At 40.1% G+C, this 72,089-nt stretch overlaps 1 long non-coding RNA gene across 1 annotated transcript; it reads right to left on the bottom strand.

Annotated features, from left to right (window-relative positions):
- Positions 1 to 5,366: 5,366 nt before the first annotated feature.
- LOC138984397 (uncharacterized) lies at positions 5,367 to 54,188 on the bottom strand. The gene is made up of 3 exons (XR_011461659.1): positions 54,034 to 54,188; positions 20,759 to 20,864; positions 5,367 to 5,486 (listed from the first exon to the last, which is right to left on the bottom strand). It is a non-coding gene; the product is annotated as an uncharacterized lncRNA (long non-coding RNA).
- Between the last annotated feature and the right edge of the window lie 17,901 nt (positions 54,189 to 72,089).

Here is a 72,089-nt window from a genome sequence, read left to right on the forward strand (position 1 = left end):
CAGGGAAGCCTGAGAATACTGGAGTGGTTAGCCTATCCCTTCTCCAGAGGATCTTCCCAACCCAGGAACCAAAGCAGGGTCTCCCACATTGCAGACGAATTCTTTACCAACTGAGCGGATATCAGGGAAGCCCATCTCTTACCAAACTTTCACTCAAACTCTCTGCTCTGAGCTTTCCAAGTTCATCAAAGTCTTTTTTTTTTTTCTCTAATTTTATTTTATTTTTAAACTTTACATAATTGTATTAGTTTTGCCAAATATCAAAATGAATCCACCACAGGTATACATGTGTTCCCCATCCCGAACCCTCCTCCCTCCTCCCTCCCCATACCATCCCTCTGGGCCGTCCCAGTGCACCAGCCCCAAGCATCCAGCATCATGCATCAAACCTGGACTGGCAACTCGTTTCCTACATGATATTTTACATGTTTCATTGCCATTCTCCCAAATCTTCCCACCCTCTCCCTCTCCCACAGAGTCCATAAGACTGTTCTGTACATCAGTGTCTCTTTTGCTGTCTCGTATACCGGGTTATTGTTACCATCTTTCTAAATTCCATATATATGCATCAAAGTCTTTAACACCTCTTGCCCTTACAGAGATGACCTTGCTTCCTGGAACATGCTTTACCACCTTCTCCAAAGGTTAACTCTTCATTGCCTTTTATGATTTTTTTTTAATTGGAGTATAATTGCTTTACAATGCTGTGTTAGTTTCTGCTGTACAAAGAAGTGAGTCAACTCTATGTATACATATATCCCCTCCCTCTGGAATCTCCCTCCCAGTCACCTTCAATCCCTCCTCTCTAGGTCATCACAGGGCACTGAGCTGAGCTCCCTGTGCCATACAGCAGGTTCCCACTAGCTATGTATTTTACTCATGGCAGTGTATGTGTGTGTAATATACATAGTGTATATAATCTCAGTCTCCCAGTTCATCCTACCCTGCCCTGTGTCCACATGTCCATGCTCCGGATCTGCATTTCTATTCCTGTCTTGGATATAGGGTCCTCTGTGCCACTTTTGTAGATTTCACATATATGAGGTAATATATGATACTTGTTTTTCTCTTTCTGACTTACTTCACTCTGTGCAATAGTCTCTCAGTTCAGTTCAGTTCAGTCGCTCAGTCGTGTCTGACTCTTTGTGACCCCATGAATCCCAGCACGCCAGGCCTCCCTGTCCATCACCAACTCCCGGAGTTCACTCAGACTCACGTCCATCAAGTCAGTGATGCCATCCAGCCACCTCATCCTCTGTTGTCCCCTTCTCTTCCTGCCCCCAATCCCTCCCAGCATCAGAGTCTTTTCCAATGAGTCAACGCTTCACATGAGGTGGCCAAAGTACTGGAATTTCAGCTTTAGCATCATTCCTTCCAAAGAAATCCCAGGGCTGATCTCCTTCAGAATGGACTGGTTGGATCTCTCCTTGCAGTCCAAGGGACTCTCAGGAGTCTTCTCCAACACCACAGTTCAAAAGCATCAATTCTTTGGCGCTCAGCTCTCTACATCCAGCCATATCACGACAAACGACCCTGCTGAAGCATCCCGCCAGCCAAGAAGGCTTTCTTTTCTCTGGGACCCCTGAGGAACGATGGTGCATGACAACTGTAGAACAGATCATGTTGTTCTACCATCATCTTTTCATAGGTCTTTCTTCCAGCCCTTCCTCCTCATAAGCAACTGAACCGAATTGCACCATCATTTGAAATGTTTTACCTAGAAAGCTGTTTTTGTTGTGTTGCTTTTCACTTAACCAGAAGCTTATATAGCTGCCCACTAGAGCTTAAGATCAGGATGAGTTAAGATCAGGATCCATTAAGACATAGTGAATCTGTATCATCATATCAATAGCAGATCATTTCAACATTCCTCTAAGTTTATAGAAATGAAGGCATGGTTTCTGTTTGTCTCTTTAAAATGCTTCAATAACTCAAAGACCCTCACTGGTGCTCTTGGGACCTATGGAGCTCTTTGTAGGACTCTGATTTCTGGGAGTTTTCCTCCCAGAATCTGTTGACATTCTGTAAATTAAAAGGCAAAAATAAAATTTAAAAACTCATACATAGGCTTCTTTTCATGTGTCTCTTGAGTAGGTTCTTAGAAGCATTGTAACAGAGTTTTTCCAACACATCAAAGCCTCCATGGTAGGGCTTGTTGTTGTTGGTTTCAATCAAATGCAATTCATGCACCCCTTTGGCATACCTGCAAGATTAAGCAGGGGCATCTCATGGTTCTTCACATTTTTTTATTTAGCAAAAACAAATATTAGAAAAAGAAGACAGTGGCCAAAATTGCCCTAAAAGAATGACGGATTTTGAGAGACTGCCTGGTGCAATACATTAGTTTTTTCAATGGTTAATAGCAATAATTTCAGTGACCTCATGCCCTAAGCAGGTCTCAGCCAGGGGTCTCCCCATTATATCCCTAATACTCCACCTCAACCAACACTTGAGCTACCTGAAAAATGATACAGGAATTGAGACAAATCAATAATTTTCTATTTTACAGGCAAAAGCTTATTGTCTCAATTTTGCTTCAACATTCTAAATATTTGGTATCGATAATATTTTCATTTTAATAGTGCAATCATTAGCCCCAGGTCCCTCTTCCTTTTGTCTGTATGAAGAGCCCATTTATCAGACTTTGGAGTCAAGCAACGTGTAGCATTTGCACGGTGGTGTGCAGGCTCACATTTTCTCTGGGATCCTGCCTCCAATTCTTACCATACTCCTTTTGTGTATGAAATCGTGGAGCACACTACAGCCTGAAGTTAAACCCGCTGACAGAACAGAAATTGAATCAATTCCTGAGAGCAAGGATTCAACCCTGGGAATCTCCAGTGGCTAGAAAGCCTTGTGCTATACACATGCCTCCCAGGGATTTCCCCAGGATGTGGCTTTCTAAGGGAAACATTTATAGAAACTACCCACTGTGCAAATCTAACATCGGTTAGTAGGTTCCATACAACTTGTAGGAACATTGCACAACTCTGTGAAGAGAAAGCAGTGACAATCCTGTAGAGAGACCTCCTGAGGGAAATAGAGGCCTGAGCATTCAGGAGGAAAACCCAACCCTGTCGGACACAAAGGGACTGACTGGGGTTCTGATTCTTCTTTTGTCTTCTCGCTCTACTTGGAAAAAAATCAAATCATGTGTCAAGATTCTAAGTATCCACGAAATCTCATTTTTGAAGCATTCAAGAAACAAACAAAAGTAATATATAAAAATCAAATAAGAAAAGATATGAATAAATTCACAGGAAAGGAAAAATAAAGAAATATACTGAAGTAAGCTCAGAGAGATGCAAAACAATATAATAATATTTGGATCATTTTTTACACACTAAATAAGTAAATTAAAAATTAATGATTATTTCCATTCAATTTAAAGTACAGTCACTTTAGAGCATGCGTTTAGTATCATGAACTGGTATAAATTTGTATCAATGCTTTGAAAAGCAAGCTATCAATAGACTAAGAAAACCAGAAATAATTGTACCATTTGATCCAGAAATATACTAATATGTTTTTATATCTACCATAAAAATAAGCTAAACACAGAGATGCTCTATTTTATTTATTTATTTACATAATTGTTACTTATATAGAATATTTTATAATTGGGAAAATTAGACTCTAATATGTAGTCAAAAAAGAACAAATAATGATTTTATCTGGTATGTTACTTTAATTCCAACAAGCATTGTAATAGTGTGTTGGGTATTGTGAGTTGTAAAACACTTTTTTCATACTTTGTTTGAACTTTTAAAGTAAGAGCCCCCAAGAAAAGGAGATTAAACCTACTTATTCCAGTTTTACGGATACATGCAATTCAGCTCAAGAATTAAATGACAGCTAAGATCACCAAATGTTCGAGGTGAAACTGACACGGCTCCATATCTAGCTATATTTAGGAAGATGAAAATAACTTAGGAAAGCCCTGACGGATCCAGAAAAGATCACTGTCGATGAAGACAAGGAGAGGGGCAACTAGTCTCAGAAGTCCCGGGCACCTGGTGTGTTTTCCATCTGGTGTGGAGGAAAGGGAATATGTCCAAGGAAACCGCGCATGGACTCCTACCCAAATGGGCAGGTTCAGAAACCAGCAAAGGAGAGAGTTGACATGACTGGGAAGTGAAACGCTAAAGGAAAGGATCAAGGGACATGGAGGAGAAGTTGGCTTGTTGACAATTTAAAATGTTGTCCTGTTTCCAATCATTTTGGGTGGCTATAGCAAGTTACCATAGAGTGGCTGGATTGAAAATAAACATTTATTTCTCACAGTTCTGGAGGCTGGAAGTCTGAGATCAATGGGCTCGCAAATACATTGTCTGGTGAGAACCCAGTTGTTATTTACAGATCACGATCTTCTCCCTGTATCTTCAGAGGATGAACATCAAGAGAAAGGGCTAACTCTTTTCCCCTTCTTTTAAGGACATTTAGCCCACTGGGGCTCCACACTCTTGACCTAATTACCTCCTGATGCTCCACCTCGCCATACCATCATAGTTGGGCTATGACTTCAACATGTGAATTTTGAGGAAGCACAAACACACAGCCCCTAACATGTCCCTTAATCACCACAATCTATTCTTCCTTCCACAATACTTGAGTTGGAGCTAGCCATACAGCAACTTTATTCCCAGCTAGCCACCTTCTCAGCCAGAGAAAGTGAAGTCACTCAGTCATGTCTGACTCTTTGCCACCCCATGGACTGTAGCCTACCAGGCTCCTCTGTCCATGAAATTTTCCAGCAAGAGTACTGGAGTGGGTTGCCATTTCCTTCTCCAGAGGATCTTCCAGACACAGGGGTCGAACCGAGGTCTCCTCCAATGCAGGCAGACGCTTAATCATCTGAGCTGTCTCCTCAATGGAGTGTGAGCACAAGTGATGCGTGTGTCTTCAGATGCAAGCGTTATGATCGAGTTTGTGGCTTCTTCCCTCTCCCTTCTCCATCTTCACCTGCTCGAACCCAGACAGGGTGGAACTAATTTGTAGATATTAAGGAAGTGGTCCCCAGAGGAACACAGAGCAGAATATCTACCAGCTGAAACACTTACTTAGGTCTACCATGAGCAAGAGAAATATATCACTTTGTTTCCTAAATACTGTATTTTGTGAAAAATTGTAGTAACTTTGTCATTTTCTAATGAATGCAGGAGTGAACTAACATTTACATTGTATGCCTACATCAATTAGATGCTTCACTGATCTGGTTGAAAACATAACAATTCTGTAAGGTGCATATTATTATTCTTATTTAATGGGTAAAGAAAATGAGTCTAAAGAGAAACTAACTGACTTGACCAAGGTTACACAGAAGATAGTGGGCTTCCCAGGTGATGCTAGTGGTATAAAGAACTCACCTGCCAATGCAGGAGACATAAGAGATGTGGGTTCAATCCCTGGGTTGGGAAGATCCCCTGGAGAGGGCATGGTAACCCACTCCAGTATTCTTGCCTGGAGAATCTCATGGACAGAGGAACCTGGCGGGATATGATCCATGGGGTCACAGAGTCAGATACAACTGAAGCAATTAAGCTCACACATACACACACAGAGGACAGTAAAACGTCTTGGTGAGGAATGGAATCTTGAGTCTTGACAAAGTCTGCCTATGTTACTCATTAGAATGTAAACATTAATCTTACAAAGCCTTGTTTTCTTCTGTGAAATAAGAATACTGAGAGAACCTGTCTCATAGGGCTCTTGGGAGGATTAGATGAGATAATACATATAAGGTGACTGGAATATAATGAGAGTTGCACGGGTGCTGGTAAATGATTGTAAAAAGATTCAAAGCAATTCTCTGAAGCTCCAAAACTAATAATCTTGTCGCCCAAAGAGCAACTCTGGTGTCTAGATATTGTTCCCCTCTGTGCTGCCTGTTTCACACTTTTGGAGTATGTCTTCCCTTTCTTTCCGTACCCGTGGATGCTCTAGTTCTAACATACCGCTTTTAAGGCCATGGGCAGGTATTACATCTGCCACTGAAACTCACAGTAGTCATAAAGAAAATTCATCTTCCTGCCATTAGAATGATTTCCCTCCATATCCAGGGAAAATGTTGTATCCATTTAATGCACAATGCAGTCATACATCTCTTCCAGTCAAAATACTCCAACGTGGTTTTTTTTTTTCTTCAATACTTAAGATATCACACTTTTCTCTCTAGGACCTTAGAGCTAAAAGTGCATTATTTTGTCTATTTTGTTGTTGGTGTTGTTTGCTTTGTTTTTGTCCTGAGGTTATTTCTCTTTCTTCTTAAGTATTAGTATACTGGCTATTGAGGTCCCTTTGAGCAAGCACACTAACGTGGCCATGCAAAGACTTGCGTGTGAAACAATTCACATTCCAAAACATGTATGCCCTTGATTGATTGTCTTCAACTTTATGAGTAGTGCTTTGCCTTCCTAACAGAGTGTTTATCATCAGCAAAAGAAAAAAAAAAATCAGGAAGCCTTCTAATATTTCTCTAGAAGAGCACCATACAACAGAACTTTCTGCAGTGATGGAAATTCCTTATATCTGAACTGACCAATAGGGTAGCCAACAGCCACATGTGTCTATTGAGTACATGAAATATGGCTAGTGTGACAGAAAAATTGAATTTTTAATTTTAATTAATTGAAATGTAAATGGCAACATGTGGCTATGTATTGGCAACACATTTCTAAAGTCTAGATGAGCATCAATAGAAATGTAATATAAGTAATATATGTACTTTAAGATTTTCTAGTATCCCCACTAGATGGGGAGCAATGGCACCCCACTCCAGTACTCTTGCTTGGAAAATCCCATGGACGGAGGAGCCTGGTAGGCTGCAGTCCATGGGGTCGCTAAGAGTCGGACACAACTGAGCGACTTCACTTTCACTTTTCACTTTCATGCATTGGAGAAGGAAATGGCAACCCACTGCAGTGTTCTTGCCTGGAGAATCCCAGGGACGGCGGAGCCTGGTAGGCTGTCATCTCTGGGGTTGCACAGAGTCGGACATGACTGAAGCGACTTAGCTGCAGCAGCAGCAGTTTAAAAGTATAACAAAAAAATTCAGGTGAAAGTTATTTTAATAATATTTTTTGTTCTTTTATCACTAGGTCATCTGATAAAACAAAATAAACAAGTACTTAACATTAAAATGTTGATGATGAGGTATTTAGCATTTTTCTCATGATGAGTCTTTGTCAATATATTTATATATTTTATACTCTCTCTTTCTCACAATTCAAACTAAACTGATTTCAAGTGCTCATGAAACACGTGTGGCTGGTTACTATATTGGGTAGGGCAGCCCTCTGCTATTAAAATGTATTCTTTTTAGTGGCAGAAGTTTGTCTTTTTCATCAATAAATCCCTTGCTTTCAACACTGTGCTGGCCCATAACATCTTTAATAAATATGTGTTTATTGATTCCCATCCACAAGGATCAATTCTCACTGCAGATTTACAGGTAAACCAAAAAACGCTTGCAAAAATATATTAAGCTCGTCTGCTACCTCTCCTATTTAAAGTTGAATGTTTATTTTTACAACTACCTAACAAGGGCAATGAGTTTTCATGTGTATCGTCAAGTGTTATGCTTTAGGATAGGGATCAGCAAGCTTTTACTGTAAAGGGCAAGAGTAAAGATTTTACATTTTGCAGGCCATACAGGCTCTGTGGGCAACCACTCACCTCTGCTGCTGTAGGGTCAGTGAAGCCATGGATGATACATACATGAGTGCATATGGCTGGGTTTCTATAAAACTTCATTTACATAATCAAGTAGTGGTCAGGATTTGGCCCTGAGGGCTGTATTTTGACAACATCTGCTTTAGAGTAAGGTCTGCTTTTTAAATGTGTTTTGTATCTCATACTTATCATATGCTGCTGCTGCTGCTAAGTCGCTTCAGTCATGTCTGACTCTGTGTGACCCCATAGACAGCAGCCCACCAGGCTCCCCCGTCCCTGGGATTCTCCAGGCAAGAACACTGGAGTGGGTTGCCATTTCCTTCTCCAATGTGTGAAAGTGAAAAGTGAAAGTGAAGTCGCTCAGTCGTGTGTGACTCTTTGTGGCCCCATGAATCACAGCATGCCAGGCCTCCCTGTCCATCATCAACTCCCAGAGTTCACTCAGACTCACGTCCATCGAGTTGGTGATGCCATCCAGCCATCTCATCCTCTGTCATCCCCTTCTCCTCCTGCCCCCAATCCCTCCCAGCATCAGAGTCTTTTCCAATGAGTCAACTCTTCGCATGAGGTGGCCAAAGTACTGGAGTTTCAGCTTTAGCATCATTCCTTCCAAAGAACATCCAGGACTGATCTCCTTTAGAATGGACTGGTTGGATCTCCTTGCAGTCCAAGGGACTCTCAAGAGTCATCTCCAACACCACAGTTCAAAAGCATCAATTCTTTGGCACTCAGCTTTCCTCACAGTCCAACTCTCACAAACATACATGACCAGTGGAAAAACCATAGCCTTGACTAGACCGACCTTTGTTGGCAAAGTAATGCCTCTGCTTTTCAATATGCTATCTAGGTTGGTCATAACTTTTCTTCCAAGGAGTAAGTGTCTTTTAATTTCATGGCTGCAATCACCATCTGCAGTGATTTTGGAGCCAAAAAAAAAAAATAGTCTGAGACTGTTTCCACTGTTTCCCCATCTATTCCCCATGAAGTGATGGGACCAGATGCCATGATCTTCGTTTTCTGAATGTTGAGCTTTAAGCTAACTTTTTCACTCTCCACTTTCACTTTCATCAAGAGGCTTTTGAGTTCCTCTTCACTTTCTGCCATAAGGGTGGTGTCATCTGCATATCTGAGGTTATTGATATTTCTCCCAGCAATCTTGATTCCAGCTTGTGCTTCCTTCAGCCCAGTGGTTCTCATGATGTACTCTGCATATAAGTTAAATAAGCAGGGTGACAGTATACAGCCTTGATGTACTCCTTTTCCTATTTGGAACCAGTCTGTTGTTCCATGTCCAGTTCTAACTGTTGTGTCCTGACCTGCATATAGGTTTCTCAAGAGGCAGGTCAGGTGGTCTAGTATTCCCATCTCTTTCAGAATTTTCCACAGTTTATTGTGATCCACACAGTCAAAGGCTTTGGCATAGTCAATAAAGCAGTAATAGATATTTTTCTGGAACTCTCTTGCTTTTTCCATGATCCAACGGATGTTGGCAATTTGATCTCTGGTTCCTCTGCCTTTTCCAAAACCAGCTTAAACATCTGGAAGTTCATGGTTCACGTATTGCTGAAGCCTGGCTTGGAGAATTTTGAGCATTACTTTACTAGCGTGTGAGATGAGTGCAGTTGTGCGGTAGTTTGAGCATTCTTTGGCATTGCCTTTCTTTGGGATTGGAATGAAAACTGACCTTTTCCAGTCCTGTGGCCACTGCTGAGTTTTCCACATTTGCTGGCATATTCAGTGTAGCACTTTCAGAGCATCATCTTTTAGGATTTGAAATAGCTTAACTGGAATTCCGTCACCTCCACTAGCTTTGTTTGTAGTGATGCTTTCTAAGGCCCACTTAACTTCACATTCCAGGATGTCTGGCTCTAGGTGAGTGACCACACCATCGTGATTATCTGGGTTGTGAAGATCTTTTTTGTACAGTTCTTCTGTGTATTCTTGCCACCTCTTCTTAATATCTTCTGCTTCTGTTAGGTCCATACTATTTCTGTCCTTTATTGAGCCCATCTTTGCATGTAATGTTCCCTTGGTATCTCTAATTTTCTTGAAGAGATCTCTAGTCTTTCCCATTCTGTTGTTTTCCTCTATTTCTTTGCATTGATCGCTGAAGAAGGCTTTCTTATCTCTTCTTGCTATTTTTTGGAACTCTGCATTCAGATGCTTATATCTTTCCTGTTCCCCTGCTTTTCACTTCTCTTCTTTTCACAGCTATTTGTAAGGCCTCCCCAGACAGCCATTTTGCTTTTTTGCATTTCTTTTCCATGGGGATGGTCTTGATCCCTGTCTCCTTTACACTGTCACAAACCTCCATCCATAGTTCATCAGGCACTCTATCTATCAGATCTAGTCCCTTAAATCTATTTCTCACTTCCACTGTATAATCATAAGGGATTTGATTTAGGTCATACCTGAAAGGTCTAGTGGTTTTCTCTACTTTCTTCAATTTCAGTCTGAATTTGGCAATAAGGAGTTCATGATCTGAGCCATAGTCAGCTCCTGGTCTTGTTTTTGCTAACTGTATAGAGCTTCTCCATCTTTGGCTGCAAAGAATATAATCAATCTGATTTCGGTGTTGACCTTTTGGTGATGTCCACGTTTAGAGTGTTTACAGTTGTTGGAAGAGGGTGTTTGCTATGACCAGTGCGTTCTCTTAGCAAACCTCTATTAGTCTTTGCCCTGCTTCATTCCGTATTTCAAGGCCAAATTTTCCTGTTACTCCAGGTGTTTCTTGACTTCCTGCTTTCGCATTCCAGTCCCCTATAATTAAAAGGACATCTTTTGGGGGTGTTAGTTCCAAAAGGTCTGTGAATAATAGTTAATGTAAAATGTTAATAATAAGGGAAATTGGGTGTGGGATGTAAGGCAACAGTCTGTACTGTCTGCTTAACTCTTTGGCAAATATAAAAATGTTCTCAAAATCTAGCCTGTTTAAATATAAATAAATAAAGATCAGATGCTGCCCTGCCTCCCAGCCAGCAGGGCTGGAGTGCTAACTGCAAAATGGCAAAAAGAAAATAGGGTTCACAGAAAGAAGAAAAGGGCTGATCATTGCAGGTAGCATGATCACCATGTGAAGAGGCATGGTGACGTGGTATATTCTGTGCCTTGAAATTCTTGCAATGAATGAGGAAAGGCATGGGAGGTTTATAGATGTGGTAGGGAACTGGCAACCCACTCCAGTGTTCTTGCCTGGAGAATCCCACGGACAGAGGAGCCTGGTGGGCTGCTGTCTATGGGGTCGCACAGAGTTGGACACAATTGAAGCGACTTAGCAGCAGCAGCAGCAGCAGGGTAAACACAAGCAAACTTGTTTTTTAAAGCTGAAGAGTGGGAACAGAGGTAATTACTGGGAACAGTGAAATGGTAGTAGGGGTTGAGTATATTTCTTTTGGCAGTATGTAACATTTGTAGTATTAATCTCTTTTCCACTATTTAAAACTAACCTCTAGGCTGTCATTTTCTACTAGCAGAGAGAATCCAGAAGAACTCAGATCACCTTGTTCTATTTTTTCTTTTCTTTTGTTATTCAATTCATGTTGTGATGACAGTATTGAGGAGTAAAGGCTTTGAGTGTCCCCTACTGCTAAGGAACCCAGCATGAAGTTTACACAATAAACACCAATATGTCTCTGTTAATATCCCCATTGTATAGATGAGTAGACAGAGGCACAGAGAGCCCTAGGTCTAACAGGAAGAATTCAAATCATTAAACAACATATAACAATTTTTGTTGTCACAGTCGTTATGTATTTGCTGGTATGGTGGTTGTTGCCACAAGTATTATTGTGATTAAAAGTGATGTTCTTTCATTTAAGTAAAGGATGATTATTGTTAGTACTTTTGCTTTAAAAGCACTCATTAGTGGATAAGTGAAACCACATAGACTTGTGAAAAGGAAACATGTCTAGACCAGGATACAGACCTGACACTCTAGCAGAATATTTTGAAAACACATCACCCTGGGTCACCAGATGGTGCAATGTTCATCCCAGTACTGATGACACTGCTACCGAATGAGAACAAATCTATGTGTAAAAAGCTATTTGTGAGGTGTTGAACAAGTGTATTAATATTCTGTGGCTTTTGTAACAAATTGCCACAAAAAAAGTGTTGGCTTAAAGACAACAGGAAATTATCTCTCAAACTTCTAACGGCCACAAGTCTAAAATCTGCCATACCACACTTCTACTGAAAGTTCTAGAAGAGATTCCTTCCTTCCCTCTTCTAGTTTCAGGGTACCAGATATCTCCTGGCTTGTAGTTACAAAGATCTAATCTTTGGTTCTGTCTTCATAGGGTCCTTTTCTCTCTGTATCTCTTTTGGGTGTGCCTCTAATAAGGAATCTTGTCACTGAATGTAGGGCTCATCCAGATAAACCCAAGATAAGCTCATCTCCAGGATCTTTAACTTAATTATACCAGCAAAGATGATTTTTCCCAAAAAGGTCATATTCACAGGTTCCAGGAATTGAAACATACCTCTCTGGGGCCATCATTTAAGCAAATTCATCTAAAATGTTCACCCAAGAGTCTATGAATTCCATTTCTTTAAAAGAAGAATTTGTGGGGAAAACTTCTACCTTCTGTACACCATTTGGCAATGGATACCCCTGCTGATGTTGTTCAGTTGGTAAACCATGTCCAACTCTTTTGTGACCCCATGGACTGCAGCCCACCAGGCTCCTCTCTCCATGGCATTTCCAGGTAAGAATACTGGGCCAGGTAGCCATTTCCTTCTCCAGGGGATATTCCTGACCCCGGGATCAAACCCACATCTCCTACATTGGGAGGCAGATTCTTTACCACTGAGCCACCAGATAAGACCAAGCACCTGCTCAACACCTGATTGCCTTGTGCAAAGGGATATTGGTCACAGTTTTAAAATGACTTTCCCATTCTTTATGCTATTATCAGGAAGATCCCCTAGAGGAGGAAATGGCAACCCACTCCAGTATTTTTTCCTGGAAAATCCCATAAACAGAGGAGCCTGGCCGGCTACAGTCCATGGGGTCACCAAGAGTCAGACATGATTGAGCATGTAAATGTGCATGCTATTATCAGGATATAAAGAAAGCTAGTGGTTGGAATTCGAATGTAAGGCTGTTGAGTTTTTTCTCCTCACCAGTAAATCCTGAACTGAAATGTTCAGACCCCTAGAGGTCTAGGAAAGCAGCAATCACAGACCATGGGCTATTTCCTATATTTTGAAAAACCTAATTGAAACTATTCATTTGCCTATAGGTAAGACATGCAGGATAACCAAAATGTCAAGTTTCTCTGATTTGGACTGGAATGGAATAAACTGAATGTAGTCATGCTGACTGACGGCCTAAGATTTTACGTGATGACAGGTAGTCATATAGATGTTGTCTTTGTTCATTTCAAAACCAGAGAAGTCTTGCGGTCCCTATGGAAAATAGTATGGTGGTTTCTCAAAAACTGAAATGACCCAGGGATTCCACCCCAGGGTGTATCGATATATACATATACACATATGTATGTGTACATATACCTGAAAAAAATGAAAACACTAATTAGTCAAAATGAAAGTGACATTTTTGATTGCTCAGTCGGGTCCAACTCTTTGCAACCCCATGGACGGTAGACAATTTGTAAAGATACACACACCCTAATGTTCATATCAGCATTATTTACAATTGCCAAGATAATGAAGTAATCTAAGTATTCATCAACAGATGGCTAAAGAAGATACATACAATGAAATACTACTCAGCCATAAAAAAGAACAAAAGTTTTGCCATTTACAGCAACATGGACAGACTTGAAGTGTATTATGCTAAATGAAGCAAGTCAGAAAAAGAGAAATATTGTATTTTATCATTGATAGGTACAATCTAAAAGAAAGCACAACAAACTAGTGAATATAACAAAGAGGAAGCATTCTCACAGATATAGAGCATGAACTGTTAGTTACCCCTGGGGAGAGGGGAGTAGGCAGGGGCAGGACAGGAGTAGGGGTTTAAGAGGCACAAACTACTCTGGATACAATAAACAAGCTACAGTAAGATATTACATAGCACAGGGAATATAGCCAATATTTTATAATAACTGTAGATGAAGAATAATCCTTCAAAATTGTGAGTCACTATATTGTACACCTGTAACACATAATATTGTACATCAACTATAAATACAGTATACTAACGCATATATATGGAATTTAGAAAGATGGTAACAATAACCCTGTATACGAGACAGCAAAAGAGACACTGATGTATAGAACAGTCTTTTGGACTCTGTGGGAGAGGGAGAGGGTGGGATTATTTGGGAGAATGGCATTGAAATATGTATAATATCATATATGAAACGAGTCGCCAGTCCAGGTTCGATGCACGATACTGGATGCTTGGGGCTGGTGCACTGGGACGACCCAGAGGGATGGTATGGGGAGGGAGGAGGGAGGAAGTTTCAGGATGGGGAACACATGTATACCTGCAGCAGATTCATTTTGATATATGGCAAAACCAATACAATATTGTAAAGTTAAAAAATAAAATTAAAAAAAAATACAGAAAGGTCTGGTCAGAGTTGTTCAAGATACTCTGCTTACATGTACTCTGTTATGTGCTTTATCAAAAACCACTGTATTTGGGGGATGAAAAGTGAGGAAGGAGAGGCCATCATGATAAATAATTATAATGTTTATTCCTTACTTGAGACTTCCTTGATGGCTCAGCAGTAAAGAATCTGCCTATAATGCAGGAGACACAGGTTAATCCCTGGGTCGGGAAGATCCCCTGGAAGAGGTGATGGCAACCCACTCCAGTATTCTTGCTTGTGAAATCCCATGGACAGAGGAGCCTGGCGCTAGACACAGCTGGGTGACTGAGCACACATACACTTTCTTTACTTGGGTGTCATGTTAAAGCGTAGCTTCACAAGCCATCTGAATTTGTGATGCACTTTTACCACCTGTCCCTTGTAATTTCAGTAATTTAAGTTACAAGACTTCTTCCATACCCTAAAAATGGTTATACTGCAAGGACATTTTTAGTTAGCCTGACTTCCAATTATCTTGATAAAGATACATTTATTTTTACCTTATAAGCCAGTCAGGATAGATAATTAATATAAGGATCTAGTTTGAACAGAAAAAAATAATAAGCTTGGAGACAGAGGTCTATATATCTGTCTGTTCTACTGGCTATGGAGACAGCAGCTCTAAGCAATGGAGTGAGATAGTAATCAAGTTGATGAGTACAAGAGTTTTGAAGGGACTGCATTAGTGATGAATCTCAGCAGCTCTCTGTTGACACACAGCCCATGATTCAGACTTCCTAGCTTGTGAGAGGAGAGACCTTGAATCTCTGTCTCCTTACTTTGACAACAGGGATTTTATCAAAGGTCCATGGAAGCCTGGCACTTGGGGATGCATCATATCCATTCCACTTGAACAGTTACTGTAATCTTCTATTCCCGAACTCACCATCGTTATGCAGTTTCCCGTCAAATATGGTGTGGAAATTTTTCATACCGGGGAGATAAGAACAGCATGGTTCTTTACGACACCAGCTTCATATATTGTAAGCATCTGTAAGCATCACAAACAGGCAGGAGCCTGTGGTTAAAATGAGGTATCTAGTTGTGGCTGTGACTTCATGGCCTGAAGTTGCTGAAAGTTTTGTTGCTTGTCCAGTTAGTTTGATCAGTACTGACAGCACAGTCATCCCACCCCAATGTGAAAGGTGTCTGTTTCACATTTCTTAATAATACATTTATTAGGATATACCTCCACACTGTATGCTACTGCTGCTAAGTCGCTTCAGTCGTGTCCGACTCTGTGCGACCCCATAGACGGCAGCCCACCAGGCTTCCCCGTCCCTGGGATTCTCCAGGCAAGAACACTGGAGTGGGTTACCATGTCCTTCTCCAATGCATGAAAGGGAAAAGTGAAAGTGAAGTCGCTCAGTCATGTCTGACTCTTAGCGACCCCATGGACTGCAGCCCACCAGGCTCCTCCGTCCATGGGATTTTCCAGGCCAGAGTGCTGGAGTGGGGTGCCATTGCCTTCTCCGCCACACTGTACAGTTCACTAATTTAATGCATACTCTCATGCATTTTTTTAGAATAGTCACAAAGTTGCATACAGATCAGTCTTATCTAATTCCAGAATATTTTCATCACCCCAAAAAGAAACTATAACCGTAGCAATAACTCCTCATCTCCCTCTGTCCCTCTGTTGTAGTTGTTTTCCAGTTGCTAAGTCATGGCCAGCTCTTTGCAATCCCACGGACTGCAGCACACCAGGCTTCCCTGTCCTTCACCATCTCCTGGAGTTTGCTCAGACTCATGGCCATTGAGTCAGTGATGCCATCCAACCATCTCATCCTCTGTCGCCTCCTTCCCCTCCTGCCTCCAGTCTTTCCAAGCATCAGGGTCTTTTCCCAGAATCCAAGGCTTTTCAGCTCTTCGTATCAGGTGGCCAGAGTATTGGAGCTGCATATTCAGAGCTTCATTCCTTTTTGTGATGAATAGTCCATCGTATGTACATGATGCATTCTGTTTATCCTTTCATCAGTTGACAGACATTGGGGTTATTTCCACTTTGGGGTTATTATTAATTTTTAATTTCATTATTAAATTATTAATATAATTTTGGTATAATTTGTTATGTGAACATATGTTTTCACGTCTCTTGGATATACACCTGGGGTGAAATTTCTGGGTTATATGGTTATTAAGTTTAATACTTTGAGGAGCTAGCAAACTGATTTTCAACATAGATTCATAATTCTATCTTCCTACTAGCTGCAGATGATGTTTCAGTTTCTTCATATCCTTGCCAAAACTTGTTATTGCCCATCGTTTTCATTATGCTCATAAAAGTGTGTGTGAAATGGTATTTTATCATGGTTTTGATTTACATTTCCTTAATAACTAATGACATTAAGCAGTTTCATTACTTACTGGCCATCTTTATATCTTCTTTTGGGAAATGTCATTTTAGAATTTTTGCATGTTTCCATTGGATTTTTTCCATTGTTGAGTTGCAATAGTTCCTTAAATATTCAGAAAATATTTCCTTATCAGATATACAGTTTGCAAACAATTTAGGGGGGAAAATGGATCTTTGTTCCATCCAGCAGGATCTTTCGTGTGGCCCAGGGACTCGCTGGTTGTGGAGCATGAGCTCAGTAGTTGCTTAGTTGCTCCACAGCATATGGGGTCTTAGTTCTCTGACCAGGGATGAACCCACACCCCCTGCGTTGCAAAGCGGATTCTTAACCACTGGACCACTGAGGAAGTCCCACTTTGCAAATATTTTCTGACATCAATGAATTCTTTCTTCACTTAGTTGATGACAATCTTTGAAGCATATTTTCAATTTTGATGAAGTTCAATTTATCTATTTTTTTTCTTGTGATTTTGCTGTCATATCTAAGAAACTGTTGTCTAAATCAAGGTCATGATGATCTCTTCCTACATTTTCTCCTCAGAGTTTTATGGTTTTAGCATCTATATTTAGGCCTCTTGGGGTTCCCTCGTGGCTCAGCCTGTAGAGAATCTGCCTGCAATGCAGGAGATCTGGATTCAATCGCTGGGTTGGGAAGATCTCCTGGAGAAGGGAACAGCTACCACTCCAGTACTCTTGCCTGGGAAATTCCAAGGGCAAAGGAGCCTGGAGGGCTACCATCCATAGGGTGGCAAAAAGTGGGACACGACAGAGTACTAACACTTTCATTTTTCACTTTAGATCTCTCATCCATTTAGAGTTCACTTTTGTACATGGTAGGTGATAAAGGTCCAGCTTCATTTTTCACATGGAGACGCCCTCATGTCCCAGCAATATTTGCTGAAAAGACTTGTTTTTCCCCATTCAGTTTTCATGGAACCCTTCTCAGGAACTCAGTTCCCCATAAATGTAAGTATTTATTCCTGGACTCAATTCTATTTCATTTATCATAGAATCCATGTGTACTCTATGCCTGCAGCATATTATTTGATATATTTGATTAACTGAATTATTCATTCATTCATAGAATACATGTGTATTCTATGCCTGCAGCATATTATTTGATATATTTGATTAATTGAATTATTCATTCATTCATAGAATACATGTGTATTCTATGCTTGTAGCATATTATTTGATTACTGTAGTTTTACAGCAAGTTTTCAAATCAGGAAGTGTGAACCCTCCAACTTTGTTATTTTTCAAGATTGTTTTGGCTATTCTCAGTCCCTTGAGTTTCTATGTTAATATTGGAACTTTTCAATTTCTGCAAAGAGGCCAAATGGTATGCTAATATGGATCACATTAATACTTTAGGACAATCTGGGGAGTAATGACATTTTAACACAATTAAGTGAACATGGGATGTCTTTCCATTTGTTTAGATCATCTTCAATTTATTTCAATGATATTTTTCAGTTTTCAGTGTATTAGTGTTGCACTTCCTTTTTAAAATTTATTTCTATGGATTTTATTATTTTATGCTCTTGTGGATGTAATTATTTCTGAAATTGAATTTTTTATATTTCTCATATCCTGCAATCTTGTTTAACTCATTTATCAATTGCAATAGTTTTGTGGTGGATTTGGCAGAATTTTATATACAAGATCATATCATCTGCAAATAGAGATAGTTTTAAATCTTCCTTTCCAATTTGGATGTTTTATTTCACTTTCTTGTATAATTTCTCTATCTAGAATCTACCATACACTGTTGAATAGAAGTTATGAGGGTGAAATTCATGTTTTGTTTTGATCTTAAGGGAAAGCATGTGATTTTTTACCATTAAACATGAAGTTAATTGTGGAATTTTTGTTGTTCCTCTTTATAAAGTTAAGCAAATTCTATTCTGCTCTTAGGATTGTTATGTGATTTATCACAAAACTGTATTGAATATTTGTAATTTTTCTGCATTTTTGAGATGAGTATGTGAATTTTGTCATTTATTCTATAAATGGGGTGTATTAATTAATTTTAGTATATTGAAACAACCTTGAATTTCTGTAGCATATTCCATTTTGTTATGGTGTTATACCTTAATATACGTTGTGAATAACAGGTGCCTTATAGAATGAATTGGGAATTGTTTCCTCAATTTTAATTTCCTTGGAAACATTTGTGAAGGACTGGAGTTAATTCTTCATTAAATGTTTGGTAGAATTCACAAAAAATTTATGCAGGTGGGTTTTTCTTAGTGAAAATAATTTTTGTTACTAGTTCATTCTCTTTACTTTTTATAGTTTATTTATATCTTCTATTTCTTCTTAAAGCAGCTTTAGTGTTTGTATCTTTCCAGGAATTTGTTCATTTCTTCTAGATTTTCAGTTTGATGGCATGTAATAGTTCATAATATTCCCTTGTGTTTTAATTATCTGTTTATATCTGAGGTGATATCTTTCTTTCATTCCTAATTTGAATTGTCTTTCTTTCTTAGGCTGGGTAATGGTTTGTCAATTCTGTTGATCTTTTTAAGAACCAACTTTTATTTTGTTGCTTTTCTTTATTGCTTTTCTATTTTATTTTTCTTTAATTCCTGCACTATTCTTCATTATTTCCTTAATTCTACTTGCTTTCAGTTTAATTCTCTTGCCTTTAACTAGTGGGTTTTTTTTTTGTTTGTTTGTTTGTTTTTGTTTTTCTCTAGTGGAAAATTTGGTTATTAGGAAAGTTCTTTTTTTTCTTTTAATTTATTTTAAAAATTGGGATATAGTTGTTTTACAAGGCTGCACAACAAAAATGAATTAGCTATATGTACACATATATCTCCTTCCTCTAAGTCTTCTCTCTGACACCTCCATCCCACGCATCTAGGTCACCACAGGACACCGAGCCGAGCTCCCTGCACCCACAGCAGGTTCCCACTAGTTGCCTGTTTTACACATGGTAGTACACACGCATCAGTCCTAACCCCCCAACTTACACCCCCTTCCCATGCCCACACAACTGTTCTCTGTGGATGTGTCTCTATTCCTCCCTGCAAATGGGTTCATCTGTACCATTTGTCTAGATTTCACACATATGCATTTTTCTAAAAAAGACATACAGATGGCTCAGAGGTACCTGAAAAGATGCTCAACATCAGTAATTATTAGAGGAAATGCAAACCAAAATTACAATTAAATGTCACTTCACGCTGGTCAGAATGACCATCATCAAAAAATTTATAAATAATAAATGTTGAGGAGGGTGTGGAGAAACCCTCCTGCACTGTTTGTGGGAACGTAAGTTTATGGAACTCTATGGAGAACAGTATGGAGGGGCCTTAGAAAACTAAAAATAGAACTACCATATGATCCAGCAGTCCCACTACTAAACATATTCCCTGGAGAAAACCGTAATTCAAGAAGATGCATGCCCCCCAGTGCTCACTGCAGCACTGTTTACAATAACCAGGGCGTGGAAGCAACCTCAATGTCCATCAACAGATGAATGGATAAAGAAGATGTGTTATAAAAAAGAACAAAACCGGGTCATTTATAAAGATGTGGATGGATCTAGAGAGTCTGTCATACAGAGTGAAAGTTCTTTTTTAATATAAATGTTTACAGCTGTACATTTTCTTCTAATGCCTGTTTTAGCTATGTCTCATAAGATTTGTGTTATCATTTTAGTTCAGTTCAAAGTATTTTGTAATTTTCCCTTGAATTATAGAGGAAATTACAAAGATGAATCCCATTGTTTCTTCTTTGCCCATGGGTTACTTAGAAACATGTTTCATTTCCACATACCTCTAATTACAAAGCACTTGCTCTAATAAGCTCTATTCCTACTCCTTCCACCTCCACTGCTATGGACATACAAATTACAAATGAATATGCTAGAAGCCTATCAACACAATTTTATAAGGATAGGTTTATGCAGTTTTTAATAATTAGAAAAGATGAGAAAACTGTTACAAATGAAAATACATCGATAATGTCTTTTATTTTTACCTATTATTTACCTCAACCAATGTTCTTTCTTTCTTCTTGTGGACTTAAGTTACTGTTTAATATCCTTTTATTTCAGGCTGAAGTAAGCTTTTTATTATTATTGTTATTTTTTGTGGAGCAGACATGCTACACATGTATTCTCTGAGTGTGTTTACTTGAGAATGTCTTAATCACTTACTTTATTTTTCAAAGTTACTTTTGCCGGATGTAGAATTCTTAGTTGACAGTCTTCTATTTCAGCACTTTAAGTATGCCATTCCACTGCCTTCTGACCAGCCCGATCCCTAGAGAAAGTCAGATGTTATCTTATTAAAGATAGCTTGCAGATGAGAAGTCGTTTTTCTCTTGTTACTTCAGCATTCTCTCTTTATCTTGGCCTTCGACAATTTGACTAAGATGTCTCTCACATGGATCTTCTTGTGTTTACTCTACATATAAATTATTGAGCTACTCGGATTACAGATCACTACTTTTGGTCAAATTTGGGACTGTTAGGGCCTTTATATCTTCAGATAGTCTTTCTACACCTTCCTCTCTCTCTATTCCTCCTGGAGCCCACATTATCCATATGTTGACGTGCTTAATCATGTCCCATAAACCCAAAAAGGCTCTGTTATTTTTCTTTATTCCTTAATATTTTCCTTCTCAGACTGAATAATCTCAATTGACCTTTATTCATAATAGCTGATTCTTCTGTCAGTGGCATCCCTTGATGGAACCCCTCTAGCTGTATTGCGTCACAGCTTTAGAATTTCTACGTAATTCTTTTTTGAACTTCCTGTCTCTTTACTGATGTTCTTTATTTGGTGACACATATTTCTCATCCTTTATATATGTTTTCCATCAGTTCTTTGCACATATTTATAATAGTTGATTTAAATGTGGGTAAGTTTAACATCTTACTAGATTTCTCGGGGTCAGTTCCTAATGACTGCTTGTGTTTCCCATTGCCTGTGTATGGTTTATATGTTCCTGTTTCATTGGGTATCTTGTAAGTTTTTATTGATTAACTGGACATTTAGAATAATGTTAAGTATCACCTCCAGAAATCGATTCTCTCTCCTACTAGGGTTTGCTGTCATTGTTATTTGTTTTGTAATTATTATTGTTCAGTCATTTGGGGGCTATTTCTTTAAAGTGTGTATTATTTGTCATGTGTGGCAATTGATGTGTGCTCAATTATCCTGCTGTTCTGCTGCTAAGTCGCTTCAGTCGTGTCCGACTCTGTGCGACCCCATAGACGGCAGCCCACCAGGGTCCCCCGTCCCTGGGATTCTCCAGGCAAGAATTCTGGAGTAGGTTGCCATTTCCTCCTCCAATGCATGAAAGTGAAGTCGCTCAGTCGTGTCCGACTTGTAGCGACCACATGGACTGCAGCCCACCAGGCTCCTCCGTCCATGGGATTTTCCAGGCAAGAGTACTGGAGTGGGGTGCCATTGCCTTCTCCAGCTCAGTTATCCTACTTGTAAGCTAACAAATAGACAGAGGTTTTCTTAAATGCCTTGAACCAGTGAGACTCCCAGCCCTTGCTGAGAGGCTCTGTTGGGCATGTCTTTAATCCTTTGGCAAGCAAAGCTCTAAGTTTTACTTCTGACGGGTATTACTACCTCAGGCAATCATTATGTTAAACAATTGCTGCTGATTCTTTTTAGTAAATAGTTGGGTTAAGTAATGGTTTGGGCTGTTGACAAAGAGTGAGTTCTGAGTTGGGTCAAATAAAAAGCCCTGAGCCTGGACTTTTCCACATGCTGCAAGCAAGTCAAATAGTGACAGTTCTCTGGGGTTTTCTTAGGAAGCTCCAAACTATTGTGGCTCTTCCAGTGGCTGCTAGATTAATCAGTTTCACGTTTACTATTCTTGTGAGACTATTGCTTTTCAAAGCTCCCATGGATCTGGGGACAGAGTAATGGGATTATGGCAAGTTAAAGGACTGCAAAGCTCACTGTTTTTACTAAAATTTGCTTGTTTTTCTTGAATAAACGTATCATGGATTTTGCAAGGTTTTAATTCATTTGCAGAGTTTATATACCAGAGAGGGTTTTCAGAAGTCTTTACTCAGCCATTCGGACATCAAGGCCCTCTGCTTCACTTTTAGTGCTGCTGCTGCTGCTAAGTTGCTTCAATCGTGTCAGACTCTGTGTGACCCCATAGATGGCAGCCCAGCAGGCTCCCCCATCCCTGGGATTCTCCAGGCAAGAACACTGGAGTGGGTTGCCATTTCCTTCTCCAATGCATGAAAGTGAAAAGTGAAAGTGAAGTCGCTCAGTTGTGTCCGACTCTTAGCGACCCCATGGACTGCAGCCTACCAGGCTCCTCCATCCATGGGAGTTTCCAGGCCAGAGTGCTGGAGTGGGGTGCCATTGCCTTCTCTGTCACTTTTAGTGATCAATGCATAAGTAACTCCCATTTGTATAGTATGCTAGTTTTTACAAAGGGCTGTCACATATTATCTCTTTTTCTTTTTAAATTTTGTTTTTTGAAATATTTTAAACAGAAAAGTAGGGAAAACAATACATGGAGTATCCTTGTACCCACATCCAGATTTAACAGATGAAATACTTTTTGCCAAATTTGCATCATTTTTCTATTTTTAAAGAAAGAAATATGTTTATTATCTTTCCTTCTTACCAAAGAGGTTACTCCTGTTTTGAAGTTGACATGTATTAACACTAACCATATTTGCAAATTTTTGAACATGAATGCATAAAAATATCTATATTTTGTTTTGTGGATTCTTTAAATGGTAAATTACTTTCATGTATTTCTTTTTGAAACTAGCTTTTCTTTACCATCTTGACATTTATCTATGCTGATGGATGTAAATCTACAGTTTAACAAAATAGTGCTTGATTAAATTATCAAATATACTCTATTTATTCAGTCTTGCTTCCCAAGTGCTGCTAGTGGTAAAGAACCTGCTTGTCAATGTAGGAAACTTAAGAGACATGGGTTTAATCCCTGGGTCATAAAGATCCCCTGAAGGAGGGCATGGCAACCCACTCCAGTATTCTTGCCTGGAGAATCCATGGACAGAGGAGCCTGGTGGGCTGCAGTCCATGGGGTCGCAGAGTTGCACATGACTGAAATGCCTTAGCACGCATGCATGCATACAAATGACAGCTGAGAATAGTAGTTGTGAGTGTGAGCTCTGAAGCCAAAAATCCTCATCTTTAATCCTTATTGAGTTACTTTTATTTATAATTTGGGAGGGATTATTTAACTCAGTGTCTTGATTTACTTATGGGGTTATAACAATAGTGCCTACCATATAAAGTAAATTTGAAGATTGCATTAACATAACACAAATAAAAAACTTAAAATACTTCTTGGGAAATAGTAATAAGACTTTGGCAAGAATTAGTTCTTGTTACAAGCAATGCTACAGAAAACACCTTCATATCTATCTTGTGAAATCTCTGAATGATAAAACATGCAGTATCCGGCTCCTTAGAGTGGTGCCCAGGCGCAGTTCCACTGCCTTTTCTCACATTCTAATCATATACTGATGGAATCAGACAACCAGTCTGGGTCAAGATATTTGCCATGTATGTACTCAACAAAATTCAGGGGCCAGAATGCACATTCACTGAAACCTTCTGCAAGTTGATAAGAAAAAAAATATTTCCATTAGAAAAAACATAGGAAAATAAGTGTGAATAGAAAATTCACTGAAAAAGAAACTCCCATGACCAGTGGTGTCACAGAGGCTAACTGACTAACTGGTAGTTAGAAACCTTGTAGGTGATCTAAAGTAGCTTTAATACAGATCTCCCAAATCCTCACCCAGACTTTCTCTACTACTCCACTTTCCTTCCAATTAATCCTGCAGTTACTGAGTCTCTGCTTCCCTAAGCTCTGTGTAACAGCAGTGTGTTTCTCCTGCTTTTGGAGTGTCCTTTTATTTAAACAAAAACATTTTTCTAGGAAGATTTTTCTGAGCCGAAATGAGCGAGAGCAACTAGTAACACATGGTGTGTTATCCACTGATGTGTGTGTGTGTTTTAAAAAAATTCTGTGTAGTTGTTTCTACAAATGTATGAATGTAACAGGTGTCCAGGCACACATGTGTCTTTCAGAGCTGCTGCTGGTAAAAGACTTGATGGAAGCGATCTCCTTTCAGAATAACAACAGGGCTAGCACAGCTATTCGTTGCAGTTCACATTTACAGAAATGAAACAGAAATTTGGCAACCTGACTTGGAGCTACCAGAGGTTGGTATGCTTGTGGGCTTCTAAGATACACGAGAGAAAAACATTTCCTATCCAGTCTTTGACGTTCCATGTTCCAAAAGATTTTTATTTTAACCCCAGTCTTAATTGCCCTTCAGTATCAAAATTAATTGTGTTTTCCGCTAAAAGGCCAGTGCAGCTTAAGGTTACCCCTGGGTCTCTGCAGCCAATGCATCTTCTGTAAGTGGCTTGATTGCCGTCTGCAGAGAGGAGTGCTGGGAAAGATGTGCTTGACCGAGGCTATACATTACAGTCCAATTAGTGTGAAGATCACTACATGAGTCTTTAACTTTATCTAGTAACTGTCGGAATCTCTAATGGAGACCATAGAGTGAGCGAAGGGGCGTTTAGAATCTACTCTCTCCACCAGGCAGAAGGAGAATGGCTTTGGCTGTGTACCAAGGGATTGCCAGGCCCACTTGTCTCAATTTTTCTGTCCCCTAAATGTCTCTCTTACTCCTACCATCTAAATTAAGAATTAAGAACAAAAGCCAGATCCTTCAAAGTCTGTGTGAATATGGGCAGTACCAAGTGTAGCAGTGGTTCTTAGCAAGGACACTGGAGTTGTGGGCCTTAGTGAGAATTTCAGATTATTTGAGTTGGTTATTATAATCCTCCAAGTCTCAGACCCATTAGTCAATAATGAAAATGAGAATTGCATCCCTTTCCTGATTATTAGAATAATTATGTAGTACCTGGATTTAAAGAATCCTGAGTCCTAAGCAATGTGTACAAATTTGCTCTTATTACACTGTTCAGTTTAGTTCAGTTCAATCACTCAGTCATGTCTGACTCTTTGCGACCCCATGAATCGCAGCACACCAGGACTCCCTGTCCATCACCAACTCCCGGAGTTTACCCAAACTCACGTCCATCGAGTCGGTGATGGAATCCAGCCATCTCATCCTCTGTCGTCCCCTTCTCCTCCTGCCCCCAATCCCTCCCAGCATCAGGGTCTTTTCCAATGAGTCAACTCTTCGCATGAGGTGGCCAAAGTACTGGAGTTTCAGCTTCAGCATCAGTCCTTCCAAAGAACACCCAGGGCTGATTTCCTTTAGGGTGGACTGGTTGGATCTCCTTGCAGTCCAAGGGACTCTCAAGAGTCTTCTCCAAACCACAGTTCAAAAGCATTAATTCTTCGGTGCTCAGCTTTCTTCACAGTCCAAATCTCACATCCATACATGACTACTGGAAAAACCATAGCCTTGACTAAACTTTGTTGGCAAAGTAATGTCTCTGCTTTTCAATATGCTATCTAGGTTGCTCATAACTTTCCTTCCAAGGAGTAAGCGTCTTTTAATTTTGTGGCTGCAATCACCATCTGCAGTGATTTTGGAGCCCAGAAAAATAAAGTCTGACACTGTTTCCACTGTTTCCCCATCTATTTCCTTTAAAGTGATGGGACCAGATGCCATGATCTTCGTTTTCTGAATGTTGAGCTTTAAGCCAACTTTTTCACTCTCCTCTTTCACTTTCATCAAGAGGCTCTTTAGTTCTTCTTCACTTTCTGCCATAAGAATAGTGTCATCTGCGTATCTGAGGTTATTGATATTTCTCCCGGCAATCTTGATTCCAGCTTGTGCTTTTTCCAGCCCAGTGTTTCTCATGATGTACTCTGCATATAAGTTAAATAAGGAGGGTGACAATATCCAGCCTTGACGTACTCCTTTTCCTATTTGGAACCAGTCTGTTGTTCCATGTCCAGTTCTAATTGTTGCTTCCTGACCTGCATATAGGTTTCTCAAGAGGCAGGTCAGGCAGTCTGGTATTCTCATCTCTTTCAGAATTTTCCACAGTTTACTGTGATCCACACACCCACTGTTACTGAACATTAAAGGGAAATAGAGTTCTAAGTGTGTCCCAAAGGACATTCAAGGTAACTGATCATGTTATTTATTGTTCAGCCTTCTAATGCCATTTTTTAATCGGTTTTTTGTTTTCTTTTTGCTGCTCTGATTCCTCTGTAGTCATTGAGCATTTTCTAGGCCCACTTGAGCTCAACTCTCTCTTTGTGATAAAGGTTTAGGTATAGGAATTCTCTGACTTCCGTCATGAAAAGACTGGCTTGTCCAACCCTTCTCTTGTGAGTGCTGCTTATCAATACTGCCCTCTATCCGTGGTTCCTTATGTCTCCTTTTCTTAAAGGTTTACCCCTGGCCTCTCCACACCTCTTTCTCTTGAATCCTCTCTGAGATTTTCAAACCCCAGGTTGGATACGTATCAGGTTCTGTTGCAGGAAAGAGAATGGGGTGGGAGAAGATGGTCATGTCCCAGGTCTCAGGTGAGTCCCTGGGGTGGCTGTCAAATGTGGGTTCTTGGCTTCATATAGAAAAGAACTCAAGTGCAAGCCATAGGGAAGTGAAAGAACATTTATTCAGGGAGACACGACTCCATAGACTGAACATGGACCATCTCAGAAGGCAAGAGAAGCACCAGGGTACGGGACGGTCAGTTTTTATACATGCTGTGTGCCTGCTGTCACTTCAGTCATGTTCGATTCTTTGCGACCCTGTGGACTATAGACCACCAGGCTCCTCTGTCCATAGGGTTCTCCAGGCAAGAATACTGGAGTAGATTGCCATTCCTTTCTCCAGGGAATTTTCCTGATCTAGGATCGAACCATATTTTTTATGTCTCTTGAATTGGCAATCAGATTCTTTCCTACTAGTGCCATGTGGGAAGCCGCTTTTTATAGGGGTGGGTAAGTTCATAAGTTAATGAGTGGCAGGAGCTTTTGGGGAAGGAGTAGGGATATCCAGGCATTGGGTCACAACCCACTTTTTGACCTTTATGGCCTTGGAACTGTCACAGCGCCTATGGGTGCGTCATTTAACTTGCTGATGTGCTACCATGGGAGTCTGCTCCTCTGCCATCTTGGACCTATTTGGCTGTAATCAGATTATGGTGCGTCCTCAGGCTATGTCATCATTTTAAGGATTGTGCCCTGCTCCCTTCTTGTCTCAGTTCTACTGAGAACAGACGGAGAATGTCTGCTACCTCACACCAGAAGACTCAGTAATTTCCTTTCTTGATCTCTCTTCCTTTAAGAACAGTCTTCCCTTCTCTGACACCCGCAAGGTCAAAGGTGTCAGAGCACCAAACTCCACATCATGAATTTCAGGATAGCACACACTCTTAGCTCTCTGTCTACAGCGCAGACATATACCTATGTTCCTGTGCTGAGAAGACTACTCACTGGACCGCCACATTTGGACTTCCTAGCAAACTATTGGAATAGTGTCTAAAAAGAATTAATATTATGCTGACCAAAAACCAGTTGTATCTGTTCAAAATGGTTTGATCCCTGGCTTGGGAAGATTCCCTGGAGAAGGAAATGGCAACCCACTCCAGTATTCTTGTTGGGAAAATACCATGCACAGAGGAGCCTCGTGGGCTACAGGGGTCTCAAAGAGTCAACATGACTGAGCGACTAGTATTTTCACTTATTATTGCACTTATATTATTTAATTAATGAATATATAAATGGATTAAATATGTGTGAGTTGTTGCTACCATAAACATTAAATTGATAGTTTGGGAGAGATAAGATGAAAGAAAATTACTATCTTGGTCATTGTCTTCAGGTTGCTATGACAAAAATCCCACAGACTGGGGGCCTTAAACAGCAAACATTTGTTCCTCATAGTTCTGGAGGCTAGAAAATCCAAGATCAAGATACTGGACAATTTGGTTCCTGTAAGAACTCTCTTCCTTGTTTGCAAATGGTTGCTTCTTGTAATCCTCTCACAGGATGGAGAAAGAGAGCTCTGTTCTCTTTCTCTTCTTATCAGGACACGAATCCCATTATGAGGGCTTCTACCTAATTACCTTCCAATGACTTCAGCTTCTAATATCCCGGTCCTGGGGTTTAGGGCTTCAATATGTAAACTAGAAGGGTTATAAACACACAGTTCATAACAATAATAAAAAATATTTTTTGAGAATTCAGTATAGGTGATAAAACCAATGTATCATCCTTCTGTTTCTGCCTGTTGCCAAGGTGACCAAAATTTGAAAGTTGAGAGAAATGTTGCCAAGTGTATGTTGACAAAAAAAGAAAGTTTCTTCCAAATCATTTTATTTAAATGGTGCCTAGAGGCAATGAGGGCAAATAACAAAGACCAATAGAATATAATAGAGTAAAAAGTGATCTCAATGATTTTGTATTTAGAAATAGAAATATTTAACCATACAAATGCCTAAAGCTGAAAGTACATTAATATTTATTGTAATTTTTTTAAAATACCAAAACAAATTTAAATGCCCAGCTCAGGAGGACTAGTAAATCTGATGATGGTGCATGTTTATAATCTAATGCTCACCAGCTGATAAAATAGTAGAAAATCGCTATTTCCTATTTCTTGCAATTGCCACGTAATTATGCTAATTTATAAGCTGAGTGTGCCTTTCTCTGGGAGTGTGTGTCTGTGTGTGTTTCTAGAAAGTCATAGGCAAAATGTTCACAGTCATCACTTCTAGATATTTAGATATTTTGTGACTCCCAAAGGAAGTTATTTTTTTCCTATGGATATTTTCTATTTTCTATATTGATCCTATAATCCATAACTGCAAAAGGAGTTTTGCAGCTATGCTTTATTTCTTATTGGTGTATGTTTTCTTTTTCTTGGCATTCTTAGGAAAAATCTAGAACTTGAGCCAAGGTACGGTTGCATAATTGCTGTCTCCAGGCCCTGACAGAAGAGTCTCCTCCCACATTGCTGTCAGTAAATCAAACTCTTCACAAATGATCATGTATTAAATAAAAGCTGCTTTTTAAAAAATAGCAACAACTTACAATATAAAAGAAAAGATGGGTTTCAGGCAGATTTTTTATTTTGTTTTTCAGGTAATTTCCAGGCTTTCCTGTGAATTTTCCTGCACCTAAAAGCCTAGCTCAATTTCAAGTGCCCCAACTCTACCCTGTACACCCCACCCCAAGGGAACACAGCCAGCTGGATCTCAGTGGTCAGGACTGACTGGCTTCCCGGGGAACCCTGATCCTCGCCTGCAGACCACAGGACACCACTCTATGCTGCCCAGAAATGCGGGGAATGTAAATGACAGTCTGACCCAGACAGGTGCTCTGCCTCTAGGGGCTCCGCACCTTCTCATTAGTTTCTAGAATAGTCTGCGGAAAGTCCCCTTGTCCTCTGCCCCGGCTCGGGTATGCCATCTGCCCTCGGCCCAGACTTGGTGGCCCCAACCAGACTTAGATGCATTAATACCACGTGCTGTTAATGGCTGGTGTCTAAAGGGCGCACGGCTCATCTCTCCCCGGCCCTGCTTTGTTACCTCTGACAACCACTCGAGGCTGGAGGAGACCTGTGTCACTTCCACTCAGCGCCAGCCCAGCAACTAAGTACGTTCTCACAGGGGACATCAATCTCAGATGCCAAAGCCTGGAGATTTGCATTGCAAATAGCCGACTGTGGTGACATTTCACCACTGGGAGCAGAACCGGAGGCATCCTCCCCCGGCTGGAGCTATAGAAGGAGAAGCCCACTTTGTAGTCAAATGAAGTGAGGAAAAAAGGCAAGAAGGAGTGGGAAGAAACTGGACCTTTTGCCTCTTTTTTTTTAATCGAAGTGCTGTTCATTTACAACTTGTGTTAGTTTCAGGTGTATAGCAAAGGAATTTAGAGATACAGAGATAGATATATTTTCTCAGATATTTTTCCCTTATAGTTATTACAAAATATTGAGTATAGTTCCCTGTGCTATAGGGTAGACCTTTGTTGGTTATCTATCTTATATATATGGTAATGTGCATATGTTAATTGCAAGCTCCTAAATAATCCCTCCTCCCAGCTTTCCCCTTTGGTAACCATATAGAATCTAAAAAAAGAAATAAAAATTAAAATGATACCCATTAACTTAGATACACAACAGAAATGGACCACTTGCCTGTTTTTTTTCAATTTAAGGATAGTTTTTTCCCTTATAGGTTCTTTTCCCTTATACATTACTACACAATATTAAGAACAGTTCTCTCTGCTATACAGCAGGTCTTTGTTGATTATCTGTTTTCTATATAGTAATGTATATATATAATACCAAACTTCTAATTTATCTCTCCTCTCACCTTTCCCCTTTAGTAACCATATATATATATATTTATATTAATATTATATTAGTATTAGTTGCTCAATCTTTGCAACCCCATGAGGACAGTAGCCCACCAGGCTCCTCTGTCCATAGAATTGTCCAGGCAAGAGTACTGTAGTGAGTTGTCATTCTCTTCCACAGGGGATCTTCCCAACCCAGGGATCAAAGCCAGGTCTCCTGCACAGCATGCAAATTCTTTACCTTCTGAGCCACCAAGAAGCCTTTTGGTAATCATATGGAATCTTAAAAATAAAAAAGAAAGAAAGAAATGAACTTATATACAAAACGGAAATGGAACACTTGCCTTTTAAAAATATTGGGGTCATTGTTCTTTTCAAATCATGAGCTGTTTCCTCCAGGACTATGATGAGCCCTAAGCATCTCATTTGCCACCCATTCCTGACGTTTCATGCCCTATGTCTGGCCTGTGAATGGTCTTCCTGACCCATGTCTTCTGTAAGGTTATTTTTTGGTTGATTTTCTTCAGTTTCATGTGTCATTCTGATCTTTTACTACTTTGATTCTCTAGCATTTTTTGAGCTTTAATAAGGACTCATCTTTGAGAATTAAATAGGTTATTGTATCTTTGCACTTGATGCAAAGGGCTTTGCACTTGATGCATCTTAGCCATTATTGTATTGTTATTTTGTTAGGATAGATACTCTTCTGGAGTATTGTATTAAAATAAATAAATAAACAAAACTCCTTTTGACATCAGAAAAATCTGGGCACTGATATTGGCTCTACTGCTTTCTAATTTTCTGACTTTAGACCAATTACTAAGCTTTTTCCAACAGGACCTCACAGACAAAAAATGGGGATAATAATGTCGCTTATCATCTAATGCTGTAAGAATTAAATGGGATAATGATTCTGAGCATACAGGCTTAGCCCAATGACTTGCAAATGGTAAGGCCTGATTAAGAATTTGATATTGTTATTTAATTATTTTAATATTAATTATTTAACCTCCAGTATTTTGGTCATCTGATGCCAACAGTCAACTCATTGGAAAAGTCCCTGATGCTGGGAAAGATTGAAGGCAGAAGGAGAAGAAGGCATCAGAGGATGAGATGGCTGGATAGCATCACTGACGCAATGAACATGAATTTGGGCAAACTTCAGGAGATGGTAAGGGACACGGAGGCCTGGCATGCGGCAGTCCATGAGGTCACAGAATCAGACATGACTGGGAACTGAACAACAACATTTAATCATACGCTGAGCTGCTAGATAGAGTCATAGTTGTGGATTTGGGGTAAGATGGGTCTGGTTTAGGTTGAAGGCAGGAGGAGAAGGGGTTGACAGAGAATGAAATGGTTGGATGGCATCACCTACTCAGTGGATATGAGTTTGGTTAAATTCCGGGAGATCATAAAAGACAGGGAACCCTGGCGTCCTGCAGTCCATGGGGTGGCAAAGAGTTAGACATGATTGAGCAACTGAACTGACTCGGGCCTGGTTTGGATCCAGACCTGCCACTAAGTTGTTTATCTCTGAGCAATTTATTTATACCTTCAGAGGCTAATTTTTTCATCTGTAAAATACAGATATTAAATCATACTTAATACTTGTTTTGAATATTAAGTGAGTTATATGAGTTTAGCAACTGGTAACATTTATTATTCATTCTTATGCAAACAGTTTAAACTGTTCTATAGTTTGGTGTGCTGCAGTCCATGGGATCACAAAGAGTCGTACATGACTGACTGAGTGACTGAACAACAACACAGTTTGGGTACCAACTATATTTTACGCTTTTTTTTTTTTTTTTCTTATTAGAGCTCTTTTCCTATTATATAGTGTTTCTAGCACTGTAGTCCAGGAACCTATCAGGGTCCCTGACATCCTTCTAGGGACTTCTGAGTCTAGTACTATTTTCATAAGAAGGCTAAACCATGATTTGCCTTTTTCACTCTCCTTCCTCAAAACTGTACAGTGGCATTTTCCAGAGACTACGGGATGTGGGATGACATCACCACTCTGATGGTAACCTGTGATGTGTTTCTAATCGCTCCTTTAAAATAAATTTTGTGAATACATATTTTAAGCTTATTCCCCCTTCTAATTCCTAATGTAGGGAATATTGACAGATTATAATCTATACAAACAAAATCTGTTGGATGCAACTCTCCTTAATAATTTTTAAGAATGTCAAGGTGTCTTGAAACTAAATCTTTGAAAATCCCTGTCATATTAAACTGTAATTCATTTATATACACTCATCTCCCCCAGTGGACCAGGAGATCCTTAAAGGCAAGTGCTGTATTAAACTTAATGTTTCTGCTTCCTAGCTCGGCACCTGTACGCAGTAAAGTTTCACCAGTTCTGTGTTGGATAACATGTGAAATATTATTTACACTTGGCATTACATCTCCCCATTCCAAATATAATCTCATTAATTTGCACATTTCTCATATACTTTGCTTTCCTCTGCTGCGGCCACAAGTCATTTTCCGTGCGCATTAGCTGTGGGTAGTCTGTCATACCGAGTGAAGTCAGAAAGAGAAAAGCAAATATCATATTTTAACACATATATTTGGAATCTAGAAAAATAGTACAGATGAACCTGTTTGCAGAGCAAGAATAGAAATGCAGATGCAGAGAGTGGATGTGTGGACACACAGGAAGGAGAGGGTAGGATGAATTGGGAAATTTGGATTGATATTTGTATACACTGCCATGAGTAACACAGACAGCTAGTGGGCAGCTGCTGTATAGCCCTAGTAGGGAGCTCAGCTTGGTGCTCTGTGCTGACCCAGAGGGGTGGGCTGAGCGGGAGAGGAATGCATGCATACATATAGCTGGCTCACCTCACTGTACAGCAGAAACTAACACACCATCGTAAGGTGTTATACGCCAGTAGAGAAACTCTGTATTACAACAGGGCCCCTACTCTATATTTCAGGTGAGGATGCACAGCAACACCTTCTGTTGTGCAACCCTCAGACCTCCCAGGTCCTGGATTCTTTCTTGGTAGGAGATGTAGTCTTGCTACTTCTAAACCTAACAGCATCTCAAACAGTGGGCTCTGACAGCTTTGTCTCCTCAGCATCATTAGTTTCTGCAGCATCATTGTGATATTCCCAAAATGCTTCTGGAAGAATGAGGGCTCAGTCCTTCCGTATTTCTCCAGCATTTTTTTCCTGATACGTTTCATCCTCCCTAACGCATAGTGGGCTTAGCTATGAATACTTCTGCTGCTTCTGTATTTTTACCCAGACCATCTCTTCCTCCTCATATGTCCTGTCCTGTGTCTCCACCTACCAAATCTACCTGTTCTTTGGGGTCTTCATTAACTGTCACATTTCCATAAAGTAAGAATGAATCACTCTTCCTCAGGGTTTCACAGTACTGACCACAGTTTATTTGATAAAATCTATTTGTAGTTCAGTTCAGTTGCTCAGTCGTGTCTGACTCTTTGTGACCCCATGGACTGCAGCACCCCAGGCTTCCCTGTCCATCACCACCTCCTGGAGTTTGCTCAAATTCATGTCCATCAGGTCGGTGATGCCATCCAACCATCCCATCCTTTGTCATCCCCTTCTCCTCCGCCTTCAATCTTTCCCAGCATCAGGGGCTTTTCCAGTGAGTCAGTTCTTCACATCAGGTGGCCAAAGTATTGGAGTTTCAGCTTTAGCATCAGTCCTTCTAATGAATATTCAGGACTGATTGCCTTTAGGATTGACTGGTTTGATCTTCTTGCAGCCCAATATGTCTATTTTTTCCCATCTCTTGCAAGCTCCTTAAGGGAAGAAATTGTTCCTCATTCATTGCTATGGAACACTGTATTTGGCTTTTAACATTAAAGAACTCACAAAAAAGTGCTTGAATATCTTTCATCTGAAGCCTGATCAAACACCCCTAGGTATTTTTTCTATATTAGTAGAACTATCCCTTTGAAAAATCACAGGAAAAAAAAAATTCTTATTGCACATATGTTCTATGAAAACAGATCCCATACTATGAAACATTTCCAATAAGAAGAAAAAAGGCCACTTTTATCCATATGTGTTTGACAATGCGCACTTCACTGTTACCGGTGGAAGTCTGAAAATTCAGTGAATAAATAAACGTGCATTGGTTTCAGTCAAATGCAAAGTGCGAAGTTCTGTGCTAGGTTGAAGGTAGCACAAAGCTAGAGCCTTCATCTGCTCGGCCCAGAGAACGCGGTTTCGATAGAGCACAGATGTGAGCTACCGAGTTAGGATGACTGTCTCATGAGAAAGATGTTGAGAAAAAGGAAGGAGGATGTTGGGGCCAAGGCTGAATCATGGAGGGTGTCAGGCATCATCTAAGAGGGTTTTGTTTCTATGTGAAGCTCTATAAAATAATGTGACACACCATGATGGAAATTTCATGACTCACAAGGGAATGAATTGCAGGCTCACAAACCAGGGGTCACCCATATTTCCCCTCCAACCACAGAGCTGATCTAAAGACGCTCAGCCTGAGAAAGACCCTATTTTGCAGGCTCAAGGCTGCTTAGGCAAACTGTATGTGAGTGTATCATCCCCACCTCTGACCTTTTCCCCAATTAATAGCCCAATTTAATATGGATGTTTTTCTGGAGCATAGCACGACCCTTCAGGGCTGCAAAATTAGGCAGGAAATACCCTACGGGCAGGCCTGTCAGGCATGATTTCCAGACTCTGCAAGAGAATACCCAATGCTCTCATTTCTCAGGGAAATAGAGGATTTCTCCCTCAGCTCAAAGTTAGCTCTTTATCTTCAAGGAACTATAAACAAATACAGTTTTGGCAATCACCACTGGGAAAGATAATGCTGATGGAGTTATCGAAAATTCCACTTTTACTCAGCCTCTTTGCCTGCCCCCCACCCCGACCCAAGATTTCACAGCTGTTTCATGTTCCCTTGCATTCTTCAGTTCCACTACGTTTTCTTCGGCTTTAAATGGGCAAAACAGAGACTATGCTTTCTTTGGAGCATGACTTTTTGTCTCTAAAGGAGAAACTCTGTTTTAAGCTTTCAGACTCTTGGCTCCCAATTTTGCTGGTTGTTCTCCATTTAAAGCAGCAACAGTCTCCCCAGGGCAGTTGAGTAAATGAGGTTACACTCTCTACAATTAATGAAACACATTAATATCATTATATTTTCTCCACTTTTCTTTTCCCAAACTTTTAAATAAGTTTTCCAGGCATCTCTGCTTTATGATGCAAAGCCAGAAGAACGATATTGTATAAAAAGGGACATAAAAGAGCACTATTTTATACTAAAGGGGGGAAAAAAAAAACATTTTACAGCATTTTTAGTCCTCTCTGCCCTTTCTTGATGAATTGTGTTGACCCAAGACTAAATTGGCTTAGTAGACTTTTCCTAATGACACAGCATGCTAATCTGCTTTTATATTAAACATTTAATTTAATATAATATATTTTCTTGACGCTATATCTGGATTTATTCTGGAAAATATTTTCCTCATTTTTCAGTAAGGGGAGACTCCAATTTTGGTAGTATCAGAAAACAACAGCCAAAATTAAAAAAAAAGGACTAGTACAATCAATGAAAACATTCTAATACTGATACCAATTCATGTGCAATTTAAATTATGCACATGCATACAAATTAAAAGGGTTTACCTGGTGGCTCAGGGCTTCCCTGATAGCTCAGTTGGTAAAGAATCTGCCTGCAGTGCAGGAGACCCCAGTTCGATTCCTGGGTCAGGAAGATCTGCTAAAGAAGGGATAGGCTACCCACTCCAGTATTCTTGGGCTTCCCTTGTGGCTCAGTCAGTAAAGAATCCACCTGCAATGTGGGAGATCTGGGTTCGATTCCTGGGTTGGGAAGATCCCCTGGAAAAGGGAAGGGTTTCACACCAGTGAAGGACTGGACCCACTCCAGTCCTTCACCAGCTCAGTGGTAAAGAATCTGCCTGCCAATGCAGAAGACGTGGATTTGACTCCTCGGTTGGGAAGATCCCCTGGAGAAGAAAATGGCAACCCATTCTAGTATTCTTGACAGGGAAATCCCATGAACAGAAGAGCTTGGTGGGCTACAGTCTATGGGGTTGCAAAGAGTCCAACATGACTTAGAGATTAAACAAGAACAGTGACTTACAAATTAAGTAAATACATGTACATGTTAATTCTATAACATTATCAATGGATAAGCAGATTACTGATACAGGGGACTCTAGATAGCCAGAATGGGTATTCCAGGAACCACCCCCACTCCCACTCTACTCAAGACCCTTATATAAAATGTCGTAGAACTTGCATATAACCTAGGTACATCCTCTCATATACTTTAAGTCATCTTTAGATTACTCATAATACCTAATACAATATAAATGCTGACTCTTAGCGACCCCATGGACTGTAGCCTACTAGGCTCCTCTGTCCATGGGATTTTCCAGGCAAGAGTACTGGAGTGGGTTGCCATTGCCTTCTCCAAATGCTATGTTAAACACTATAAATACAATGTAAATGCTAGTATCAGTATTTACATAGTTGCTGACATATAGCAAATTGAAGTTTTGCTCTTTAGAACTTCCTAGATTTGGGGGGAATATTTTAGATTCAAGGTTGGTTGAATCCACCATCCAATCCAAGTTTGCAGAACCCAAGGATACAGTGGGCTGATTGGAGTTATTAACCCAGTTATTACTTATTCATATTTTAAAAAATTTTTACTGAAAGCATCTCATATTTTAAATCAGAAAATACAAATATATTGATTAAAAATTTTAAATGCATATAATTTGAAACTATGTATACATGGCTTTGATCCCTACACTGATTTCAGACAATTTTAGACATACATAGCCATAAAACTTGTCCTTTGATTACTCTTAAATATTGGAAGAGATTAATTCATACATTCATCAACCATGGTGCTAGATGAATGCACATAATTTGGAATATTCTCGTTAAAGCACACACACGGAAACATACACATGGAAGATATCACTCGATTGTCCCCTCTGCAGATTTACCTTTCTAATTATGCTTCTCTTAAGGCAATATTAAAATTAGCACTCCCTGAGCACAATCCCACTAATGCTGGGGAAAGTGGCTATGGAGCAAAAATCAGCTCATCGCATTAGCAGTTCAAGCTCTCAGACTCTTTTCTGCACCAGAAGGGTTGAAGCAAGCCCTCTCTTGCCGAAAGTGTTGCAATGATTTATTACCCTGCTAATTCCTCACGTGTTGTGCTGTAATCATTAGACCCTTGGCTGTGAGAGATGATGTCTTTCAGATGGAAAGTCAAGATGATCATGAAAGCACTCATGCTATGTCCCACCACTACAGGATGGTTGGTAATTCTAATGATCCTGGAGGCATTCCAAGCTAGAAAGCCACATGCTACCTCTCTTGAAATTTCAGCTAAAATGCCGCTTTCCTGTTACCAGCCTTATCTATCTGCAATATCGCATATAGCTAGACAGTCATATCACAGTCCAGACATGAATGATTTTAATATCGAGCATAATGATGTCACCAAAACTATCATTTTGGATTTGAAGTTCAAATAGGCTAGTTTGCTGGTTGTAATTATTGTACTATCATGGGAGTTGAACTAGCTTGGAAATGGATGTCCCAGTAGTTATGTTGAACATGATTTCCCTTGGCATGAGAAAATGTGACAGATAATGTTTTCCTTTTCTCCAGGACTTTAAAACTTTAAAGGACTCTGTCTCATCTGATGGTGAGAGTGGATACTCCCTTCATCAGATAACTGAGCAAGTTGAGAGACAGTTCAAGATCACTCAGTAAGAGAATCTAATTTCTCCCTCTTTATATTAACTCCCATTAAGCTGTGAGCTCCAGGAGGCCTAAGAAAACATCTATGTCCATCATCTAACACTTAGCACCACGTCGATGACATTCACAAAATATTGTGAATTAATGAATAAAAACCAGTTGATATTTAAACTCATATTTTCCACTAAACTAAGGTTTCTCAACTTGGGATATATTCTAGAAATTTGTTTTCTGAGATCTTCAATCTTATACAATAACTTTCTCATTTTTAAATGATTCAAAATCATTTTAAAATGAGAAAACAACATAAGCATATTTTGGATTGTCTGGAAATTAGTTTTCTGCCACTTGGTTTCAATGCTGTAATTTGCCTTTTTTGATGTGTTATACAGAAATGAAGGTCAAATTGCATCTGAGTTTATTATATAAACAAAAATATAATGTTAATTAGGAATGCCATATCAATCTTGGAGGCAGACATTCATTTGATCATGTTTTTATCTAGAACAGCATGTGCCATTCATTTCATTATCAGTAGGTGCAATGATTTAAAATAAAATAAAAAACAATGAAAAAATGTTCAGTTCCCAGTCTTAGTAGCAATTGAACTAGATGTTCATTTAAGACAGTTATCAATTATGCAGTAACACCGACATTATATTCAAGAGAACAAAACTGCCTTACAGATATGCCAAATAATTTATTAGAACTGGTGTTTGAATATTACTTGGGCTTCCCTCATAGCTCAGCTGGTAAAGAATCCACCTGCAATGCAGGAGACCCCGGTTCAATTCTTGGGTTGGGAAGATCCCCTGGAGAAGGTATAGGCTATTTACTCCAGTATTCTTGGGCTTCCCTTTTGGCTCAGTCGGTAAAGAATCCGCCTGCAATGAAGGAGACCTGGGTTCGATCCCTGGGTTGGGAAGATCCCCTGGAGGAGGGCATTGCAACCCACTCCAGTATTCTTGCCTGGAGAATCCCGATGGACAGAGGAGCCTTGTGGGCTACAGTCCATGGTGTTGCAAAGAGTCAGACAAAACTGAGCGACTAAGCCAAAAGCCAGCATATGCAGTTTGAATAAAGTTTGAGTCCCAGTAATTCCCAGAATAGCAAACAGAGCCTTACAACAATTGTTTAATATATTATATATATACATATTGAAGTTGAAATACAAAAATAAGTTTAGTGGTGAACCATATCTGAGGTTACTGGTATCCGGTAGGAACTCCAACTTCTTAACTTTAATAATAATGCTACTCCTTATTACAGAGAAGGCAATGGCACCCCACTCCAGTACTCTTGCCTGGAAAATCTGATGGATGGAGGAGCCTGGTAGGCTGCAGTCCATGGGGTCTCTAAGAGTCGGACACAACTGAGCCACTTCACTTTCACTTTTCACTTTCATACTTTGGAGAAGGAAATGGAAACCCACTCCAGTGTTCTTGCCTGGAGAATCCCAGGGACAGGGGAGCCTGGTGGGCTGCTGCCTATGGGGTCGCACAGAGTCGGACACAACTGAAGCGACTTAGCAGCAGCAGCAGCAGCACTCCTTATTAACAATAATGGTTCACTGTCTTTGTCTGTCCATCTTACTTCACTAAGCGTAACATCCTACTGGTCCATCTACGTTGGTGAAAATGGAAAAAATGAAATTCATTTTAAAGACTGAGTAATATTCCATTTGTGTGTGTATGTGTGTGTGTGTGTGAGACATCTTTCTTATTCATTCATTTGTTGATGGACACCAGTTGCCTCCATACTTCGGCTACTGTAAATAATGATGCTCTGAACATAGGAGAGAGGCAAGATAGGAGAAGGGGATTAAGAGGCACAAATGACTAGGTATAAAATTAAGATCTAAGGCTGTAATGTACAGCACAGAGAATACAGCTAAATTCTATAATTACTTTAAATGGAGTATAATCTATAAAAATATTGAATTACTATTTGTACAACTAATATTAGTATTGTATAATACTTCAAATATTAAAAAAATAATGGTTTATTAGACTTTCCTGGCTTTATAGTTTTGCATGCATTTATGAATTTGCTGAGAATTATTAGTTGCAAAGAAATTATAATCATGGATATTTTGTACTTTGTTTTATATTTTTATATATTAAGCAACATTATAAAAATGATGACTTGAGTCAATTCAGTGTTGTCTGAGACTTCATTCCATGATGAATTCTCCTTTGTCTATATATGTGTATTTGTATTATATATATGCATCTAAAATTAATTTTTAAAAGGACATTATAAATTAAATACAAGTATATATATATATAATTTTTTGAATGAATAATCTCTATATAATTACAAAATCCCCTGGAAGAAGTTATCAACTCATTGCCATTGTTCCAAAAGTATAACTGTGTTTTTGTATGTGCAGATCAATCTCAATGAAAGGGAATTATAGACCTGCAAAAATTAAAAAAAATAAAAATCAAGACATCAAATTAAAATTAAAATGTTGGGGAAAAGCAGCATTACATTTCTTTTCCTTTAAGTCCCAGATTTTTGTTGTTGTTGTTGTTGTTTAACTAGCAATATTTCAAATATATTTAATAGTGTGAGAAGAAATTTATGTTTTATTATTATACTCATAAATGGTATTTTCAGAAATAGACCACCTTTTTTGCTTTTGAAGGGATATTTTGAGAAATTAAACATATATGAAAGTGTTAGTTGCTCAGTTGTGTCCAACTCTTTGCAACCCCATGGACTATAGCCTGCCAGGCTCCTCTGTCCATGGAATTCTCCAGGCAAGAATACTGGCATGGGTAGCCATTCGCTTTTCCAGGGGATTTTGCAGACCCTGGGATTGAACCCAGTTCTTCCCTCACTGCAGGCAGATTCTCTACTGTCTGAGACACAAGGGAAGCCAAACATATATTGAAAACTATAGCGTTTTGGACACATTATTTAAAGTGTTTCAATAAGCAAAAAAAACATGTATTTAAGAGTATTTAAAATGTTTTGGTGAAAAATAGTACATAGTTATTGTGAGAAATTCAAACAGAAAAATATAAAGCAAACATTCTTTTCAAAAGTTTTTGAATCCCACCATTCAGAGAGAGCCATTTTTAATAGTTTAGGGCATCCTTTTAGGCATCTTATTTTTACATCTTACCACATGTACAATATTATACATTCATAGTGTGTATATCTTTATCTTGAAGTCATTTTTAACTAGGTATCATGTACATGCAAAGAGTGATTCAAGCAAGTGAATCAGTTTAACGAGAACTACAGCATCAGTTTGACTGTTGAAGAAAACTCAGTGGAACGCTGACTGGAGACAGTGACTGCAGCCATGAAACTGAAAGGCACTTGCTCCTTGCAGAAAACCTGTGACAGACCTAGACGCTGCCCTACAAAGCAGAGACATCATTTTGCTAACAAATGTCCAGGGAGTCAAAGCTATGATTTCTCCAGTAGTCACGTACACATGTGAGAGTTGGACCATAACGAAGGCTAAACACCAAACAACTGATGCTCTTGAACTGTGGTGCTGCAGAAGACTCTTGAGAGTCCCCTGGACAGCAAGGAGATCAAACCAGTCAATCTTAAAGGAAATCGACTCTGAATATTCATTGGAAGGACTGATGCTGAAGCTGAAGCTCCAATACCCTGGCCATCTGATGTGAAGTGCTGACTCACTGGAAAAGACCCTGAGGCTGGAAAAGACTGAGGGCGGAAGAAGGAGGTGAGAGAGGGTGAGATGGTGGGATGGCATCATCGACTCAATGGACATGAGATTGAGCAAACTCCAAGAGATAATGAAGGACAGGGAAGCCTGGCGTGCTGCAGTCCACGGGGTTGCAAAGAGCCAGATACCACTAAGCAACAGAACAACGACAAAGGTAGAACCCCAGATTATCTGATTGACTAGTGTAATTAAATTTAATAGTAAAGAAATAATTACTATGGATAGAGGAATTAGAAATATGTTTAAACAAAGAATCTTTAACATGAGTTTTTCCCACTGGATCTGACTTACGTTGAGCAATTATTATGTTCTACTTTTAAAAATCTTGAATTTATAATAAAGTAAAAAGGAGAAAGATGTATTTATGTTATCCATCTTAGAAGCTGAAGTGAACTACATTACTTGATAGTATCTCCAAATTAATTAAGAAGTCTGTTAGGGGTATTCTTAATAAAGCCAGCCAATTTTTAATTCAGGTTGACATCACTAAAGATACAAGTGTAATTGCTATTGGTTAAAGTCTGGAGATGATCTGATATCAGTCCTCTGCATATGTTCAAGCACAGCAAAACCTCATTAATTTAGACTTCTTCATTTGAATTTCATGACAATTTGAACAATCTACTCTGTTCTTCATTGCTTAAGAAAAAAGTTTCTAGTAGGGAAAAAAATAATCCCAATAAAGGCTAGAATATAAATTATCTTTTTCTTTATGCTTATTTCTTTTAAATTGTTTTTAATTGTGGTAGAATTCCATAATATAAAATATACTATTTTAACCATATTTATCTGTACAGTTTAGTGGTACTAAGTACATTTATATTATTGTGAACTTTAACCATCATCCATCTCCTGAACATTTTTTTTTAATTTAGCAGTATCCATATGTATACAAATGTAGTAACTATGCATTGAAAAACATATATTCAGCATAAAATCTATTTAGAAATAGTCTATTGTGATTTTCTATTATCTGTCTATCTCTAACATCAATCCATCTGTATGTCTTTCTATCTCATATATCTAAATTTTGCCCTGTTACATCTTCACTAATTTAGAATGGTATCCCCCTGTGTTTTTCATTGTATTTAACTTAATGGGGAAAAAAAATATATATATATATATGTGTGTGTGTGTGTGTGCACGTGTGTGTGCATGCTCACTTCTGTCCGACTCCTTGTGACCCCACAAACTGTAGCCTGCCAAACTCCTTTGTCCATGGAATTTTCCAGGTAAGGATACTGGAGTTGGTTGCCATTTTCTACTCCAGGGGATCCTCCCAACCCGGGATCAAACTCACATCTCCTGCATCTCTTGCATTGGCAGGCAGATTCTTTACCACTGAGCCACCAAGGAAACCACGTAGTATCTCATAGTATAGTATCTCATATTACATGTAACAACAGGAAGGTCAATACAATATCTTTAAATCATGGCTTAAAATGTAATTACCTTAAAAAGTGTAAGCTACCAAGTTGTTTATATTAGTGGTTCTCAACTATGGCTGATTTTTACCCTCAGGGTATTTTTCACAAGTTCTATAGACATTTCTAGGTCCTAAAGGACATTGACTCAGAATTCTCACTGGGAGGACTGAGGCTGAAGCTCCAACACTTTGGCCATCTGATATGAAGAGCCAACTCACTGAAAAAGACCCGGATGCTGATAAAGACTGAGGGCAGGAGGAGAAGGGAGTGGCAGAAGATGAGATGGTTGGATGGCATCACCGACTCAATGGACATGAGTTTGAGCCAACTCCAGGAGATAGTGAAGGACAGGGAAGCCTGGTGTGCTGCAGTCCATTGGATGGCAACGAGTGAGACACAACTGAGCGACTGAACAGCAACAACAACAGACATTTCTGTTGTCACAACTGGAAGTGACACTGGTACAGCCCAGGGATGCTGCCAAACATCCTACAGTACACTGGCCAGACCCCCACAGCAGAGAAATAATCACCCTAAAATGTCAATAGTTCCATAGGAACATTATAATTTTAATAATGATTGAATCAGTTATTGATATAATTGGATAAGCTCACTGTCCAAGCTGTCAAATATAAAATAATAAAAATACTATTTGGCAATATTGCAGTCCATTGGAGGATTCCCACCAATAAACATGGCCTGGTTTGGTTCCATGTTGAATCAAGCATAAAGTTTGGTCAGAATTTCAATATTAGACTGTCTACAAGCAGAAGCTGAAGCAGATCTGTTAGGCAGCACAACCTAGGTGCTTGAGAAAGTAGCCTAAAGGAAGGATTTGAGTGTCAATACTTTAGCTGGGAGGTGCAGTGTATTGCATCCAGGTTGGCAGAGATGAGGAAAAAGACAACTTTAGGCAAGAGGAAATGTGAGTCAATTCAAGTGACGCATGGTGATGCTGACCTTTGTGGATGAGGAGCCACAGTGGGATGCAGTAAGCTACTCATCGGGTCTGTCTGCTTTTTCACGAAATGCTGCAAGGTAAAATCTCAGAGCAGTCCTTAAAATGTGTGAAGGAGGGAAATTTTCTCTTTGTCATTGATCAAAATTCACTCCATAAGTCATAGGGGGAGGTTTAACAGCCAACACATTTCTGATTGGTATCATCTCTTTCCTTCTGAGGCTTTCAGTAATGTCAGACTCCACATCCTGCATTCAAAGTCTGAAGGGGGTGGAAGGGTCTAGGTACCCCAGTGCGTGTCTCTTTGGCTTCTGTGTTGTTGAAGTCAAGGGGTCAGAATGAGTGAGTTGTTAGTGGCATGGTAGAGGCAGCTCAGGGAAAATGAGGAAGCATAAATATCTGTGCCTGATAAAGTAAGTATGGGGGTCATTTGAGCTATTTTCCATGGATTTCTTGTACCTTCCTTCCAGGACCATGGTGGGATTATAGTTCTTGTCTATTGTGTTGGTTGGATGGGGCCATATGTCTCACTGAGACCAGTGAGTTGTGAGAGCAAATTGTTTTTGCTACAGCATCCAGTTACCAGTAAAAGATCCTTGCAGAGTTCCTCTGGAATGACAACTGCAAGAGTCAGGATGGCAGCTGCTCCAGCAGCCAGGGTCCTTAAGTGACGACAGTAAAGAGTCTCTTCACCTCTCCATCCTGAGGTAAAAATAGCATGTGATAAGCAAAAACTTGTTATTCTTTAAACCATGAATTTTCAAGGTAATTTGTTACTGCAAAACAGGTTAACCTATTCTGACTGACTCTATTTGCTGTGTAAGTCTCAAGAAGTTGAATAATGGTTAAATTAAGCTGCATGACCATCATACAGGAACAAAGAATAGGGCCTTAAGACATAACAAATGCTTTAAATTTCACTAATCCACATCCATTTCCCAGTTGCAAAACAAAACACAAGACAAGATGGAGCAAAACTCTGTATTCCTTACATAGCAATTCCTCCATAAGAGTATAGATTAGAAATGTAAGAAGATTCCCCAACTAATTTTGCTTTTGAAATAATGCACAAACATTTAGGGGGCTTAATTTTTCTGTATGCAAAATGAGAAACAGTGCTCCAACCATCTTTTTACCACCATGGGGTTACACGTATACACTGGTTTTCTTAAGTTATGTTCATGTAGAGTGAAAGAGAATAATACTTTTGCTGTACCTATCTTGCTCTAGGGGGAAGATTCCCTGGAGGAGGGCAAGGCAACCCACTGCAGTATTCTTGCCTGCAGAATCCCATGGGCAGAGGAGCCTGCTGGGCTATGGTTCTTAGGATCACAAGGAGTCAGACACGACCAAAGTGACTTAGCATGCATGCATCTTGCTCTAGAAATGGTTACAGACTTTTTCATTTGTGATCTCAGATATTCAGAAATTGTAGCATGATCTTCACTTCATAGAAATACTTAACCTTAAGGAGGTTACAAAAAAAAATTCCTATTTCAGACATCTACTAAGTCTTCAAAGAAACAAGGAGGTTACATTTTTCCACCCTTTAAAAAAAGGGGGAAGGATGCATACTCTATACTCCATTTCTTTTAATCCTAAACTCAGTGGGATAAGAATTAGTAATGCCATTTGGCAATTAAGAAAATCAAGACCCTGTAATCTTTTAAGTTTGCACAAAATCCTGTTTCCGATAAGTAGCACAGCTAGAATTGAACCTTGGGTCTCTCTGTTTCCAAAGTCTATTACTATATGTTGTACTCTTGTTACTCAAAGTGTATTCCTTACCACACCACCAATGACACCATCTGAGAGCTTGTTAAAACTGCAGCATCTCAAGCCATGCCTCAGATCTACTGACTTAGGACTGACATTTTTTCAATGGGTCCTGGTTGACTTGTGTGCTTGTTGAAGTCTGAGACCTTTTGCTACACCACATGGCCTTCCCTCAGGCTCATGGAGCCAATGATTCCTTGGTATTAGTTCAGAACCAACTGGAGTGTATATCCCCCAAAGCGATTATTTCCTCTTCTATTGTTAGTTCTGTCAGACTTGGAGAAGCCTGTCCATTTGTCACAGAACTCAAACCCCCAGGTCTAAGATGCCTACTGAAACTTGAAGCAAAATCTAGAATTGGGTTTCAGCCCTGACCATGTTGAATCTGAAATCTCTCAGGGAATGAGGCAAAATTCAGTAGGGTCCTTACAGATCTGCTCCAAGTGATTTTCATTCATGCTTGGAGCTGCCCCAAACCCCCGTGTGTGTGATTTCAAGCCCTTTCTGATGTGGCCCAATGACTTAGTATATTCTTGGTATTCCAAATCTCACTAATGATAACTGTCAATAAGTGGTAAAATGGTATGATAATTTAATGCTTGTGGCTGTGAGTATCAGCCTCCATACAGTCATTTTAAAAATACCTTCGATGTGTAGACACTGCTAGACACTGGGGCTAAAAAAAGTCAAGACACAGCCTTTCTCATCAAGAAGTTCAGAATGGTTTTAGAGATATTGCCTGATAAAAACAAACAAGTAGGCTCATGGGACAAAAAAAGGATAGTAAATGATGTACATTGATAATAAGGCCATTCTCAGTGAGAATGCTCATGATAATTACCATCTAATATGTATCTCATGGAGATGCGTCTCATGGCAGGAGGAGACAGGGATGAAAGAGGATGAAATGGTTGGATGGCATCACCAACTTGATGGACATGAGTTTGAGCAAGCTCCGGGAGCTGGTGATGGACAGGGAGGCCTGGTGTGCTGTAGTCCATGGGGTTGCAAAGAGTCAGACATGACTGAGCGACTGAGCTGAACTCTGAACATGCTTCTCAGGCAGATGAATTATGCTGCATGTTTTAATGGCTCTAGTCCACCAAGTCTCTGGTGTTTGTAGACATTCTTTCTATGGGAGCACATTTTAAAATGTTGTATGTGTACTTTCATACAGCAGGACATCTTATCTTTATGGGATTCCTCAGACTAAACTTCCTTGGGAAAACTAGTAGAAAGAACCCAGAGGTGCCTAACTGTGTTGAATGTTGGGAAGATTTATTTTAACATGCCTCGCCTATTGCAGCCTATGTATGTACATAAAAAACCTACTGAGATATCTGGGAAAATTACAAGTTTTGTGTATTAAAATATTCCTTTTCTTCTGGATGAGTGAAGTTTTATATGTGTGTGTTTATGTGTGTGGGTGTATGTGTGAAAGTGTTAGTCACTCAGTCATGTCTGACTCTTTGTGACCCCATGGCCTGTAACCCTCCAGGTTCCTGAGTCCATGGGATTCCCCAGGCAAGAATACTGGAGAACATAGTCACAGTTATTCCTTTCTCTAGAGACCTTCCAAACCCAAGGATTGAACCTGAGTCTTCTGCATTGCAGGCACATCCTTTACCATCTGAACCACTAGGGTAAACCTTTTATGTGTCTATGGCTCTAGGCAGTGCTAATAGCAAAGAACCTACCGGACAGTGCTGCAGAGGAAAGAGACATGGGTTCAGTTCCTGGGCGGGGAAGATCCCCTGGAGGAGGAAATGGCAACCCACTCCAGTATTCTTGCCTGGAGAATCCCATGGACAGAGGAGCCTGATGATGACATATATATATATATATATATATATATATATATATATATATATCTAGAACTGTGTCAGAAATAATAGAACAATTTCTGATCTTCAGATAAAGCTTCTATGGAGCTGTTTCATGACTAGGGTAAACTGGGAATATTTAAGTATTTTACAAGGTTTATTTCAAGACTGAAACTCCTATAAGAAAGGTATATCTTAAAAGGGATAGAAAAAAAAAATAAATAGAAGCCCTGTAGCAATGGCAAAAATGGCAATGATTATGTTTTCATTCTGTACACTAAAGATGTCTTTGAATATCATTTCTGGGAAATTTTTGGTTCTTTCATAGTATGGCATGAACTGACAAAATTCTCATTTGTGGGGATAAACAATCCCCAAGCAGACTCTTTCTATAAAACTAAATGCTTTAAAGCTTTGAAAATATTCCTTTTGCCTTCTTTAACTTCCAACAACAGCTTAGGGGACAGAAAAGAAGAGGCTATTTGGCAGAAATTCTAAGGTTAAAATACTTTCAGTTGACTCCGTAATTATTTCTGTTCAAAGTTTGACAATGTTTTCCAAAACTGCACTGACCTTTGTGGGAGGGCCAGTGACTGGGGGGAAAAAAACCATAAAAATGAAGCCTAATTCCAAAATCATGTCTAAAATATATGATATAATCTGAAAAACATATGTAACCAGAATTCAAAAAGATATATGGACCTCAGTGTACCTTTGAGCACTATTTACAATATCCAGGACATGGAAGCAACCTAAATGTCTATTAACATTGGAGTGGATAAAGATGACGTGGTACATACATACAATGGAATATTACTAAGCAATGAAAGAGAACAAAATAATGCCTGGAAGGACCTAGAGACTGTCATCTGAGTGAAGTAAGTCAGACAGAGACAGATATCATATGACATCACTCATATGTGGAATATTCTTCACAAATGTGTACAAATATACTTATCTACAAAACAAGAGTCACAAATATAGAAAGCAAATTTATGGTTCGCAGAGATTAAGAAGGGGCAGTGATAAATTGAGAGGCTGAGCCTGACATATACACTGCTGCTAAGTCACTTCAGTCGTGTCCGACTCTGTGTGACCCCAGAGACGGCAGCCCACCAGGCTCCCCCATCCCTGGGATTCTCCAGGCAAGAACACTGGAGTGGGTTGCCATTTCCTTCTCCAATGCATGAAAGTGAAACGTGAAAGTGAAGTCGCTCAGTCGTGTCTGACCCTCAGCGACCCCATGGACTGCAGCCTACCAGGCTCCTCTGTCCATAGGATTTTCCAGGCAAGAGTACTGGAGTGGGGTGCCATTGCCTTCTCCAGACATATACACTACTATGTATAAAATAGATAACTAATAAGAACCTGTTGTATAGCACAGCGAACTCTACTTGATAGTCTGTAATGATCTATATGGGAAAAGAATCTAAAAGAAGTGGGTGTATGGATATGTATAACTGATTCACTGAGTTGCACACCTGAAATTCACACAACATTGAAAATCAACTATACTCCAATAATAATTTTTTTAAAGTACCAATAAAATGTTTGAATAGGTTTTATAGTTATATGGTTATATGAAACTAGAGATGACATAACCTAAAAAAAAAAAAAAAGAGGAGATGCTCAAAGATGAGAATATCCAAGAAGAAAACACATTTGCTATTTCAGAGAGCATCCCAGTACATTACACATAGGATCAAGAGCCTATAGTCCTGGGGCCATTACTTCTGCTGCTCACTATCTGAAATAGTGAGGTAGGTTAAGTTAGTGGCCAAAATCCAAGGGTTCTTGTCTGTTGAACAGAATGTTAACAACTCATTGGACATGACTGTCACATGAAGATTCATTAATTAGTGTTTGCAAAGCACATCAAGGATGAACAGCTCTAAACATTAATGATAACCGATTTCACATTCTCAAGCAATGCCTGCAGTGATTTTTACATGTAAAGTAATGCTAGACATAAGCTTTCATATTCCACCAACATATCACTTAAAACATGACCCTTTAGTAGATTAAGCAGAATACTAAATTGGGTACTAGGAGACAAATAAAGTAACTATTATACATGGGTCATTTTAATGACTGAGGAATGAAGGAGAGACGCACATTATTCACATACATCCCTGGGCAAGTGAAGTTTGTTTGGTCAAATAATTTAAGAGACAAGATTTTATGCTATTGACCCTAAAGACTTTAGATAATTACAGTCTGTTTCAACACATTAGATCACCAATATTGGCTTAATTTTTTTAAAAGTTGTCCACAGAGGAAATATTGGCAGTAACTAGTTGCTAATGGACTTTTTCTTTGCAAAATAACTAGTATTGGCTCTATTTTGTTTGGCATTATAAATGTTCAGTTTCAGGGCAACAATTACAGACACTGAGCTCTGTTTTTTTCATTCAAATATGTTTTTAGCTTAAAAGTGTTGGTTTTACCTTCCAGGATACCAAATACAAAAACACCTTATAGTACTGTTAAGTTCTTTCAAGTATTTTTTTCAGAATTAAATCATAGATCTCAACTCAGGAGATCTACAGAACAAGGCACACACTGACTGTCATGATTTTATCGTTCACCTAGCTTTACTTCTTCTGTAACTTAAAGGGGAAGTCTTTCCTTTCAACCAGACAAGAAAGAAAGTGAAAGTCGTTCAGCTGTGCCCGACTCTTTGAGACTTCATGGACTGTATGATCCATGGGATTCTGCAGGCCAGAATACTGGAGTGGGTGGCCTTTCCCTTCTCCAGGGGATCTTCCCAACCCAGGGATCAAACCCAGGTCTCCGGTGTTGTAGGTGGATTCTTTACCAGCTGAGCCACCAGGGAAGCCCTCAACTAGACAAATGTGTCTTAAAATATAATGGGTTTTAGAAAACAGAGTTCTTGCTTTTATAGAATATTTTAAATTATGTGGAAATTCTATTTTAGGATTGATATACATACCGCAGACACATATGAATAAGAACCAATGTATTTGGTAAGAAAACTAGCATGTCCAAATTAATACTCATCACTTTGAGCGCCAGTCTTGTTGGGGTACCAGCAGACCCTTACTGGAGAAAGGATGGAGTTCAGGATGGCAAGAATATTACTGTAACATCCCCTAGAGTTTCACAGAGATAATGAAGGGAAGATGACAAATAGCCTTTCAAAACTACCAGGAAAATTAAAGAAAAAGGACCCAATTTTTAAAGAAACATAAGTTCTGTGGGAGTGAGACCAGATATGAACATGTACAACTCACCTAGAATATGCCCCAAGCTTCAGCTGATGGTGAATTTATTTTTAAATCATTAGATTAATACCCATTTTGATCGGTATAAAAACATCAGCAAATAAACCTGTTAATGTAATAGAGGTTCACAGAATTCATCTGCTTGCTACAGAAGAAAAAGAAAAGAAATTGGAGCAAAGGAGGTTTTTGTCTGAGATTCACTTGCTAGTCTACGGCTTAGTAGACCAGCTTCCTACACCGAAGTAAAATTAAATGTGTGTGTGTGTGTGTGTGACCACATCGAGTGACAAAATGGTAGCTGTCATAATGTGCCAGTTAACATGTCCAATACGAGCTGATCGTTGAGTGTCCCCTGGGAAAAGAAAGACAGAAACATGACAAAGAACAAAGAACGTGGATCAATAATGCTTGGGGAAATAAGACAGAGAAGGTTATTTACTTGCATTGATCCGTGGCTGCCGCCGCGTAAACTTGGCCTGTTTTTCTTTTGTTAACCTTTAAGCCTGAGTCTACTCAGAGGCAACCAGGGAGCCAACTAACAGGTGTAGATTAAGGATCGAAGGAGGTCACCGTACCTCTGTCACCACCAGGCACTCATGTAACAACATCCCTGAAGAAATTTAAACATCAATAGCCATAATAAGGGCAAATTTATCAAGCCCAGCCAGCTCTAGCTGGGAGCCCGCCTGCGTCCAGCCGGTTTGCCCTTTCTAAAAGCTCAATTGATTTGGACATTCTTTTACTAGAGTTGATTATCAATTGTGACATAGCAAATTTGTTACCTTCCAAGTGCTGAGCGTATGGGGGCTAGTGGAGTCTCTGAAGTGAAAACACCTGGAGTTAAGTCACCCTTCACTACTGAAAAGAGGGAAGCTGGGGATAGCCTTGCTCTCAGAGGGGCCAGAAGGATCCGCCTTCCCTTTGCATGCAGTGCAGGCTGGTCTTGGAGAAGAAGGTCCTCAGAAGAGTTGGGAAGATTTTTTGACCAGACAGTGTGAGTATCCAGTTGAAAATCAGATCATCAAGCTCTTACTCATGCTCTTCCCTCTACCTGGAAAACTCTTAACCATCCATCCTCATTTACCAAAACCAGACCTGTCTCCAAGGTATCATTTAGAAGCTCTGTCCTTTGAAATCCACAATGTAAAGGTCGTTACTCTCTACACTGATACCCTGGTGGATTACACTAATTTCTCTAGTGTCTCTTCTCTTCCCAATGAGATAGCAAATTCCTTGAAGTCAGAAGGTTGGTTTACATTATTTCTAGATCTCCTCAATCACCAACCACCACACCACAGTTTAGGAAAACTTGCTAGCAAGTGAGTAAAGAAATGAATGAAGAAATGCAATTGTTCAAATTTAAATAGTAATTTTAAACTGAGTAATTAAATAAGGACCTTTCAGAGGCAAAACTGCTCACTTCGCCCGCCATGTCCTATAGCTCGATTTTCTATCAGGGGCTATTTTCCATATCTGCTACCTCTTTTCCTTTCTCTCTCCAGCTGTAACTATGACCTCTCCTGGGCATTGGGACTCTCCTGACCACCGCTGGTAGTCACATTGAGCCATCAATAATTTATATTTCAGTGTAATTTCAGTATCCTGTCTCTTGTGTGTGCATGCTAAGTCACTTCAGTCATGTCCCAACTCTTTGAGACTGTCCAATTCTTTGAGCCTGTGTCCAACTCTTTGAGATGCTGTGGACCATAGCCCACCAGGCTCCTCTGTCCATGGGATTCTCCAAGCAGGAATACTGGAATGGGTTGCCGTGCCCTCCTCCAGGGGGTCTTCCCAAACCAGGGATTGAACCTGCGACTCTTTTGTCTTCTGCATTGGCAGGCAGGTTCTTTACCACTAGGGTCACGTGAGAAGCCCAGTAATCACAGCAACCATGTGATATAAGAAGACCAAGTATTATTACCTCTCAGGGAAACTGAGGCTCACAGTGGTTAATGAGGAGCCCCAGGTCACCCAGCTAAGAAATAGATATCTGGGGCTAAAGCATAGCCTGACGCCAAACCCTCTGCTCTTACATATCCTCTTTTTTTTCCCCCCCTTGTTGTTTGCTTAAACAATTTTATTGAGATATAATTCAACTCCCTTCAGAATGTACAATTCAGTGGTTCTTAATAAGGTATCCTCTGTTTCTAATCCATATCCTCTTCATGCTATTTCAGGCAAAATAGAAATTACACAAAGAAAAGTAACACTTATCCCTGCGAAAGAGTGTAGATGGAAAAAGCAGGGGAACACACATGCATTAAAGAAAGAACAATTGCTCACTGTTCCAGAACAGTGCTTCTCACCTGCTTTCCCACAAGACCCATAAGACAGACTCAACCGAGTTCAGGAAACTCACTCCGACCCTTCCCTCCTACGGTATCCATAAAGGATAAGTCGTTTAAACAATGTGTAGCCATCCCAGCTTTACAACCAGCCGTCAGCTGTTTCTTACCACTGGCTGCGGGGGCACCGGGGGCCGGTCCCTATGAAGTGACAGTGATCTTTGGCAGGATGATGCACACAGCCGCGGTGCACAGGACTCGCAGGCACAGACGCTTCCTTTGCGGAGACGGCCTGCTGTAATCAGTCCTCGTTAAGGCCCACAGTAGCCTCACTTCGCGGGGTCTGGAATGCAGCTGTCTCCCCAGCACTGTGTCTTTTCTTAGAACACGTTGCTTTTTTTTTTTTTTTTTTTTTTGGCAGTCCACGCTTTCCAGGCCTGCTATCCACATCAGGAAAACAAAATAAATTAAAACCCCCAAACACCTTTCTAATGAGCACTAATTGGTGCCTCTGCTGATGAGATCTGCAGACAGGCTAAGCCTGGAGGTGGCCTGACTTGAACAGACTTCTTTTTTCCTGCTGCCTTGTGGCCCCCAAGGCAGCAGTAAGTGCTGATACCTGGGGACAACTTGCCTTCCAGGTCCCTGGGCACACTGCCTCCTGCAGACAAAGACTGCAGTGTGGTGTGCCGTGGTAACAGGGTTTCCGGAAGTGATCCCTCACCCAAAGATGGCAAAGAGCGCAAGGGAACTCTTCCTTATAAGTTTGATTGGGTTTGCCGGCCAAATGTAGGCAGACCTACTCGACACAGTATAAGAAGCCATTCTGCAAAATCTGGAGTCATCAGTGTGATAGTTTGCTTATTTGTGCATTTAGCACGGATGTCCTTGCAGCATTTAAGGGATCGGGTCTGAGTTAGGCGCTCAAGATAAAGCTCTTTGTCGGCATGCTGCTGCTGCTGCTGCTAAGTCGCTTCAGTCGTGTCTGACTCTGTGCGACCCCATAGACGGCAGCCCATCAGGCTCCCTTGTCCCTGGGATTCTCCAGGCAAGAACATTGGAGTGGGTTGCCATTTCCTTCTCCAATGCATGAAAGTGAAAAGTGAAAGTGAAGTCGCTCAGTCCTGTCCGACTCCCGTGACCCCATCATGGACTGCAGCCTACCAGGCTCCTCCGCCCATGGGATTTTCCAGGCAAGAGTACTGGAGTGGGGTGCCATTGCCTTCTCCCCTTGTCGGCATAGTTCTACTTTAAATGAGCTGCATGTAAGAACAAGATGGACATTAAACATAATCATTCACTCAGTAGAATTTTCTCCATTTACTCTATTGTAAGTAGGCAAAAAAAAAAAAAAAAAAAGGGTAATTATATTACTGGGGCTTCCCAGATGGCCCCATGGTAAAGAATCCACCTGTCAAGCAAGAGAGGCGGGTTTGATCCCTATGTCAGGAAGATTCCCTGGAGAAAGAAACGGCAACTCACTCCAGTATTCTTGCCTGGGAAATCCCATGGACAGAGGAGCCTGACGGACTATAGTCCAGAGGATCACAAAAGCATTGGACAAGACTTAGTGACTAAGCAACAATTATGCTATCATTCTCTCAGTATTATATTAGTGACAGAATGACTTAGAGCAAAGATTCAAGAATATTTTCTCCTTCCTCATGAAGGAGAAAGAGGAGATTGCCAGGCTGAGAACAGGAAAGGAAGTGATGAGAATATTTAAAGTCCTTGAAGTTAAAAAGAGTTGAGTGAATCTGAAAAGCTGAGGAAAAGTCCTTGTGACTGGAGTATCCAGAAGGGGGCAAAGGCTGGTGAGATTGATGGTCTCCATCAGGTGGAGAACAGGGCTTTGTCCAATGTGCACCAAGAAACCACGGACATATTCGACAGTTTGGGGACGTCCAATTGACACAAAATATCATCCCAGCCACTATGGAAGTTGAAGGTTGGCAAAAGACAGAATAGGGGATCAGAATAGGTGGCTATTGGAGCAATCAAGAAAGGAGACGAGAACAGAGTGTACAGAGTGTCTACATACAATCCACGCAGAGTTGTACCTCCATTATATGGAAAAGATTAAAAGGGAACTTAATATCTTTAGCGAGAGAACAGACAATATCACATATATTAGGATATAATGTATATATTTCAAGATTTTAGATTATATATAACTATATATCAATAGAGAATGAAAGGATGAGTTGGTTAGATAGCATCACTGACTCAATGGACATGAACTTGGGCAAACTTGGGAGATAGTGACGGACAGGGAGGCCTGGCATGCTGCAGTCCATGGGGTCTCAAAGAGTCGGACACAGCTTAACAACTGGACAACAACAAATATATCAATATTATATGTATAAGGATCTTGAAAAGGAAAATGTGATGGTCAAAATACAAAAATTAAGCCTAAACACTGAGAAATTTAATGGATGGGACAAACAGACTGGGCACCCCTGAAGAACAGTTTTCGGTGAGCAGAAAAGCAAGGGGATTCTTCCAGAACACAACTCAAAGGAGGCAAGAGAAATGAGAAATAAATAAAACATGGAAGATGCTGATGCCACTCTTCATTCCTCCCCTTCTGGGAGGAATCAGTCTAACCCTCCTGGGTTATATTAAGTATAGGGAGAGAAAGATATGCACCAAGCTGGTGTAGCTATTCTCATCCCAAGCCAGCTCTTCTTGGCCAACAAGAGAATGAGCTTAATCTTTTGTCGTTTCAGAGGCAGAGTTGCTAAAAGGAGCATGACACAAGAACGTGGAATTACAAGATTAATTATCTGCTTTGGATTTGACTAAAGTCCAAAGGAGAAAAGAGCGCAGGAGGTATACACCTAGGAGTTCTCCACCCAAGTTTAATTTAACTATTTCATGCGTGACTCAAATTCTTTCTTCATTACTTCATTTCTTGCCTGTGGGACAATCCCATTTCAAACTCCTTCCAAAAGTGTTTCCTAAAGTATGGCCGGATGGATAACAAATGGTTCGCCTTAATTACTGCTTTCTCTCGTTAGCTATTTTCTAATTATATTAGCATTAGTATATGGCATGATTTCCAAAAAAAGGTCAATGATGGGTCATGTACGCGTAATTCAGGCTTCATAAGAATCCTAACCTCATTTGATCAAACCCCACTCTTTGTAAGTGGTAGAGCCAGAATTCAAATCTAGGCAGTCTGTCTCCCAAGTTCTCTTTCCTAGACACTGAGCTGTACTGTGGGCTGGGGCAGGGATTCTTGACCTTAGCACAGTTGATATTTGGGGCCAGATAGTTTTTCTAGAGGGTCTTACTGTGCTACAGGTGTTTAGCAGGAGGCACCTGGTGGGCTGCAGTCCATGGGGTCACTAAGAATAGGACACGACTGAGTGACTTCACTTTCCCTTTTCACTTTCATGCACTGGAGAAGGAAATGGCAACCCACTCCAGTGTTCTCGCCTGGAGAATCCCAGGGACGGGGGAGTCTGGTGGGCTGCTGTCTCGGGGGTCTCACAGAGTAGGACACAACTGAAGCGACTTAGCAGCAGCAGCAGCAGCAGCCCACCACTAACTAGATTCCCATAGCAGCCCTCTCCAGATCTTTTACCAAATGTCTCCAGGGGGGTGGCCGTATTGCCCTGGTGAGAACCACAGGGCTATATTCCCAGGAGGAACCTAAAGTGAGCATTATACTTTGGTGGAATATTAAAACCATTCCTGTTTACATCTATGAGTCACCATTGCTCTGCATGTCCTCATCAATGCAATAAAAGTATAAAAAATAAATGTAATATATATAGATCTACAAATACATATAAATTTGCTGGCAAAGAAAGCTTCCTTTCTAATAGTTTCTGTTTTGTTTGGTGAAGTTTTAAGAGAAGCCGTCTACTGAAATAACGGAGGAGTATAAGACAAGAATGCGCTTGTGCTCAATCCTTTCCAACTCTGCAGCCCTTTGGACTGTAGCCCCACCAGGCTCTTCTGTCCATGGGCTCATCCAGGCAAGAACACTGGAGTGGGTTGCCATTTCCCTCTCCAGGGGATCTTCCCCACCCAGGGATAGAACCCATGGCTCCTATGTCTCCTGAATTGCAGGCAGATTCTTTACCTGCTGAGCCACCAGGGAAGCCCCCATAAGACAAGAATGAGAAGTTTTAAAAGAGCAAACAATGGGGGAATAAACCCCAAACAAGACAAAACGGTTGGATGCTGGGGCACATTACCACTGATTGAGGTAACTGCTCCTGAAGACCTCATATTTTTATTTTCTGAAGCTCTCAGCAGAGATTTCTGCCAGCTTCTTATCAATGGCCCCATTTGATATCAAATATCCTTCAAAGGACTCCTAATCCATCTCCTATGTATGCACTTTATTCCAGTCACCTAAAAATTACCAGCTGCTATTTTTCCCCATATTGCAAATATCAAATTGATCCATAAATATTATAACATTTTATAAAACCCATAAGAATACATAAGGTAACAAAGTACTTATTTTGGAAAATTTAGCAAATACATCAAAAGACAAAGTGTTTCTACCACTGAGTCAAAAATCCAGTTTCTAGGAAATTTTTCCTCAAATAATAATTACATCAGCACAAAAAGACATTCCCAGCAGCACTGCTGTAATATTAGAAAATTGGAAACAACCTAATGTCCTCCCTAGGGGACTGCTTAAGTAAATATTTGTGCACATATGCAATACTCTCTGATGCCACAATTAAAAAATAATATTCATGATATATTATTGGTTGAAAAATGCTAGTTATGAATGAGTGCACATGGCATACATTCATTCATAAAATACCATATACGTGAGTAGAGAGATTTCTGTAAGCCTATTTCTCAAGACATTAACTGTGATTGTCTCTAGGTAGAAGTATCTGAAAGGCTTCCCAGGCGACTGAGTGGTGAAGGACCTGACTTCCAATGCAGGAAATGCAGGAGATGAAGGTTCAAGTCCTGGGTCAGGAAGTTCCCCTGGAATGGGAAATGGCACCCCATTGCAGTATTCTTGCCTAGAAAATTCCAGGGACAGAGGAGCCTGGTGAGCTACAGTCCATGGACTCACAAAGAGCAAGGCACGACTTAGTGCCTGAGCGTGAGCACAAGAGGTATTTGAATAATATTTTTGTTCTTCGCACTTTGGGGGTTACTTGACTTTTCTACATTGAGTATATACATGTTATTTTTAGTGAAGCAGTAGAGTAGCTTCCAGAAGACTGAAAATGACCGCATGAGTGGCACTGACAGTCAGTGCAGAAGGTAAAATGCTTTGATAAACGGAGTAGCAAAAACTTGGATGTCAGGCCCCTCCGCTCTGAGACAGCTAAGTCTGCTTCATGATGGAGAGGGTCTATGACGGAGTTCTTGTCTGAAAGCAGAATCAACGCTCTCTGCAGGTATATTTAGCTGGAAATACTACCATTCTTGTTGGAAGATGCTGTGGCTACATTAGCAAAACAAATAATAATATTTAGCTCCTTAACCATATTCAGGACTCACTCGAGTCCTGAGTACATTTTTGCAGCATAAAGGCCTCAGTGTGCTTGGGAATGGGCAGGGCTGCCTCACCCAGAGGCCTGGTACACGCTGACCTGCTCGCTAGCCTTGGCCAGTTGGCTGCTTGGCACTTTTCCCAGCAGTCATTGCTCTCCAAGCACGACATCTATCACTTCTGCAGTCAGAAAGATGGCACTTACCTGATGGGTGGGCAGAAGCATCTTCTCGTACCATATGCTGGGAATTGTCAGGAGCTATTCATGCCAAGACTGGCAACTTTGAATGCCAGGAAATGGGCCTTTCCCAAAGCCTGCCAGAAAAATACAAATAAAAATTTTAAAAGAACCAATTTTCACATATCAAATTTTGTGTTGGGGAGTTGTGTAACAAGCTTTGCAGACCAGGAAAGTATGGACATTTTTCTGGCGTAGGCACACTGAACACAAAAAAAGAAGAGCAGTTCTCATTTGTGAAACGAAAAGAGATTTTAAAAAAAATCTCTGACCTACACAAACATTAGGTTAGACCTTGCCCAGTACAGAGGGCTTCCCTGGTGGCTTAGATGGTAAAGAATCTTCTTGCAATGAAGAGACCTAGGTTCAATCCCTGGGGCGGGAAGATTCCCTGGATCTGGCAACCCACTCCAGTATTCTTGCCTGGAAAATCCCATGGACAGAGGAGCCTGGTGGGCTAAAGTCCATGGGGTCTCAAAGAGTCAGACACAACTGAGTGATTAACACATACACACCATCCCATGCAGAGTGAGAAGAGAGGCTTACCTATCCAATGTCACTTAATGAACATTGAAAGCCCCACCTGCGGTGAAAGTGGAATGGTCATCACTGGAGTCCTTTTGGGGAGGTTAAGGCATTACCTAATGAACGGTCCTGCAGACTTCCTATCTGATCCTTTGGAGGACAGAACAACAGTAAGTCATTGTCTCCAGTTATCACATTTGTGTAGATGAGCTGATTAGATGTAGCAGGTAGGTATGTTTTGATGACATCACACATAATAGGGAAATATTTGGGGCCTCAAGTATCACTTGGAGAAGAAAATGGCAACCCACTCCAGTACTATTGCCTGGAGAATCCCATGGAGGGAGGAGCCTGGTAGGCTACAGTCCATGGGGTCGCAGAGTCGGACACGACTGAGCGACTTCACTTCACTTTCACTTCAAGTATCACTAGAGAAAGAAAGCCACTGTTTGCTGCTAACTAGAGGCTTGTGTATAATTGAGGAGGAGGATGGGAAATGCAGGCCTGCAATTCTCAGGGGATATCTCCAAAGAGAGACTCAGGAGGTAGGAAGGAGTCAGTGTCCTGTGAAAAATGATGTAGGAACATCACCCAGGGCACAGTTTAGGAGCTCAGGCTGGCAGGAACTCCTGAACTGTGCCTGGGGGCATTGCCACAGCAGAGGAGAAGGTGCTGAGAGGTGCTGAGGGGTGACTGGAAGAGATGGGATGAACCTTGAATGAAAGGGACAAAGAAGGAGAACCGCAAGAGGCTGCCACCTGAGCAGAAAGGTCACTAGCCTCAGAGATCAGAGGAGGATACCAAGGGCGGACAAGAAGCTCAAGGAACCCCCAGGGTACAAGTCAGGGAGCGCCTTCTGGTGCTATTGAACAAACGCTCCCAGGGCAAGCAAAACTGTTTCCACAAGCCTGTCAACTCCACAGGCTGCAGTGAGATAGCCTAATCCCATTCAACTTAGAGCAGCCTCATCTGACCTACAACTGCCTGGGCCTTCTGCTCCCGAAGTTTCTGCTTTGAGTTTCCACCTGGCCATGTTCACCCTTGCTAACTGTTCAAAGCAGTTTGAAATTGTGTGGGATGGTGTGTTTGTCTGTATTCGAGCTTTCCTGATGGCTCAGTGGTAAAGAATCAGCTTGCCAATGCATGAGATGTGGGTTCAATCCCTGGGCCAAGAAAATCCTCTGGAAACAGAAATGGCAACTCACTCCAGTATTCTTTTCTGGGGAATCCCACGGACAGAAGAGCCTGGCAGGCTATCATCAATGGGGTCACAAAAGAGTCAGATACAACTTAGCGACTAAACACTGTCCACAACAAAATCTTGAAATATAGTGCTAATTGTAAGTTTATAGTCCCAAGACATTGTTTGACTCACTCATGCATGCCCACTTTGGTTATCTATCCATTGTCATGGGAAGGCCAACCCAGAACTCGAGTCAAAGGCAACAAACTCTACAACCGTTAGTCTAAACCTTTTGTGGCACATGAGACAAGCATCTCAAAGCCTTCTCTCTTACTCTGCAAAGTTGAGAGCTTAATAATTCTACTGACCTATTTTGAAATATGTCAATTCAGAAGCATTTAAGGGGAGAAAAATGAACAGAAAAGGCCATATGTTCTGGCAGCCCTGGGTCAAACTTCTTGAGTTCCTATCCTGGCAACTTGCCTACTGGGTGTCTCTGTGTTCTTCAGTTTCCTCATTCATACAAAATAGGAAATAATAAAAATAAAGTTCATAGGTCAAGTGATTGGAAGCATCTATAATTTGACTGTGCACTTATCATCTAAATATGTAGCAAAAAGCATTTAAACAGAGCTTACAAAGATTGATTAATGAAACATTAATATTCATATCATATAATTAATTCCTAAAATCAATAAAAGAAAATTTGAGTAAACAATGTAAACAATTCTCAAAAAAGTATATAAGTAGTAAAACGAACAAACAAAAATCTATGAAATAGCACTAAACATAAAACAATCAGAAACAAAATAAAAGCATATTCACATTTTTTTCCCCTATGACATTGGTAAAAAGTTAGATAATAACCAGATTGGCCAGTGGACTGGAAAGTAGACTGTCCTCAACTGCACTGATGGGAATAACAGGGGTTTTGATTTTTATCCACTCGCACTTTCTGAGATGACCCCATGTTCTGGGGCTACTCTTGCTCTCCAAGCTGGACCAAATTCTGCCCATGGAATGTGTATCTCTCTCAATAAACCTGCTTTCAGTTTAAAAACAATTTTTTAGAAAGTCATTTTGACTTTTTAAAGGGCCATTTAGCAATTTTTCAAATTTTAAAATATGTGGGTTCACATGTCCAAAATTATGAAGGCTAGGAATCAGAAATATCTGTACAAATCCACAAAATAATGTTTGTATTTATTGCAGAATTGTTTGCAAAAGAAATGGAAAATAGTCTAAATGCTTATCAAATATTTAATAAATTATAGGACAGTGTCATCACAAACAATCACTGAAAAAAATTGCGATCTATATGTATTAACAGAAAATGCAAGTTGGAAAGTGACGCTATTATCACGCTATTCATGAACTTCGCATGTTTATTTGTGTTTAGTGGAAGTGGCAGTGGAATATTTCTAAATGTGTTTTGTCAGAGTACGGAAAGGTCAGAGAAGGGTCAGAGAAGCAGATGTGTTCAAGCTGAAATCCCCAGAAACTTTGTCATCCATACACCAAGGGCAACTAAGCTATTTGTCAAAAAGGCAGCGAGAAGTGATGGAAAATACAGATTTTTAGCATCTTGCAGATCAGTGTTCAAAATCAAGCTTTGTACCTCCCTGGCTACGTGAGATGTGAACAACTTTGTAGACGTCCATTTCTTCTCTAATTCCTGATTGGACTTGTCATAAGAATTACATAAAATAATGTTTATAAATTATCTACCTCGCAGTGTATTCTGAATAAATGCCACTGTCATTTTTCATGTATGGAGACACAATTTACTCTAATAAAGTTTCAAAGAGCAAGAAAAAAGGCAGCTGCTTTCTGCCAAAATACCTATTTGTTACCAAACTCGAGTTCAGCTGCTCACTGCTTGAAAGCCAATAATTCAAGAGGCAAGTGTTAGTAGAAAGGAAAGTCAATTTAATGAGAAAAGCCAGGGAGAAGGTGGACTCATGTCCTGAGCCAGCTCTAAATATTCTGCTTAGCCATGAGTTTCTAAAGGCAAAAGGTGGTGGTGGGGGTGGGGAAATCTCACAGAATCCCAGTTAATCTCAGTGAGACAGGAGACTGGGTTCTAGATCCTTCTCCACTGCCTGCAGACTGGTTGACTCTCTCTTCAGATGTCACCTTATCTGTGTGATCTGCCTGTAGGATGGCTAAGGGGGCTTTTGCAGAGTAAAGGCCTGCTGCTGCTGCTGCTAAGTCACTTCAGTCGTGTCTGACTCTGTGTGACCCCATAGACGGCAGCCCACCAGGCTCCCCTGTCCCTGGGATTCTCCAGGCAAGAACACTGGAGTGGGTTGCCATTTCCTTCTCCAATGCATGAAAGTGAAAAGTGAAAGTGAAGTCACTCAGTTGTGTCCGACTCTAGCAACCCCATGGACTGCAGCCCACCAGGCTTCTCCATCCATGGGATTTTCCAAGCAAAAGTACTGGAGTGGGGTGCCATTGCCTTCTCCGGAGTAAAGGCCTAGTCATTCTTTAACTACTTAATTCTTCATTCTTACTTCTTTTAATCTAGAGAAAAAAATCAACAAATTAGGCAAGGCATGGTATGCATTTAGAAAAGCAGAAGTCAGGAGTTAAGTTAAATGTCCTAGTGATCTTATAACTAGGTTTTTTCAAGGTTGATGGGGAACAGAAATGGGCAAACAGGAATGAGGCAAGAAAGTTGCTTTCAAACTTACTGTAGTTAATGTCAGCATATAGTATACTACTAAGTTCTAATTGCCAATTTCCTTGGTTGATAATTTAGAAAAATGAGTGCATATTACTTAGAAAGGCTTGATGAAACAAACTTTTCAAAACTTTCCTATTTTAGGGGAAACAATCAACTAGATCTGTCAGGATGCAGCAACTCTGTAGCCTCTTTCCTGTTTGCCTATTTCTGTTCCCCTTTAACTTTGAAAGAACCTAATTAACCTGTGGATTCATTGCTTAGATAAAAGGAAGAGTAAACAATTAAGTAGATAAAGGATGACAGGCTCTCTGCCCCTAACAGTCCCCTTGGCATTCCTATAAGCAGACCACATGGACCAGATACCATCTAAAGAAAGAGTCAGCCAGCATGCAAACAATAGAAAATGGTGCAGACCCAACCTCCTGCCTTGCTGATTGACTGAGACTCTTCCTAACTTTTCTCTTAAAAACTGTCATGGCTAAGCCAAATCTTGAGAGTTGTTCTCTGGACATGAGTCCACCTTCTCCTAAGATTGCTGGCTTTTCCGATTAGAGCACCTTTTCCTTCTACTGACACTTGACTCTCAAATTATTGGCTTTTAAGCAGCAAGCCACTGAACATGAGTTTTGGGAACAACAATAGTCACCTAAAGCATCACTCCACAGGATGCCCTCTCTTCCTTTCTAGAGGAGGACTCCTTGTTAGTGATTTGCACAGGAAGGGAGAAAGCACTTCCCAAATCCAGGTAAACTCACATTTTATGTTCTGAATCTGGCAATGAACTGATAAATACATTGTTTCTCCTATCTGGAAGGTGATATTAACATGTTAGAAATTCAGGCCAAAGGATCTTTCTCTTGAGGCAGAAATTTTAATAATGAGAAATGTTTATTTTGTATCATTCAGCAATGTTTTTTTTTTTTTAACAAGGAAAATTCTTCCCATTTACCCCATCATCCTGCCCTGCTCCTCCTTATATGTGTATTCTGTATATTCTTATTTTCTCATACATACATACCACAAAATGCTCTTTGGTTTATAAATAAATGGACAACTCTGCAAAAGTGCAGATCTTTTGGTAAAATGAGTTTGAGGTCAGTTTTTGGGGTCCTTGGGTTTTTACATGCAATCTAGCCACATTTCCTCTCTCTGCTTTGCTTGCTTAACTTACTAGAAACTTGGGTACAATTTTGCTGGTGTTGGCAGTTTTAAGGTATGGATTCGTGGAGGCTATTTACAAGATGCCAAGGGACGTCAAATCTGGAACATGTGTTTTTTATCCCACGGTCCTTCTTTGACAGCAGAAATACTCTGCAGATTATCAGATCCATTTGCTGATATTTAACATCTTTTTTTATCCACTATGGGTTTTGGCTGAGATGAATTTTAATGTTTCTTCATGCTGAAACTGACAAAAAATCCTTTAAACATTTAAAGAGAGGAAATGGGAGCTTTACATTTCAATGCAAAGAGAGCCGTTTAATTTACTTAAAAACTTCACGATTACTTTCCTGCCAAAGAAATTCAGCTTTTTAATTTTTTTTTTTAAAGGAGCACTTCATAGACATTCTACATACTTAGCAGATCTAATGAAGATGTGGTTATGGCCATTTTGAAATTGTCAATACTTGCTTTGCTCAAGTTATCACGACAGTGCTATGGGCTGATTCAGGATTCTCTTGTTCCATAAAATGTTAATATTTTTTCCTAACTAAAACAGTTATGAAAATAGCTATCATTTTTGGTGAATATGCAGCATCATCAAATGTGAGTGAAGATTAGACGAGGGAGGTGTCTGTCTTTTTCACAGTCTCTGATTCCATTCAGTTTTTTTCTCTCTTTATGTGACCCTTTGCTTTGAGATGCCCTGTCCTGTCATTCATATTCTTTCTTCCTTGTCCATTCCAGTTTCCCAAAGCTCTCTGAACCCATCACCATGAGTCTTTTTCTACCAGTTAATCAGGATCACAGCCCAGGCCTTCCCAACTGGAAAGACTCCCAAAGTGTGCAGCTATTATAGTGATAAGACCACACAGGGCTCCAAGCTCCATGTGATGTAGCAAGCAGCTCACACCCCTGGTCCTGGGTGTCTGACACATCCCTCTGCTTGTGCTCATACCCTCTCTAGTTTCTGACTTCAGTTCAGTTCAGTTCAGTTGCTCAGTCCTGTCCGACTCTTTGCTACTCCATGGACTACAAAACGCCAGGCCTCCCTGTCCATCACCAACTCCTAGAGTTTACTCAAACTCATGTCCATTGAGTCATTGATGCCATCCAACCTTCTCATCTTCTGTCGTCCCGTTCTCCTCCCACCTTCAATCTTTCCCAGCATCTGGGTCTTCCCAAATGAGTCAGTTCATCACATCAGGTGGCCAAAGTATTGGAGTTTCAGCTTCAACATCAGTCCTTCCAGTGAATATTCAGGACTGGCTGGATCTCCTTGCAGTTCAAAGGACTCTCAAGAGTCTTCTCCAACACCACAGTTTAAAAGCATCAATTCTTCGGTGCTCAACTTTCTTTATAGTCCAACTCTCACATCCATACATGACTACTGGAAAACCCATAGCTTTGACTAGATGAAACTTTGTCAGCAAAGTAATGTCTCTGCTTTCTAATATACTGTTTGGGTTGGTCATAGCTTTTCTCTCCAAGTAAGCGTCTTTTAATTTCATGGCTGCAGTCACCATCTGCAGTGATTTTGGAGCCCAAAAAAATAAAGTCTGTCACTGTTTCCACTGTTTCCCCATCTATTTGCCATGAAGTGGTGGGACCGGATGCCATGATCTTAGTTTTCTGAATGTTGAGTTTTAAGCCAACTTTTTCACTCTCCTCTTCCACTTTCATCAAAAGGTTCTTTAGTTCTTCACTTTCTGCCATAAGTGTGGTAGCATCTGCATATCTGAGGTTATTGATATTTCTCCTGGCAATCTTGATTCCAGCTTGTGCTTCATCCAGCCCAGTGTTTCTCATGATGTACTCTACATATAAATTAAATAAGCAAGGTGACAATATACAACCTTGACGTACTCCTTTTCCTATTTGGAACAAGTCTGTTGTTCCATGTCCAGTTCTAACTGTTGCTTCCTGACCTGCATATAGATATCTCAAGAGGCAGTTCAGATGGTCTGGTATTCCCATCATTTGAAGAATTTTCCACAGTTTGTTGTGATCCACACAGTCAAAGGTTTTGGCATAGTCAGTCAAGCAGAAATAGATGTTTTTCGGGAACTTTCCTGCTTTTTCTATGATCCAGCAAATGTTGGCAATTTGATCTCTGGTTCCTCTGCGTTCTCTAAATCCAGCTTGAACATCTGGAAGTTCACAGTTCACATACTGTTGAAGCCTGGCTTGGAGAATTTTGAGCAGTACTTTACCAGCATGTGCGATGAGTGCAATTGTGCGGTAGTTTGAGCATTCTTCGGCCTTTCCTTTCTTTGGGATTGGAATGAAAACTGACATTTTCCAGTCCTGTGGCCACTGCTGAGCTTTCCAAATTTGCTGGCATATTGAGTGCAGCACTTTCATAGCATCATCTTTTAGGATTTGAAATAGCTCAACTGGAATTCCATCACCTCCACTAGCTTTGTTCATAGTGATGCTTCCTAAGACCCACTTGGCTTTGCATTCCAGGATGTCTGGCTCTAGGTGAGTGATCACACCATCGTGATTATCTGGGTCATGAAGATCTTTTTTGTACAGTTCTTCTGTGTATTCTTGCCACCTCTTCTTAATATCCTCTGCTTCTGTTAGGTCCATACCATTTCTGTCCTTTATTGTGCCCATCTTTGCATGAAATGTTTTCTTGGTATCTCTAATTTTTCTATCTAGTCTTTCCAAAGAAGTCTTCTGACTTCAGGTCTCTGTAACCACTGCTTTTGTTTACCATCACTCCTGAGGTTTACTATCTTGACATCACCAATTTCATCAGGAAATTTGACAAAAATATTTGAATGAATGAATGAGGTACATCCAGTGCCCTACTGATGCCATCATTAGCTGTATGTCCATCAGAATAACTAAGAGCAAACTCCCTGCTTACCTGTCTGAACACAAGATGGCCAAACAGTAGCCTTGTTCATTCCTTGAATGTTGTGAATGCAACAGTGCTTTGAAGTTAAACTCACTCTCTGGGTTGCTTATTGAGCCTTCTAACAGTTAGCTGCTGGCAACCACTAGCTAGACTGGTATTGCCCACTTAAGATAAACAACCTCACAGAATAGCAACAATCAGACTCCTTGACAGTGATAACAGAAGACAAACACAAGACCGCTCTGTAACTGCGTCTTAACAAAGACATAAAAAGACCTCTGCACCTCCACAAAAATGACCAAATGTTCCCTCCCTACTGCCTATTTAGCAACAACAACCCCTCCCTTTATGATCCTCTGGATAAAAATTAGTATGCCCAGTCGCTAAACTGCCCCCTTTTCCTGACAACACACAATCCAGAAAAGGTTCCAGCTTTCTTAAATCTTCCTCAAAGTGCCTATCTTCTATCACAAGTTTTTCCCAACTCTATTTTCCCTAAAAACCGCATGGTTTTCTCCAATTTCTCCAGGTTCTTTTTAGCCGTGACAAGTTGATAAATTAATGTTGTGTGTTTCCAGTGGTCTTTCAACCCTGGACTTCAGCCTCACTCTAGGAGAACTTGGACCAAAACCTGGGTGAAAAGCTAAAGCTCTCAATATCCATTCAGGAGTTCCCCTCTGACCATCAGGCAGGATTCCATGATGGAACCCAGACACCTTCAGAGCAAGTGTACAGGCACACCCAGGCCCTCTTCTTGGCTGGGGTACTGAATATCACACCTGGGCTTGGAGCCTCAGTGCTAAGGGCCAGCTACCTGTTTTAATCTCTCTCTTCATTGTTCCTCGTAGGAAGCCCATGGAAAACTGATAAAGAGAACTCCCTGACAACGCATCCTAGTGGGTTAGAATTCCAAGATAAAATGAAGACCATTTAAGCATGTCTATGCCTATGTGCATGTGTCTGTATACAATTTTTATGTGGAAAGAGATAAACTGATAGAATACTGTTTTCTTCATTGATGTATCATTGAACTTGCAAGTTTTAAAGGATGAGGAATAGAAACCATGATGTCCCTATGATTTCTGATATGCAATGGTGATATTCAAAGTAAAACTTTTCCCCTTTGATTTTAATGAAGCTAATATTTAGTTTCAAGGTATCATTTGACAATGATGTTGCAACATTATACTTTAAAATTTTTTAATTCCATAGCAATATAAAGGCTTCCCTGGCAGCTCAGATGATAAAAAGCGTCTGCCTGCAATGCGGGAGACCTGGGTTCAATCCCTGGGTTGGGAAGATCCCTTGGATAAGGGAATGGCAACCCACTCCAGTATTCTTGCCTGGAAAATCCCATGGATGGAGGAGCCTGGCAGACTACAGTCCATGGGGTCTCAAAGAGTCAGACACGACTGAGTGACTTCACTATAAAAGCACTTCCTTTTTAATAATTTTCACATAAGCAAATGATGATTTTGTACAATTATCTGACTTGCCTATAGAAGAGGAAGTCAAATAAGAGAGAATCACTATCTTTTTTTCTGGAGAGTGAAAATACTATCTCTGTTGTTTGTGAGTCCTAGCACGTAGTAGAGTTCCAGGGATCTAGTAGGTGCTAAAAAATGTAATGCATTAAAAATCACCAGAAAACAAACAAACTTGTGAAATACTCTTGACTAATATCATTAAAGATTTTTAGATCTGCTCTTAAAAAGATACACTGGTTCTTACAAAAATGACCAGTGATATCTTCTGCTCAACTAGCTTTGTGATAAGGTGTCTTAAAAGATTGATCAATGGTAATTTCCCCCTCTGTTTTCTTTTATCTTTGGCTCCTCCCATTCAGTTTGTTGTTCAGCTGCTAAGTCGTGTCTGACTCTTTGCAACCCCATGGACTGTAGCATGCCAAGTCTGCTGTCCTTCACATCTCCTGGCATTTGCTCAAATTCATATCCATTGAGTCAGTGATGCTATCTCATCCTCTGCTGCCCCCTTCTCCTTTGGCCTTCATTCTTAACCAGCATCAGGGTCTTTTCCAGTGAGTCAGCTCTTCACATCAGGTGGCCAAAATATTGGAGTTTCAGCTTCAGCATCCATCTTTTCAATGAATATTCAGGGTTGGTTTCCTTTAGGATTAAATGGTTTGATCGCCTTGCTGTCCAAGGGACTCTCAAGAGTCTTCTTCAGCACCACAATTCAAAAGCATCTTCTTCCGTGCTCTGCCTTCTTTATGATCCAACTCTCCTATCCACACATGACTACTGGAAAGGCCATAACTTAGACTATACAACCTTTGTTGGCAAAGTAATGTCTCTGCTTGTTAATACACTGTCTAGGTTGGTCACGGCTTTCCTTCTAAGGAACAATTGTCTTCCAATTTCATTTAGTAGTCCAGGCATTTATTGCTCAGGATACACATGAGACAAAGATTTTAGTGATAACAGTCAAGACTATTCCCATTCCCACCCACCCCCATATTTCTGCACATTCCACACCCAGTAGATGCTACTAAGGATACTGGTTGCTCTTTTTAATATTTCAAAGGAAGAGAAGTTGTCTCGTGCTCCAAACTCCCATGCCTGCACTGGTAGCCCGGGTCTCTCTGTTCATCACAGATGGAGAATTAACTGGAGCACTGGCCAAGTTCGCTTGTTTCTTCCCCGCTGTAGGTCACACAGCCATACCCACTGGCATCGTATCTCCTCTGGCCACGCAGACTCTGTGGTACCTGCCATACTCCGTAAGAAATAGTACCTGATTTCTACAATCAAAGATGTGGAGCTATTTGTTATGTAGACTATTTTGGCAATAAAAGATGATCCTAGGGTCTCAGAAGACCCTGGGGTCTCCACAACTGTTATTGCCAACACCTTGTTAAAGCTTTTAAAGAGAAAGTGGAAATTATTCCTTCAGGGTCAGTTCTTCTGTGGTCCTAGACACTCATCCTCTTTAAAGTCTTACTACCTCGTTGTCTTCCTCCTACTCCAAGTGTAAGATCGTGACTGAGGAAGATATTGCTTTTCCAGATCATATTAAGTATAAAACACATGCATGAAAGTCTGTAAAACTGCACAAGATATAGAAAAAGAATAGATTAATGTGACAAAAAGTGTTCTCCTATACTTTGCAAACTCTAAGGGACAGTTGAATATTAATATCATTATTTTAAATATAATTTCTTAACTTCTTCACTGTAGTTCCAAAAAATATGAGACAACGTATAGTAAAACATATATTCAATAAAGTGATATAAGTAAAATGAGACAGTAAATAAAGAGAAAGAACTATTCCCTCCCTAGGAATTAATATTTTTTGCCATAAATAAATATCAAGTAAGAGTCTGATTTTCTCAGGAATGAGGGAAAAATGTGTGACACAGTAATTTACATAGCTCTCACCATAAGCATGAAAAAAAAAGCACACTGGATTCCTTAGGGAAACAAAGATTTTCCTGGCAAGAAATTCTCAAAGAAATTTCTCACTTCAGACCTGCTATAAATAAAGAGGAACATTTTTGCTCCTCTCCTGGAAATCATCCCATCACAAAATCTGGGCCTTTTAATCAAATGTTATCTTCTCAGTGGAAAACTAGGAAACCTAAAGAAGAATTATAAATTTAAAGCATGTTCTTTTTTGTTAAAAAAAAAAATAATGTATATTATCATATAATTATTATTATAAAATTTAACACCATTTTTGAAATGTAGGGAAAAATAGGACAATTAAAATAGAAGTTTGAAAATAATTTATTTTCAAATTAATTAAGCCAATTAAATTAAACATGATTATCAGAAAAATGGTATAAAAGAAGAACTCACTATTAACTAATACAAAGTCATTTATATTTAAATCGTCTAGGATGTATCTTTTTGGTGTGTCAGTTGCTCAACTGTGTATGACTCTTTGCAACCCCAAGGACTGTAGCCCACCAGGCTCCTCTGTCCTTGGGATTCTCTACACAAAAATACTAGGGTGAGTAGCCATTCTCTTCTCCAGCGTATCTACCTGACCCAGGGATTGAACCCAAGTGACTGTGTATGACTCTTTGCAACCCCAAGGACTGTAGCCCACCAGGCTCC

Source organism: Bos mutus, chromosome 21, assembly GCF_027580195.1.
Source record: "Bos mutus isolate GX-2022 chromosome 21, NWIPB_WYAK_1.1, whole genome shotgun sequence".
Classification (NCBI taxonomy): Eukaryota; Metazoa; Chordata; class Mammalia; order Artiodactyla; family Bovidae; genus Bos; species Bos mutus.